Genomic DNA, 72,089 nt, shown 5'->3' on the forward strand with positions numbered 1-72,089 from the left:
GTGCTCTCATGTACTTGGACCGTCTGTTCAAGTGAAAACAAGAACCCACATGTGAATGCAAAAGTCCCCATTAAAAACGGAGAAAACAAAAATCCCCACACTTTCGGTGCAGATTTATGAAGCCGAGAGACGAGGAAAATGAATGTCCCAAATGGCGCTTACATCAGCGTCTCCTTTATCTCGCACCTTTGACCCGCTGTGTAAATCTCTACACCTAACACTGACACCCGGCGGTGAAGGCAGGGCACTAAAACACAGAAGAGGGAAGATAACCCGAAAAAAAAAAAAGAAGCTTTTTATGGCTTTAGAAGAATCAGCGGCCTGGCTTCGAAAAGCTTTAAACCTGATTGGAGAATGTCACATTTACTGATCGCCAATCTCTCACTCCATTAGCTGCAGTACATAAAGGACATTAATCTAAACGCAGGCCGTGGAAGAGCAGCAGAGAGGCTCGACAGAGCGAACACAACAGGTGAAAACTTGAAATTGAGCACGATTTAATTGCAGTCAAGTTAATATTAGATTAGTTGCTTCAGACAATAAACGTTATTAATAATAATAATAATTCGTCACTGAATTGGCCTGGGGATACCGACGCATCCCTGAAATGCGGCAAAATAACTTGAGACATTAATCCAATTCTGAGTGTGCCATCTGTCGTCTCTGAAATGAAAAGCTACTCGGTGGTATTATCAGGGGGAGTGGATCAGGACCAAAATGCAGAAAGAGCGAAGCAAAGAATTTGACTGAGCTGACAGGGAACTTTGGGCGCATGCACTCCTGATCATAATCATCATAATACTCAGGGTTTGTGTTTAAGGCCACGTGATTATAAACAGACAGTGAGCAGAGGTGGGTCGAGTATCCAAAAACCGAACTCCAGATGGAGTAGTACTTCAACATATTTTTATTAAAGAAAAAGTCAAAAGTAACCTAAGTGTAAAACATCCAATGATGTCAAGAGAGACAAAAAAAAAAAGCAAATTCTGTAACTTTAAAAAACCAAAATGAATAGAATTGCACAAATTACATCCTTACAAAAAAAAACAATTTTAAACACACATTTTACCAGAAAGACAATTTTTTCTATGTAGAACTTGTGAAACCAACACTCACAGTAGATAATGTTTCTATAAGTTAGAATAGGGCATAGCACTATATTGACAAGATAGTGTTTCCTGCATATTCACTTTGAACGGTTCAGCAGACAGAAAATAACAGAATCATAAAAACTTGTGTGAAAACAAGCTAATTTTATTGAAGTCCCACGTTAACATAAACTACAGGTGTATGTCTGCGTCTGGTGAAGTTTTGGTTAAAATATGGTTTTTCTCCATTCAGTGAAGTTACTCGTGTTGGGCAGAGTATGCAGAAATTTTACTCAAATATCATTACTTCATAACGACATTAACAGAAAATGACACCAAAATCTGAGTTATGCCCTTATTTTGACATTGTTAGGTTAAAACCTGCACTTTTCATCCCCCATCGATCGGTTTTATATCAGGAAAACATTCAGGATATTTCAGAAGAAGGACATTGTTATTCTGGTCCAGAAATGCTAACCTCTATTTTTTCTACCTTTTGCTCCCGTTTCTTCCTTTTCCATGTTAAAGAGCTGCTTAAACTTGATCCATCAGCACAAAATGTGAATATTTGTAATTTTTGCAACGTGTTTAGAAGTTGTTCAGGAGGGTACCGAGAGAACGGGACGCAGGTGGAAAACAACGGAGACAATCACAGAGGCTATAGCTAGCGGCAAAGTAAAACCGGATATAACACACAGGGACGGTAATTACCATAATATGACAGTGACTGTATGGAAATACCTGCAATGGGACTGAACAGATGTAATTAAACTATAAAACAGAGACTAAGTAAGACATTTAATATAAATGGACAGCAGTAAAAAGAGTGCACACACACAGCCTGTCCATAGAGTTTGTATTAAAGTCTGTAGTTGGTGGCAGAATAAGTGCTTTCCAGTGAGAAACTGATATTTCTATCATTACTTTCCCCATACAGACATACAGTATCTTCTCAAATACATGTTAGACTTTGAGGAGATATGTCTGTTAAAAAAAAATCAAATAAAAACTGTTTACAAAAGCTGCATTGTTACACAAAGACGGGTAGAAAGTTTGAGCCTAAACGTAAACTCTTGTATATTTCTTATTCAAGTGCTACTCAAATGTTACAATGGTTCAACAATGCTAAACTATGCGGATGCTCTGTCTGCACCGACGAAGATTCACTCAACCTCGGCATGCTGAATGTCTGAAGAGGCTCCAACTTAACAGAGCTACTTTCTGTTTTTTCAGCAAATGATTATCACTTGACCACTTGGGGACATTTGTAGAATGAATAAAGGACATTGAACTTTTATCAGATCAGTAGGAAAAGAGGAATAAAAGACAACAAAGTCAGAGCAAATGTAATGTACCCTATCCTTAAATCTTAATATTCATACATGATATACAATGGGAGACTTAGAAACTGCCACACACAGTTCATATGGAACATCAATACTTTTAATGCAGATAATTTCTATATAGTTACACCCAAATAATGTTTTTTTAGACAAAGAAATCCAAGTGCCAAGATATGAAAGATTACCAGATTGTGAAGAGGAGTAGCACAGGTGCAGAGGGTTGCTGTGCAGGGAGGGGATGCCCTTCTAACATATGTTTTTTCTTAGTGAAATATGTCTACTTTTGTGGAAAAGGTCCATCCTTCACTCTGTACAGACCTCTACTTGAGCATGTAAAAGTGCTACGGCTTTGCAGACTTCCTATTGAGCAACCAACGGAGTCTCAGGTGGATGCTATAAGGAAAACTAATAATTTGCTTTCAAGTCTTTGTGAAAATGACAATCTTTTAACTTCAGAAATGTTTCCGGAATTACTTTTGTACAAAACAGATGCGATCTATGAGACTTTTTAAAGTCATAAAAATCAAAATTTTATCATTTAGATTGTATAACCTAAATCATCACTCAGGCCTGGTGCTAGATTTGAAAGAAACGACATAATGAATGTATGAATAGAGACAGTCTGACAAAAAACCTCTGCAAAGACACGAGCATGGTCAAGACGACTGTGTTCATCAGATAAAATGAAAAAAATATATGAAATTTCAAACGTAGCACAGGAACAGCTGGAATCTGATCACATGATTTGAGTTCAAACCTAAAAGAAAACGAACAACGCACGGATGAAGTCACCAATGTAATGCCTTAAAGTCAAAAGTCGAGTTAAGAAAACTGCCATCAACTCATGCATCACACAGTGACAGATGACTTAAAATGGACTTCTCATGCAACCTTGTAGCCTTTGTAAAAGCCTGCCAAACACATATGATGAATCTTTACAGCGTCAGCAGGGCGACGCACCTGCGCCAGCCTGCAGGCTACGAATTCATCCGCAAAACACAATAGGGAACAAATACACACGGCTCATCTGTATAGAACTATTGTCAAGCTGGTCAACAATTGCGCTTAAGATGTGATTAAATAACAAAGCCACTGAATTGAGACCTTTTAAAAAATAAGTCCTAAGTTTTTTTTCTTTCTTTCTTTTATGCTTACATTATTTTGGGTTCTAGTGGTTTTATGAGGGTGTTGGGCTTTTCGCTTTCAAATTCTGTTTCTACCAAAAATAACAAAAAGACAGAATGCATTTTGGCTCAGTATGCAACAAAGCCTCCCTGCTTCATGTAGACACTTTGTCACTTAAATTATGTGTAACTTACACATGTTCAGACCCCTTGAACACTTTGTCTTCAAAATATTTTGTTGGGAAATGCATAATAGATTAGACAAACTATAAAGGATGGTTGTGTGGAGGAGAAAGAATAATACATTTTACAATTTTTTTTTTTTTACAGTGACATGCATTTATGTCCAGCGCCATCCTCCAGTTCATCTCCTTATCAGCTCTGCACAATTTTCCTGCTCCTGCAAAAGGAAACCAAAGCAAATCCACCACCATAATACTGCCTCCCCCCATATTTTATATTTCACGGCGAGGACATATCTGATGTATTTCTTGATACCATCTAGTAAACTGATGTTCTCTAACAAACATTTATTTATTTAGGGGTATCAGAGCACAGGGGACCGAGTAAACACGCATTCCGTCATCCTCCCACTTGTCCTTGGGCAAGGCACTTGACCTCAAACAGCCTCCCGTGCTGTGAGCTGGTGTATGAATGAGTGAACGTGGCTCTACTCCAGAGCTTTAATGTGGTTTTGGAAGAGCTCAGTGTTAATTCACACCTCTTACCCAGGCACATCTACGTTCAGGTTTCGGATTTTATAAGTATCTACCAGTTCCCAGCTAAACTAACGTGTGTGTGTTTATGGACTGCTGGAAGAAAACAAGGGTGTCTTGAGAAAACCAACACCAACATTCAAGCTCTGATGCGTCTGAATGTTGTTTTCCCTGCCGAGAAACACTTCAGCTGTGATTTGAATTATTCAGTTCGCCACCAACCACTGGTATCAATGCCAATAAGAAAAACAAGAAACCGTATATTTCCAGTGGATACAGAAGCTATGAACTTAAAGGCTTTAGTCAATATTTTCAAGCATCAGAGAAAATCATTAGGTGTTCGGAGGATGAAATTTGGTATATGCACCTAAGGTGAGGTCTAAGCTGTTGAGATCATCAGCTGCTGCAGAGAAAATCTTTGTTGGTGAAATAATCATGGAGGAAATAAAGACATCAGCCAAGATATGAGGAAGAGAACTGAGGACCTCCACAAGTTACAGTATTTCACTTTTGGGTGCAGTTTCCAGATGCCTTAAATTGCCATGTTCATATGTCCAGCCATTTATGGAGAAACCATGGGAATTTCAAACAATCAGGTTTGATCTCAAATATGACATGTTTTGGGTGCAAAATGTGTGCATCAACCGCAAGAAAGCAAAAGATTTTGTGAAGCTAATGCTGGAAAGAAAGAGTCATTAGAGACGAGTCCTGTCCCAAGATAGAAAGATAGAAACCATTAATCTACAATCAAAATGAAAAGATAACAAAAGCATTCTGGGACAAAAACATCAATTTATAGAGACATGTCCTCTGGTCTGATTAAACCTATTTTTACTTTTTTTTTTTTTTACAATTATTGAAAGACAAAAAGTAGGAAAGCACAACTGTAACACCCACGGGGAATGTTACGGTTGTAAGAGAATAAATATACTTACAAAATAGTTAGCATCTCAAAGAATATTATTTTTGAATTGTTAAAGAAACAGCTTAAGACATCACCCAGGAAGTTGAAGTTTAGACAAAAACAGGCACTCCAAATGGACAATGAGCCTAAACATACTAGTTACAAAGTGGCGTAACAACAATAAAGAACTGCCTTCAGGCCTATAGACAGTTTGTGGCAGAGGTGAAATATGATTACGAACTAAGCAAACTAAAAACTCAACTCGGTTATACCAGTTTGTTAGGAGGAACGGGCTGAAATTCCAGAAAATTATTGAGAGAGGATTGCAGGAGAAATAAAACCTTTAACCCAAGTAGCAAAGTTTTAATAGAAATTCTACCAAATAGTAGGGATGTTTATGAAACCCTTCAAAGGCAAAGGCAAGTAAAAGAAAACCTCTTCATCACTTTGACATCTAAAAAATGTTAATAATTTTAGTAATTGTAACTGACCTAAAATAAGAAAACGATTTCATGTCAAACACCGGATTGGACGTCGATTCTGAAATTTTCCAATTGAGCTGGTCCTCTGCTTTCTACAGCTTGTAAATGAAGCGACTGAATCCATAAACTGCAATTACCTACTTTAATCATTGGTGTTGTTGACATTTACATGTAAAAATAACAGCTTTCCACAACTCAGCAGGAACAATCAGGAAGTGTTACGTATTATTTAGTCAAATTAACCATAATCTAAACTTTGAGTTAAAGCAGCAAAATGACTACTGGCAAAAGTTGAAGTTTATTCGCTGCAGCAAATTTTCCAAACCACAAAAAGTTTCTGAGGTGCAGAATCTCTCTGCCTCTCAATCTCCTGTTGATGGAGGCGTCATTCATCAAATTTTCCCACAAGTGCATGTAATGGGCGCAATTATATAAACAGTAATTGGCAGCCTAAATAACATCATATTTGTGGAGAACCTTTCAAAAGGGCGTGTATTTGCATATGCATCGCGGATTAGCGCGACAGCCGAGCAGCTGCTCTCACCGGGTGGCCCGAACGATAACAACTTTCAGTGATTTGCCGTAATCAGGGAAAACTTTCAGAGTTGAGGTAAGATTTGAGAGTCTGAGAAGTGGAACGTGGCGGTGGAGGGCGAAGTATCGAGCGCTACTGGCAGAATTTCATCATACAAAATAAAACCTTATTTGGTAATAGACAGTGTGTTCGTCCTGACAACAATTTCCTTCTAATTTCCATCCAGTTTAGTCATGGAGAGTCACTGAGTCACATGAATACCACCTTGCTAGTAAGGTTTACCACCAATGGTTTTTCAGAGTCTGGTTTATTTATCACAGAGGCATATTTGTGTCTTGTAATTATTTTACTACCATGTAGCCAAAGATAGTCGTCATCATTTAGTCAACTCTCACCAAGGTTGGAAAAAAAATTATGATGTTGAGGTTTAAATACAAAAATGTTATTGCCTTTAAATAATTTAGAAAACCCTAGATGATCAACTGTGTTGTGATTCTATGGGTATGTCGCGGTACGTGCGCCAGAAAATCATTCATAACACAATTTACTTTACTGTTAGCGTCAAGCTAATATTTCCTCAATACTGGATACATATTAATAATGTCGGTAATTCTCCTACTCCTGACATATCAGCTGTGTGTGGAGGGAAGGGCGCGGTCTTGGGTCAGTTCACCCAGCTAGGATTCACATATGGGGCAAATATCCCAACCCTGGTCCTCAAGGCACACCGTCCTACATGTGTTAGAGGTTTCCCTGGTTTAATGTGCCTGATTCAACTGATTGCAGTTCAACAAACGCCTGTTAATTAATCAGTCATCAATTGAAAGCAGCTGGACTGAAGCAAGGAAATACCTAAAACATGCAGGGCAGTGAGCCTTGAGGACCAGGTTTGGGAAACGCTAATCTATAAGACATAGGCTTATAAATAGATCCCAACATGAACAGTCCACAGGCAACATTATGACCCCATATTAACTGTCGGTATATTTCTGACAGATAGGTAGAAAGTGGGATCAAAATGAGGTCTTAGATTCATTTTTCAATTCAAAAAGATTATTTTATACCAATTTGACATGCTGCTAACATCTACACAGGGTTCCCAATTGGTATTGCTAATCCCAACCAATCTCTTGTATTTTAGACCTCAAATAATCAATACAAATGCATCTTCATACAACTTTATAAAACTTGACGTATGGCAACCTTAGTTGCGTTAAATTACATGTGATGTGTGCATATGCAGTATATATATATAATTTCAACATAAACATGTTTCCTTGAACTTAGTTGATATTCTCTGTAGGAAACACTTCTTTCCGGCTTTAGGTATCCGGGCATTTCAGACATTCAAGAAAGCAACATTTGAAAGCAGGTTGGAGTGGAAGAGAGGCAAGCATACTGAAAGGCCTCCTATGTTGCTCTCGTCTTTGTGTGTGCTCAGTGAGGCTCACATCCCCACTCTTTGAAAAACTCTTCAACTGAAACCTGAGCCCTCCAGCTTACAAGGGTATTAGACCAATAAAATGTCTGACACATCTCACTTTGACAGCCTTCTTTCTCTTTTGGCATTTCTAATTTGAACCAGCTGAAGCAGGTGTCACTCTTTGCCAATCCAGAATCTCAGCCAGGGCTTTTCATTACAGGGTACTGGATTGCACTAGGGTTAGTGATAAATTGGTTATGTCTAAAGTCAAATTATATCCACGTCTTTGCTATTCAATTCCCTCATCAGAAAGGCGAATAGGTGTGTGTGTGTGTGTGTGGGCGGGGTGAAAAAAAAGAGGACAGTTTCAGGTTCCTGCTTTTACAAAAAAGATGGATTCACAAATTGGGAAACTGGTTCAAGACTGCCTGCCAATTTCATGTCTAGACGTGACATCCTTTAGCTGCCATTCATTGCTTTATGGTAAATAAATGTTTTCAAAGTAGGAAATCAAAGTTCCCATCAGTCAATACCTCACAAGTTTAAAATTGCTACTGAAGGTGTGAAACTATCAGGCAAATGTAGATTTTTTATTTTTGTAATTTTCCTGGTGAGATGTCTAATCACTTCAAAACTGCGGCTCAGCACAAGTGCACGCATTCAGTTTGATTTGCCATTAAATGCTTTGTCGGGTTCATATTATACATCTAAAACATCTAAAACATCCTGACCCTGAAACAAAAGAAAGCATAGGACACATAGGAACATAGGGAAAAAAAACCTCTTTAAAACACAGTGGACAAGTGAAAACACAAGACTAAAATACTGCAAAGACAAACAGCTATCCTTGATTTTAGCACATTTCTTCATTTACAAGGTGTAGAGGCAAATAGCCCTCAAGCAGAGACGTTCCTGAGATATTTAGATAATTAGAGATTTAGTATTCATTTCAATTTCTAACAAACTATACAGCTGATATTTTACTATACACATCAGTTTTGTAGAGCTTGCAATCACTCGCTAGCTTGTAGAGCTAGCGAGTGATTGTAGAGCTAGTAGCTGGTAGAGCTACGGTTATACAAGTTAAGTAGTATAGCTACAATCACTAGCTATGGAGTAACTAAGGAGTGAAGCTAACACAGAACTCATATCCCACTGGTTCATGACACTTAACCTCACGCTTGCTGCCTCAATAACTTGAAAAGGCCACCCTAAAAACATTGCTAAATGATAAAGTAGTGCCAGGGGTTTGGTGAAGATGAGGGCAGAGTCACTGTGATAAAAACACACCGGATTTCCAGCAGCAGGAAGCCTTGTGCTCAGTTAGCCTAAAGCTCCACCTTCAAACTGTCATCTATTGTCAGGGCCAAGGTATCTTATCGACAAGGTCATTGATTTTCTGATTAATGGACCTCTCCAGCATTGGCATTTACTGCTGCAGACATCATTTTAATGTGTGCGTGATCGATACTTCCATCAACACTGAGAATATCCCGCCGTGGAGCAACAGGGGATGCGTCTCGGTGTTGGTTCCCATCAGTGTGGTCATGGTGAGGTCCAGTAGGGCATACTCTTGTCTGGGTGCAACAGCGCTTACACAGAAGCGTGTTATTGCTTTTTTTTTTTTTTTTTTTATGATGATGAACGGACAAAACAAATTCAGAAATAATTGTGAGTGAGACAACTTGAACGTATTTTATCTGGTGAAATCCAGGGAGCTGATAGTAAACAGACCTGCTGCTCATTTGTAAGATCGCTCGCAAACTATTTTGCTTAATCCAGAGACGCATTGCTGTTGTTCATTAATTGGAACGGTGTGTAGTTCCACGTGCCGTTAAGGTTCGGTCAAAAAGTAACGCTGGTGTTGACCTCGATGTGCACTTTATTTATATATCGTTTGCTTTTCTGCCTTTTTCTTTAAAGTTGTAATAGCACGGCTAAAAAAAAGAAGGCGCTTCCATCTGTGTCGTTAAGCTGCTGGATTTGATCAACTGGTTTCCTTCTCTCACCAAACTCCCATTTCTATCATTAAGAGTGCTGGTGTCTTTAGCTGCTTTTCAGTGTGACTGATGTGAATAATCAATCTTATTATTTTTTGCTGTTTTGTTATTGATTTTTTTTTTTCTTAAATCTAATTTCATTAGCATGTCTAGTGGTTTCAAATGAACACAGTCAACTTTGCAGCTTAGTATTTGTGCAGAAAGGAGCTACAACATTTTTCCTCTAACCCACGAGTTCGATGGCTGCTCCATCTGTATCTTTCTATCCGTGTCAGGCGATATTGAGCTGTTATGCACACAAAGGCTGTCTTTTTTTTTTTTTTGAGGGACTCGATATTGATCATATATATCTCCTCACTTGCTTTAAAGTTCACTATTTTCACTTATTCCCTAGTTTTCAGCTTTGACTTAGCAACATACATTGAAGGCTCACACCCTAACAATGGAAGCTAGTAGATTAACTTAGGTTTGCTTTTCACTCCACATTTGTGTGTCACTGTGTCTCCAGGTTGCAGCTTAACGCACAGTCACTTCTAATCTTTGTAGAAGACCATCATACAGATATACAAAAGAGTGATGTCATTATATGAGGTGTATGAGGTAACGGCCTGTATTTTTAAACTTTGCTTTTATAATAAGATATGATAAAATACTGGGAAAGAATTTATGTTGGAACTATGAACCTAGTTCACATAGTTCAGGGGGTGAGATGTGAACATGAAAACGATTCATTTTAACCTCAACGCCGCTTCAATTACTAAAAACTGCTCTACAGAAACTACTAATGAATATCTGCCATGCTGAATTTAGGCATTTACTTAAATCGTTTTTTGTTTTTTACCAGGAAAGAACTCATTGAGCTGAAAAATGTCCTGTGGCCAACACATTGAAAAAAGCTCAATCAAACCTGGAGATTTTAAACTCTGGATATAAAGCAGTGGAAACGCTCAAATCCTCCACATTCTTGTACACCCAATTCCTATTTTCATTCGAGTGTCATAAGAACCTTCCACCCTGCAATAGAAACTGTTAAAGTGAATCCTTAAAAGCCCAAATGTGTCAATGTAACATTCAGACCCATGATAAATGCATGTACATTTCTGAGGAGTTGTTATATTTCGCTCCCGCTCCATTTTTTTTCCCCAGCATCTTTTTTCTAATCTTCTTTTTCTAATGTTTTTTATAGAGGGAAAAAGGTAACAAACTTGACCGTTTTAGAACCTGGATGGCACACGGCTGAAACCGTCCATTATTGTCGCTGTGCCCACTTTATTCTGTGGATGTTCACAAGAGGCTGCGGCCCGTCCTCGCAGACAGAAGGCGAGAGGCGAGGCATCCAGAGCAGGATGAGAGTTTGTCACTTTGGGAGGAAAAGGAGACACAAGAACATCCGCTCTTGTTTGACGTGGATCTCGCATATCTGGACAGTTTATTGATGATGCTTCTAAAACATTTCATATTCCGGTAAAGCGTCAATTTTTTTCATTCTTTCTAAACCAACAAAGGTTTGGAAAAGCTGAATTTTGCACAAAAAAATATTTAGTGATCGGTTTACACAAAACCATAGCAATTACCTCCCACCATGCACTTGTACCCAAGCTTTAGCTTCCCTTCTAACACATAATGTTCTTTTCTCCCTATAACATCTATTTTGTGTGGCGGACCAGTTCTTCTTGCAGCAAAAGCCCCTTAAATGTGACCTGTTATGCTAGGACAGCTCTGTGAGCCATATATTTTTTACACAAAGTAATTCTTACTTAATGGGATTTTAGTCTTAGAATCAGAACAACTGTCCTCTTATCACTTTGAATCCAGACCACCCCCCAACTCAAGGTTTACACTGGCACGTGAAGTCATTACAGAACTGTACATCTTTGAGAAGCAGAGGAAGAGGCTCAGCAAGTCGTTTCTGAATAGTGAGTCAACACTAAAACTCTCGTCTCTTCCAGCAGCCATTGTGCAGTGCATACCGTGCTAAAATCAGCTGACTAAATGGACTGGGTTTTGCTGGGGTTGCCAGGTTAACGGGGTGGGTTTCGCTTGGGTTGCTCGGTGAGCAGCAGTGCCTGCTGATTTATGACGTTAGATTCTAGAGGTTTCGTTTTCCAGACACCAAAAAATATTAACATACTGCCCAAAAAAAAACGTCTGGGTGTTGTTTTTTAAGAGCTGAGGTTGTTTTTATCAGCAACAGAAACCCTAATGGAAGTACAAAAATGTGCAAAATGTGAATTTTGCATGATACATCCCATCTAAATGTTAGTTTCATCACACTATAGGATGCATCGCTAGAATATTTGATTGAATTTGTTAACTGTAATCTGGCTTTCTATGCTGGTTTTAGAGCAATGGCCTCTTCATGTATGAGTGGCCTTTCAGTTCATGTTGCTACAAGAATAATTTATCTGTGGATAATAACAGTCTCTCTGTCTTATTCTTACATTTAGCAGATAGAAACCATTTTGGCAATCCTACCTGACAAAACAAATGACGTTATGCGTGAATGTAAAAATCAGGGTTGATATGTATACCTGTACTTATTCAGCAAATTGCTGTTCAATATGACAATATTTTCTAACCTAGGCAAAAACAGCTTAAATTGGTTGGTTCTGGATATCTAGCTTTTAAATATAGCCCACATTCTAAAAAGGTCAATGTGTCTTGGTCAAAACCAGTCTTAATGCATCATTATCCTGTTGTTACCAAATTTCAACCTTTTGTTGAACCCTCAGCTGACATTAAATTGGTGACAATGTTCAAGAACAACCTGAAAAGTGCAAATAATATTTGCAGAGATCCTTGATCTGACTGCGGCATTTATAGAGGAGGAAACATCCTGGTATCCTGAAGACTGACGTTTCTTGATCAGGGTCAACTGGGAGTGGGGGGTAAACCAATCCCAGCTCAGGGAGACGGAGACAAAGAAAACTTTTGCACCAACATTTTGAAAAGAAATTACACATGAAGGTATGCGAGCTAGAAAGCTTTCAACAGAGACGCTAGTTTTAGGAATCTCAACTCGGCTTAAAATCGTTGCGATTCAGTGACGCTAATTCAATAACATGAGTTCTACATGTGAATTTTTAGACTTTTATTACTACTACCTTATTCCTTTTCAAGTACATTTCACGCTGGACACCGAATATAGCATTTTGTTTAGAGATCTATAGTTTCTGCACACAAATACCTATCGAAGCACCATACACCAGAGACAAGGCACCAGCTTGGGAGAAAAAGAAACAACAAAAAAAACACCCTCAAGTCTTGAGTCAGGCTGCGAGGTTGACAAATGAAAAAGTAAGGAGTTTGAATGTGCAGATAAATGATACTCACGATTGCCCTGGATTGTAATAAAACACTATGTCAACTCTAATGCTGTTAGAATTTCATCGGTCTCTCAGTTGCCACCAGGCTTACCTGAGCCCTCACGTTTGATTTCCATAGCAACATCTGGATGTTGGTTTCATTTGTTGCAGGAGAAAATAAATAAATAAAAAGGAATCTGAACATACAGAGTTACACCATCCGTTGGTAATTTCTCTAAAGAAATATAATAGAGCATTTTGCCCAAATGCAGGTTTAATACCATTTCCTTTTACCGCTAGAAAACATAAAACAGCTGCTTGGAAACATGATGGAGGGCTGGAGGTGACTGAATCCTTAACCGTGTTACTGCAAATGAATACTTTGATTTGAATCCTTTGCTAACTCAAATGGACTTTGACCATTTTTGTCATTCTTCCACCACACATTTAAGCGCCTTCATCCATCAGAGTTAAATTTCCAGTCTGATTCACGTTGCCTGATGGCTTCAGGATGAAATTGGCAAACCCCGGCTGACGGGGATCACAGTAATGCTACAAATTCATATATGATTTCCTCCATGCTGTCTTCTTTGAGCCAATTTTCTGGGAACAACAATGACAAAGACATCTGTTTGCTTTCAGTCTGGCTTTTAGTCGGTGAAAAAGTCCCCTTTTCAGCCTCGCCACAAGGTTCGATTTTATCCCATACATTTTTTAGTTTTTTACTTTAATATTTTAATTGTTAGAGTTAAATGATCGCTTTCTCGTGTCCTGTTCTGCCCTCCGCATTTTCTGCACTTAATTCCGAGTGTGCTTGCGGAGCTACTTTTTCCATATTGATTTTAAACCCAGGCAACTCAAAAGATCTGTATGAAGGCAGCATATGGTGGGAAGCCAAGTTGGTTCACATTCGTTTGAAGCTCAAAGAGAGGCTCCCTTGAATCAGTCAGGGTTGTTGAGCAGAGCATTTGCAGAGGCTTCTGCCCAAGGCTATTCCTCTGAACAGCTCTCATCTCTGGCTGCTACGGAGCGAAGGGGGGCTGACGAAAAGTTTCTAGGTGACAACAACTTTGGGCTTAGGTTTTGAATTCAGCCCATATCCTATGGAAGTCTCATATTCAGCTCTAAAAAGTAGCGCGCGACGATCGCAAACGCTGGAGTTGTCGTGCAGCGGGTCTAGTTGGACTGCGTGTGGAAACGAGGCAAAAATCCTCAAAAGTCTAAGAGCTACATTGTTCACGACGGAACAAAAAGAAGTTAATATGACCGCAACTTTTACAAAATAGGATTTTATTCTTCAGTTAGGCTTATATAAGGTCATAAAAGACATGTTATAGTACATTTGGAGTTTATTTTCTGCCACAGCGGTCATGTTATTGGTTCAGTTTTCCACTGTGCCAGTCCTAACACTTTTAATCCAGGCAAAAAACGAACAGGCTGGTTTGTCAAAACATCTCTAAGCAGGTGGCTACGAGCAGGCAAACCAAAGTTTTTGTCATTTAAGCATCCAAAACAGTGCGGTCAACTAAATAGCATCAACTTAGTTGTTGATAGCCAAGTGTACCCTGGTAAAAACTAGACCTTTGTTTCATGCTTTCAGGGGTCTGGCGCTCCGGTATTGAAAAACAATTGCCTCCTGGAGGCATGGAGTCTGTTGAAGTTCTAAATGTCACCCAATCGCTAATGTTTGTCCGTGATGTATGTAATGCAGCAGTTCGACACTATGAAGCTTACCGGACATTGCCTACACTGCGAAGAGAGAAGAGCCGAGCCGAACAAGGCGGCCGTTAATGTTGACTCAATATTTTGGTCACTTCTTCTGCCGCCATTGCTAAAACTACCGTTTTATATTCAGACTACCGTTCAAAACATCACAGAAAGTTGTCGTCAAAGTTCACAACTTCTCCTTCTCTTCGCTGATTGGCCCAGTTGAAATTCTGCCGGGAGGAATCCAAGTTAATGGGAGAAATCCCAGACTGAGCTGTGAAGCGAGATTAGAATGGAGCAGATTTGCTTAAGAAAGCAACGGCCAGGCTAATCCAAGCACTGTCAAAGAAAATCCCGCCACATTTATATTATTTTTAATTGCTGCAAAGGCAAAACATGCCCACTCCTCAAAGACCAGTTCTGCTTGCTACACATTGCTACCCTGAAATAACCTCTTATCCGTTGAAGGCTGGGTTTTGTAAGAAGAAAAAGCAGGGTAACGAAGGCATTCATGTAACGCAGCCCGATGTGGCAAAAGAAATCCTTAATCTACAAGTGAAAGAGAAAAAGAAAAAAGAAAAGCACGTGCAAACCCTACACGTTTACACAGTTTACAGCTGTGTAAACGTGACCCGTTTTCATCGCACACTGCAGCTGAAGTCTGATCCAGCATGGTGTTGCCCTGAGGGTAAGGAGAGTCCTGTTGGTCCTCACAGGAAGAAACTGTGCAGCAAACGCTAATCAACTCCACACACCGAAACCAGGCCACCATATTTTCATCTAATTAATAAAAATACCAGGATCTGTCGAAAAATGCATTTTTTATGATTCTAAATCCCATTTAGTATAAGAGCCTAAGCACACTGCATAGACTTAAAATGCATGTCTTTAATGTTCAATCATGCTTTTAATAGTTACATTAAATAAGGGCTGAAGAATGATTTTACTTATTTAAAACTAAGAAATATCATTGCAATTATATAAAATAATTAGGCGTTGTTCTAGTTTCGATGAGTCCCATGATGTAATGGGACTTTTTTTTTCATCTCTTCACTTTGTAAAATTTGTGCATGCTGTGTTTATGGTTGGAACTTCAATTTAAACATAGCGAGAACATTTGTAGTCTAAAGAGTAAAAGCAGACATTTAAAGAGCAACTTTAATGGAATATTATTTTAGCCATTTGCTTTGTAAAATCAGAGTAAATATGAGATGAAAACTACTTGGCTTTGTACAATGTACAGCAGAGAAGGACTTCGGTTTTCCCAAATGCGTTTTAAATTAGCCCTGACGTATAGAAAATGGTCCTAAAGGTCTGATCTGTGTTTTGAATGTCTCAAATCCTTGCAATCAGCTTTGATCAAATTTTTTTGTTGTTGTTTTTGAAGAGTCTGAGTCTCTGTTATCAAAATTCATCGAGTGAAAGCAGTTTTTTTCTGCTTCATATGACTGGACTGTTACTCTGAAGTCCACATTAGATTTAATGTCAGTATTTTTGCTCCTGGTTACAAACTAAACCCAGAGACACTCGAAACCATGTTTTCGGTGTTGCAGTAGTTTCTGAGAGAAGGGTTTTCTAGAAGTAATCAAACGAGCCCCAGGGTTCAAATGTTCTAAATACTAATAGTAAAACATTAAAAAAACAAATGCAAAAGAAGTTAAATAATTAATATAACAACATTTAATACAAAAAAATCATTTAGCGTAGCATCAGGGTAATATACGTATATATATGTATATATATATACAGCACAGACCAAAAGTTTGGACACACCTTTCTAATTCAATGGGTTTTCTTTATTTTCATGACTATTTATAAGGCAAGAAATCCCACTTATTGACCTGACAGGGCACAGCTATGAAGTTAAAACCATTTCAGGTGACGACCTCTTGAAGCTCATCAAGAAAATGCAGAGTGTGTGTAAAGCAGTAATCACAGCAAAAGGTTGCTACTTTGAAGAAACTAGAATATAAGGAGTATTTTCAGTTGTTTTACACTTTTTTGTTCAGTGCATATTTCCACATGTGTTATTCATAGTTTTGATGCCTTCAGTGTGAATCTACAATGTCAATAGTCATGAAAATAAAGGAAACTCATTGAATTAAAAGGTGTGTCCAAACTTTTGGTCTGTACTGTATATATAAAATCAGAGTAAAGTGAGCTAAAATAAGATACAATTAGGTTACAGTATAAACAGCGAATAATATTAACATTGTCGGATTGATTTCTCGTCGACGCTAGTCTTTCATTTTCAAATCTTCTACCAGATCTGCTGCAGGATCGGCTCCCTCTGCTTTCTCACCATTGCAACATCCTGAATCACACCACGACTGGAAACACAAGCTGCTCCAGTAACTTGCAGAGTGTGAAATTTCTTGTTCCAACTCCCAGCAGTCTGACACCTGTGTCTCTCAATCTGACCTGTTTCTCTTGAGTCGTTAGTTTTTTTTTCTGTTTGTTTTTTCGTTTCCTATTTTTGCTCCGAGCTGACGTCATCACCTCGAGGATATCATGCTGTCACCTGATCTTCTTGGTGATTTAACAATTCGCAGGGACAATCTTTCGTGTATCGCTTTAAGATCAGGTCCTGTCTTTCCGTTCAACACAATCTGGGATCATGCTCTCAATACACGATTTAGATTTAGAATTGCATTTCTGCACCTTAATTGCATATAAAACTAATTATCGGCATGGTTTCAAATGGTTTTTCATGCTTTTTTTTTTCTCCGTATACAAACTGAAACTTTTTATTTATGTTGTAAATACTTTTTTGAAGTATTAAAAAAAAAAACATCTTCACCTCGATTCAAATCTACCTAAAACAAAACAAGCAGTTCATGATAAAACAATAATTGAAAACATTGCAAAAAAAACCCCTGATTTTTTCACTTATTTAAACTGACATTGACACATAGTTCATAGGAAACATCAGCTCCACTTTGGACTCACAAAACTCAAGCATAAGATGATTAATAGTACAAAGTAATGAACTACAAGTCCCCAAAAATAACAGACAAGACTATTTACATCCTGTCCAAATGTGAGGTGTTGACTATATCTAGACAGATATGTCCTCACTCTTAGAGTTATTTAAAATTATGGCCTACATGGGTGAAGATTTAGGAAATGTCAAAGGGTTTCAGCAGAGGACGCGTGACATTCTGCTGCTATGAGTGACCTAACGTAATGTACCTAGCAAGTATCTTTGTGGGGGTATAAAATGTAGAAGTCCGATATTCCGCTGGTGCCCTAAAAATCTCTGCTTATTTGAGAAAAGAAAGTGAAAAATTGCAACGCGAGAATGAAAATGTGTTTTAAAGAACACAAATGTTATTTATTTTATTTTATGTGGGATTTCTTCCGTACAACTGGAAGTCAACATGGCTTCATTTAAAGTCGTCTTTTGGTTTGGGGTTAGGGTAACAAACGAAAGTGAAAAGTATTCTCTAAGTAACAGAAGCTTCATATTTCACATGATAAGTGTTTTTTCTACCTGAACATGTTGGACCTCAGAGATTGAATTAGCCTCACTTCCAGACAGCTGCGTTTGCTCTGTGTTGACTCTTCCTGTACAGTTTTGATCAACTCTAAAAAGCACATCATCAACTTTTATCATTTTGTATGAGGGCTCAAGATGAACCGTCTCCGCAGTTCCTTAAAAGTGATCATGCCCGTCGTTGCTAATTGGGTCGGATTACATAAGAACTAAAAGTCTTTCACACAAAGCTAATTGGTCTCCCATTTCAAAACTAATTATTCCATTGTTACGCACCTCTATTGTCTCAAATCAGCTAATCGAAAACATTTCATCAGAACGTACCTCTTCCTGAAGGGACACTTCACATGCTCTCAAACATTAACACTTCCAGCCTTAAAATACAGAAAATAAAAGACCTATCTTATGATATGTTGTTTTTAGATGTGACTTTTACCATTATTGTAAAGACATCCAAAATGAATCAAGGAGCGGGCCAAATTAGCATGATAATGAGTTTTTAATTAAGGTCTTGAATAAATTTACGTCTTCACAATTTTTTTTGTCAGTGTATGAACTGGTGCAAAATGCGACCTCCTGGTCAATCGACTGATTTTTTTATTTTTTATTTTATAGATTACAATAAATGGAGGTTTAAAACTAACTCTAAACTCAGAAAGTGATTTACATAATGCAAGAACGCTGCTTCATTTCCTACGACCCAGCTAAGGAAGATGCTTTTCTGTCGTTCAAAAGGACATGAAATATTTTATTTCATTTCTTTTTTCGTTCTCTCTGGCGATTCGAAAGCCGTCGTCTCCCAGGGCGCCGGCGTGAGCGTGAATGTACGCATCAGAGCCAAGAAGGCGCGACTTGTCCACGGCGTCTCCTCCCCTCCCAGTGGCCCTGACGCGTTAACCCTTTCATGCATAGTGGTCACTACAGTGGACGGCTATCTAAAAGCCATTTTCTTGTGCTTCCTGTGGATTTTTATGTTATAAATGCACACAGACCACTGAAGTGGACACTAATGCATCATAAAATATAGCATCAACTACTGGCCATCAGCTGCAAATGCAAGAAATTATTTTTTGTTAAATACAATATGGCCGACAGACAAAAAAGCATGAGAACCGACCCGGTCCCTCCTTCTACTGTAGACGAGTCTTGCAAGTACAAAAAATATTGTGACGTCAGATAACCCCTAAGGAACAATACTACTGATGTATTTTTCAAATAACAACTTTGTATTTGGACAAAATTACAATTGATCACATAAAAATAAAAAATAAAAAATATATATAAAAAAAAAAAAAATTTCCTACCTTTTTTATGCCTTAAGAAAAGAATTTTAAAAAATGGAAAAAAAATTCTGACACAAAGGATCATAATTCATGCATCAGAGGGTTAAAAATGGATGAGTGTACATGAAATGGCTCACGGGCCAGGCAGACGTTTGTCTAGACTCCAGCCTGACAGCCTCCTCAATATTTCAGCTCACCTGAGTGGTCTGTCTGAGCGTACGACGCAGGGCGGCGGAACCGCAGTATGCTGGAGTTATTGTCTCCAGATTTTATTTATTTATTTATTTTTTTGAATAATTAAAAAAAAAAAAAAAAGCACGGCTGTTTGAATTTATTTATAAACGACATGTGTTTTAAGTAAAACTCAGGAAATGGGACAACATCTGCTAAGAAGGAGGGAAGCCCCGCCCTCCTCATGACCACAGGCTCCACATAGAAAACAGTATTAGATTAGAAGTATCTATTGAAATGTAGAGCCATGTAAAAGGAGAGGAGTGGTATCATTGAATAGCCACTCATGTATTACATAAAATGATGTATTTCCATCACTTATTGCTGGTATTTCTGATGAATGCAACTTATAGCTAATAACTTGAAATTCAAATAAATTTAGAGTACTATACACAAGGCCAGTGAAACTGAAGGATTTTAAATACAGAGATGTTGTTTCATGGACACAATCATGACGACTTTGTCCAGCAGCAAGTCGGCAAAGGAGGGCAAGCCGGTTTACAGGGGCCGATAACTAGGCAGATTTGTCGGAAAGTTCAGTGGAAGGAGGAAAAACAGTGTGCGCAGACAGGAAGGATGACAACAGCCTCAAGGCTATTGTAAAGCAAAAACCTATTCAAGAGTTTTGTAGAGCTCCGATGGCATCCAGAGACGTATCCAGGATATTAGCTGCAACTTTCACAATCCTTGTGTTAAGCTATTGCTAAACTTGAGCTAACTTCAGAGCTACATGTCAGCACTAATGAGACAAAAAAAAAGACTGCACTTACAGTAAATAATAGAACAGGAGAACATATTAAGGGCATATAGCACAAAAGAAAAAACATACTGTTAAGTAGGCTTGCATGTTTATTATTAATCTGTACAAGTAGTTTTGAATTCCTAATCCTAATAAACCATACTTCATCACCAAATCATCCCCCAGTAGGTTGTTTCAACTAATTAAAGATTAAAGCTGCGGTAGGTGACGTTTAAAAAAAATTATAGATTTTTTTTTTTACATACTTGTTAAAACCGTCACTCGATTCTGAGAGCATAACGTGTGAAAGATAACGAAGAAATCCTACTGCCATTTGCAGAAACAACATATCACAGCAAGGAGGAGGGTCTTAGTGCTGTCAATCATGCTTGTGTACAAGCTCAAGATTGGTTTGCCGCAGCTGTGCAAATGGGGAAGACAAAAATATTACAGCTTAACGGTTTTATCTGTGACAGAAAAACTGACGTGGAAAAACCAAAAACACACTGAGAATGACTTACAGTTAGACCGTGTATTGTTTCCAGTCTGAAATGTTTTTGAGCATTGTCTGACCAGTGGGATCCCAGGAAAGTGGCCAGGATATGTTTGAGAAAGAGTATGAGGGGGGAAACCATAGATCTCTTTATATGGATCACCAGTCACTCTGGGAAAATGACTTTTTTCCTCATCTTACTACTTCCTTAGAAAAGAGCATGGTCCTTTTTTTTCTCCCTTCCTCTACAGAAATACAGAGGATATCAGAGAGGAAGCAGTAAAACACTGTTCAGCGTTTACAGGACAAGACAAGTTGTTAAAGCACCAACCCAGGTTCAAGGAAAAGAGATGCATGATTTTATGACTCTGGCCTGAGGCCAACAAGTAAATTCAGCAATTTCTGGTGATGGTGGACATGTAAAGAAATAGGTTGGGAAGGATCCATAGTTTCCATTAAGAGTAATTTCTTGTCTGATCATTTGCTGAGCAAACATGCGGCCCTTCCAAGTAGCCCATTATGAAAGCAGACAATGCTTTGCTGTGTAAAGTCAATTCATAACAGATAAATGTAGCAAAGTGGATTTTTGTCTTTTTTTTGCTAGAAAATACATACCTTGTTTTATACGTGAACCTTTTTTAAATACATTTTGTTTGAACTGCTGCGCGGCACAGAAAGAGTGGAACTGTTGAATTTCTCTGGTTTTGTCCCGACACAGTTGATTGTTGCACATTTTGGGGAAAAAAAAGAGAAAATAACAAAGTGCTGATATAATGTTATTATTCTCTGTAGAGTACAAACTTGAATGCATTAACTTGAATGCGCTACGTCAAAAGAATATGGCTTTTTCTTTTTCAATTAAGGAGCGTAAAGCACAGTGCAGGTAACTGCATTATGGAACGATGCCAAAGAGCGACGATATTACGCGTAACGCAGTGGTCACTCAAGAATAAAATAATGATCGGGGACTTTGCCAGTTATTTAAAAGGTGATTTGTTCAGTGGGAAAGAGCAAGTTAAGATAATAGTCTGTGAGGAAGCATCTTGGAGATGTAACATACTGGAAAAATATGCGGTGATTGAAAAATGCCTTGTGCTGAGTTTCCAGCACTGCATTCACTACAGTCCTGAATGACCGCTTTTAATAAAAATTCAATTTCAAAACCTTAAATTCCAGCAGAATTTAGGCAAACATCATTTCTGCTCCAGTTTTTAACCAGTTTTTGTTACTTGTTGAAGCGATTCCTTTTCTCCACTCAAGTTCCTTCCCCCAGGATACTCCACCTCAGCGAGGCATGCAGGTGTTATGTAAAAAAAAAAAAAAAAAAAAAAAATGAAAATAATGAAAAAATGAAACTGCCTGTACATAAAAAAGCAAAGCAACAGAAAAACAATACATTTTCTTATTGTCAAAACGTTATGCTTTTGCTAATATGCAAAAGACACCAACCGTGTTTTGGGGGCTGACTACACTTTCCAAGTGTTTCAGTTATTGTTAATCAGAGACAATCCTACACAGGTGGGTTTTTAGCCTCAGTGTTTCAGCAGTTTTGTAGTTTTCTGGAAGTTTATTCCAGGTTGCTTTTACTCTGTTTGACTCTGGGGATGAATACTTTTTAAATTGCTCGTCTGTGCTGTTCTGGGGTTTTTATGTTAACAGTTACAGCTTTTCTGGCTCAAGAACATGCTAAACTATTGTATTTTAAAATCAAGTTACAAAGCAAAACTTTTGAAAAATCTTGTTTTAAAAAGTCTAATTTTGCTGTTATTAAGATACATAGATACGAAAAGGAGTAGAGAACCTGCATTGAAAACAATCTAACGTTCCTGATTAATTTACTATAGGGGTGTATTCCAGCAGTAGATCAGAAAGCTGTGAGTACTTGGGCGTTTGTGCCAACAGTCATTCACACACTAATTTCCAAAAGCATGATATTAATTGTAACGTAATGGCCTCCGAACACAAGAAGCTGCTCCTGATGTTCGCTGAAAGTGAACCAGGATGTGAGGCACTTCCATCCACTGTAACATGACTTTATTCAAACGGTTGAACGCTGGAGACAGGATGCAGCCTCTTCCATCAGAGATGAGTGAAAAACACTGCGGTTGGTATCTGCTATTAATGTCATAGCTGATTGGTTGCAAGCTATTTGGTCTAATAGCAGCATGGCATGGTTTATACCCCCTTAATTATGGCCAGATTATTGCCTGCCTCGACTCTTCTGGAGAAAGCCCCGGGTGTGGATGAGCGCTGTCAGCTCTTTCTGCCCCAAGTCTCCCTTTCGCAGCTTCATTGGTTGTTAAGTGCAACATATGGAATGCCTCTGCTCGTCCTTGCACTTCTCCCCCGCTGAATAATGAAGCTGTTCTCAGCAGCTAGACTGTGGCTGCCCATCACAGTATGCTGGCCAGACAAACCTTTCGATAGCTGTGTTTTTTTTTTTTTATTTTATTTACGGCAAAAGTGCTCAGAAAGATGGGGCACCGATATAAAGGATATAACGGTGCGAACGCAGTTCAGCAGTCAGTGATTCCCTTCTTAATTGCTAGAATATCAGGTTTGTGCAGGAGATTTGTATGATTACAAGCACCATAAAACATCCCGGCGTGCTATAAAAGTTGTTGAGCCGGTTTATTATTCAGAAAGTTCCAGAGAGACAATAAAGCTAAGACGAATTGGCTGTACCTCTTGTTCCGCGAGGCATTATATATCGCAATCGTACCTTGCGCAGAGACAAGGGAGGAAAAAAAACAAGATGTGACATCCCCCGACGGCTCGCCAAAAGTGCTGGAGGAGGCCTTGTATGTATTCAAGGTTGACTCCTCTCCTTGGGGACCATTAGTAACAACCTTTCAGAAGTACTGATTGGAAGAGGAGGCGCTCTGCATATCAACAGGAAGAAGCGTTCCCCAGAGGTTGGTAGTCTGGTCGTGAAGGTGTGAAGTGGAGCCGACGAAGAGGGGTGGCGCAGAATGGATGTGAGCAAAAAAAAATGGGGGGTTTTGTAGACATGACAGAGAAAAGGAGAGGCATTCATAGAGGAAAATGGAGCTAGACAATGTTTAAGTGGCTTTAAAGCTGCACTGGTAAAACAAACTGACACCGAAATACTTAAATATACTAACTAGAGTAGTAATTTACCTTGACCTTGATTTGCTTTTTTATTTGGGTAAGTTTGATTGTTGTGATTTTAATGGGTGTTTCATCGAGGTAAATAAAGGTTGTAATAAGTAAAAAATGTCTAAATTTGAGTGGGAGATTTAAAAAAATGAACAAAACAAAAACAGTAAAATTACTATATGTTTCTGTATTATTTTACTCAAATGGATTATTTTTGACCAACTTAATTAGATCCTGACTAACCCACTTCATTTTGACTGTAGACATAACTGGTGGTATTTTTCTCAATTTATGCCATATGTTATTAATCAGCTGATAGTCTGTAAAACCAACAGCTCATATCAAACTGGACATTAACATGTACACTGTAAAAATACTAAATCTTACCAAGTGTTTTTGTTCTATTTTATAATGCAAACATCTTAATACGCTTGGAATGAAACCAAAACAACTTAGCAGCTTTTCAGCGAGATATAAGAGCTTGTTTTAAGTAATTAATTAATATTAATTTTTAAAAGTAACATTTTCACTGGCAGATTTTTTCAAGTAGAGCATGTCTTATTTTAAGTGCAAAACTCTGCTGGTGTTTTGCCACTTTTTTTGTGTGTTGACTCCAGACGGCGAATTATTGCCAAATCATTAAGATGTGTTCTTTGCAGAGATGTTTTTCGCAGCCCGTTTTACAGCTACAGAGACAAAAAAGGAAGAACCCAGAAATGTAACCTAAGGGAGACCTCTGCAGCGCTGAGACCTGAACTGTGTCACCGCTGAAGCATCACTTCAGCTGGAGAAAAGTGAATCGAGCCGCACACACCGCAGAACTTAAAACAAAAGGGTTCGGAGTGTGCCGGTCCATCTATCAACACCATCTCCCTCTCCGAGAAAACACAGGAAGGAAAACCATCACTCACACTTTTAAACAATAGTCTCTCCATCTTTGTCATCCGCAGGCCGGCAAAAATGACTTTACTTCAAATGTCTGGAGAGAAATCAGCGGAAACTCTTGGATTTTTTGGGGGTGAGGGTGTGGGAGGGGGGCAATCTCAGGAAATGGCTGGACAGGCTGTCTTGGAGGCTTAACTTCAAGAGAACGGGTCCCTCGGCCCCCCTCGCTGTGTGAAGTTAAATTCTGAGAAATCGAGGTAGCCGTTTCAGCCCCCCACAAAGAGAGAGCGTCAACATATCGATGGCGCCGCGTCTCACTAGAAAGCATTGATTTTGAAGATGGTGTGAAGACGTCTATGTGAAAAAAGCCTTCTATAAAAGTGCCATGAGTCACTGAGGTTATCTCCTTGCTTCTTTCTTTGCGCATACTTGCTTTCAGTCTGAGGGAGAAAAATAATCCACAGTAACTCACATTCAGCCAACTCCTTTATGCTGTATTTAAAGAATACCCCGCAATTCCCGCCTAGAGACTCATAAGTGGGAATAGCCGCCGCAATTTCCAGCGACGTGCAAAATATATGGCAATGGTTTCCCACATCCCGCAGGGAGACGAAATTATGCGTTTACCCCTGGCAAAATGAGCAAAGGGGAACCTATTATAGCCGAGACTCATCCCGTAGTAATGTTCCCAATCCAGCTTCTTCCATTATGCAAACGACATATATTCCAGAATAGCTGCTTGATTCAAAGGAAGCAAAGCAAAAAGCAGGTGCCCAAAAGACATCAAAAAGAAAAAGATAAAGTGAAGGCATGAGAAAGAATACTGTCAGGGAAAGAGTGATAGGTGGCCCTACTTCAGGGCGCTATGGCCCCGCTTAGGCGGAGCTGCTCTTCAGTTGAACCGTAACATTCCTGTTGCGATCCTGCCGCTCGTTTACACGACACCAGCTACCGGAGTCCTTCACAACGGCACCTTTTGAAACCAGGTCTCAGAGTGAAACTTTTGGGGAACACACCTCTTCCCCCTGGAAATGTGAAGTACTCCGCAGGTATGAAAGCACACATGCACAGAATGCACTGCTGTAGGGTTTATTCTTCACATGATACAAAGGATAACAACAAAAGCAGTGGCAGCTAGCATAGTGCTGTGTTGTGCTACCAAAAGTTCAGTTTAACACCATTTCTGATAAAAAATATACCATATTTTCGCTACGTTTCTCCCACGCTTTGAACCATGCGGCTTATTGCCCGGTGTGGCTTTTCTGTGGATTTTTCTTCAACCACCAGGGGGCTCTTTAGCAGCAAGCGAATCATTAGAAGTCAAATTTGGAAATCAAAGAAGAATTTACTGATTTTCTTTTAGAACAAGCACATGCTAGCAGCAGGCACGACAGAGAAATGTTTTCAAACTCATACCCCCTCATCATGGAAACCACAAGAAGAAGTTCATATGATGCAGCTTTTAAATTGAGGGCTAAAGATCTGGTAGTACAGGAGGGAAATGGAGCCGCTGCACGTAAGCTCAACGTGAACGAGTCTGTGGTTCAGCATTGGAGAAGGAGGGCTGCGTCCTTAATAAATCCAGAAGATTTATTAAAAAACCGAGAGCGGAGGAGAGATCAGCGGCTTATATCCCGGTGCGGCTTATATATGTACATTTCAGGTTTTTATAAAAAACTTTGCAGATGCGGCTTAGAGTAAGGTGGGCTCTATAGCCTGGAAAATACGGTATGTTGCATAAACAATTTGTTCATGGTGAGACAGAGACAGTTTACTATTTACTGCAAGGTGGATGATAAGGGTCTAAAGCACATGTGCGTTCGATGACATGCTGAAGTCACAGCGCCAAGTAGTGGCCTGGCATGATAACTACAGCTGACTCAAGGTGTCTCGATGGCGCAGTGTAAACGTGGAACTTTTCTTCACTCAACATCCAAAAATACCGGTAGTTTCCAGGCAGTGATTTTGTGTAAACACGGCTGTCATTTTGTGACCAGAAATATTTCCTAGAAAATATTAAAATTTATTTGTTCAGCAGCACTCTTTCGGCCAGATCTCCAGCAGTTTGCAACACCAGTCTGGGACAAACATCCAACAAATGTGGGGGACCTTGTCTACCTCAATCCCACACTCTGCCAATGACAAAAAAAAAAAACATTTGCCAAGAAAATTGCTTGAGCCACGAAGAAACATATTCATAGGAGATAACATAACTGCTTGTTACCCTTTCTGCAGATGCTCTTCCAGTATTTTAAAACCAGTGTTGCTGTCGTCTTGTGCGTTAGCTTGTCTACCAAAACGGGATAACAGCAAAACTGCCACATTGCATTCCAACCTAATAGAGAATCGGAGATCTCTTCTTAAATCATTTGAGTGATTGACTCAATTCCTAGTACTGTAATGGCTCATGCATCAGACAACTCGGCGGTAAACAAGAAACGCACTTTAAATTAAGGGTGAACGATAGGACAGAAATAGATTGTGAAGGATCGAACGGGTTCAGGCTCCGCTAAGGTTGAGAGATGAGAAAGTGACGCCGTCTTCACGGCACGTTGTATGGATTTCCTTCAGCCTCCTTTTTTAGCTTTATGAACTCACCTACAAGCTATGGCAAAATCTGCAATGGTAAAACAGCATTGCCATTTCAAAATGAAGAAACACTATAACTGTACCCACTGACGGCGCGATTAAAACATCCAAGTCAAATGATGCATCTTGATCTCCGACACTTTGTTGCACAAGCAAAAGAAATACGGACCAGGGAATATTGCAACCAACAAAATACACCAATTCTAACATGATGTTGTGTTTTGAAATTCATAACACCATAAAAAAAAAAAAAAAGAACTTCTGGAAGAAATTGTTGACCCTAGTAAATTCAGAATGGAGCAACACAACTCGTCTTCTGCCTTCAGCAACCTAAAGGCAAATGCTAAATAAGTCAATTTTGGACATTTTTTGGGAATTTATTTGGGACAATTTCTGGTCTTCTGAAGGATCTGCTTGCAAAAATAGTCAAACAAATGTGATGAAACATTGATGCCAGTAGAACCAACCATTTTTTCTTTTTCAATTGATGTGAATTAGACAACCAAACCAAACTCCTACAACCCCAGACATTTGTGTTGTCAATGCTACCAACTTGTTTTATCAGTAGCAAAGTACAATCTGTGGTGCTTCAGTTTAAGAAACTGTCCAGCAGATTTGTAGTGCTGCTTAATATGCTAATTATGTAATCTGAATACACCAATCCTAATCTGAATGCAGAAAGACAACCAAATAAAAGCACAGCAGATAATGCATCAACCAAGTCAAACATCGCCAACAACAATCTGAGTGATTCAAATATCTAAAGTATTGGGTCTTGGTACATAAATGGTGATGAACTGATGTTATTTTTACACGTTTTCAAATCCATTTAATCAGTGCACAACTATCTTAACTATCCACTGCTTAGACTCTGTGGATGAAATCTCATTTCAGTTTAAGTCACAAATCCTTCAGACACCCACCTTTCTCGTGGGGCAGAGGAGGGGAAATGCAACGGGGGCCCCGGCTGACAGCCCAGAATTAATTGACATGCCTCAGAGAGATTGTTCACTAATAACATATTGATCCAACAGGTCTGATATGCAAAGCGTCTGCCAGCGAGTGTTGCTGGCGAGGTGAGAGGAATGCCCTCTGAACATCTCCTACCGAGCCGTGTTGATTAAAGGCGGTATTAGAAGTCATGAACGCCGTGAAACGACACGTCCCGCATTTAGCCGTGTCGGAGCCCGTCCTCATTAGCAGGTGCTTGTTTTAACAAGCTCGGACAAATCCACATGCAGCTTTTATTTATTAATCCAGAGAATTGCCAGACAGATTCGGTACCCTTATCTCCTCAGATAAGATCCAAGTTTTATTGATGGAATTGATAGATGCTGAATACATGTAGTCGCCTCATTCAGTTTTGTTCTTTAAATGTTCGGACGTGTCATAAACCAAATATCAATAATAGCTTAACTTCCACTTATGGTAGAATCTGTATTATGGTCAGCCGTTTTAGACCTGCCACTGCTGGTGAAGACCTTAAAGCTGCAGTAGCTAACTTTTATTTTAAAAAGTTTTTATTATTATTGTTATTTTTATGTATATGCTAAAACAAATTTTTATTTTAACTTTGTAAGTTAAAAATAGTAAGTTGCTTCTCCACCATTAGCAGAGCTGAAGCAAACTGGCGATCTTGAACAGCACGTACACTAGCTTGATTAACAGCATCAAGACCCTCCTCCTGGCTCTGATTGGTTAGGAGCAATGTTTTCTGCAGAGGAGCTAAAAAAAATGTCCACAGTTTATTCTGTCAGGACATATTGACAGCTATTTCAAATATATAAACAACATATATTTTTTAGAAAAGTTACATACTGCAGGTTTTAATAACTGTTCAGAAAGATTAAAAATAAATATCCTGCGTCTGTTCTCGTGTGTTTATTGTGATGTTGTTTGGACCAGGATGGCTGCCCTGCCTGGCCTAAAGAAAGGAAAGCTGTAATACTGTAAGTGATCCATGAAAAGTCTTATTGACAGGTACATTCCTCTCTACAGCAATGCCCTCTGAAAAGGTCAGACAAAGCACTCCGCTGCACGGTTTTAAATGTGACCATGGCTGCTGCTGCTGCTGCTGTTCTGTGCATTAAAGCTCACTTTGACAGAGGCTGACAGCCATACTGTGGACGTCTCAGCGTTCTGGAAAAATGCACGCGATGTAAACATGGCTGTGGCCCAGATTTGATTGAGAATTTTAAAAACGTATTAGTTTTTAATAATTTTTTAAAAGAAATCAAACATTCATTTCAAAAGGTGTTTCTCTAGAATATTTCTGTCAGAGTTGTGTGGTTTTCAGAAACGTTTGCAGCGAACTCTCCAGGGTTGGGGTCAGGGATCGTTTTGACTTGCAGTCAACGGGGATTTTGCCCGAGTTTTTTCGTAAATATGTTTGCCTTCCACTAACATTGTCATAACAGAGCAGAAGACGCTGTTGCAACGTACATTTTTTTTTTTTTTACGTCAAAGTTGCACACTTTTCCAGTCTCAAATATCCTGAATTCCCGTTGTATGGATAGGCGTGCATCATCACTGCTCCTATTCTGATAATATAAACATTAATTATAATCAAGCAAAAACTGACTTGAACATGTTTATTAATTAATTGTGAAATTTTAACACCACTAATCACATTCTTTTTTATCAATTCAATATTTCCAGCTGGAACGAACAACAACAACAATAATAATAACAATAATAGCACTTTGCACCATCCTGATGACTGAATGACTTAACAGATTAAAAACCATAAGAATACATATTTTCTATTTAGTCAATAATTTAGCACCAAAGGGTGTTTTTGCATTAAAAATTTTGCTTATTTTGTTGATGTGTAGTTCTTCATTAATATGCGATTAATTATTTACAAACCCTGCAATTAACTTCATTAAAAATTATAAACAAGTCCCACCACTATTTATAATTCACTCCTTTGCAAGGAAAAGCATGCTGATTTGAAATGTCTTTTTCTTTTATGTGGGGTTGTGAAAAGAATCGGAGGCACATCCTGACTGGTGAATCAGAGAGAAGATTTTTAGAGAGGGAAAAAAATATATATTCCCCAGCTAATTTTGTAAAACAAGCAAATATTGTTTTACGAAAGTCTATCCCAACAAAAACCAGTAAGAGGGAGTTTAAGCCTCAGGTAGGTTGACAGTCTTTGCTTTTACTTAGAGCAGGAAAATTTGTTGAAATGTTGACCTTTGAAACCAATGTGTCCAGTCAGATTTTAGCCTAAACAAAGATACCAGCAACTTTTAGACATCAGTAGACGTCTTTACGATGTCGTTTTTTTCCCCTCAGCCTTTACTTTTCATCCACATTTTCACCTTGTTCAGACAGAAAGAAAAGGTGTTGTTGTTGTTGTTTTTTTCAGCATAATTTTGTTTGCGAGGCCTTGGACTGCTGGTTGAAATAAAAGCATCTGGGAAAAACCCGCAAATGCAAAATCTAACCAGAAAGGCAAGTACAAATTTCTTTCTTTCCTCAGGAAAAGGCAAGATTGCCTCACTGTTCATAGTCGCTCAGCTTCACTAAATTTAGCTTCCATTTTGGGATTAGTGAAATCGTGAGTCATGGCGGAATAAATTCACTGTCTGGATATGAGCTTTACAAAGGATGCTTCTTGCTCTCCATGTAGACAGAACAGGTTCTATCCTTCCGTCTCTCTAAAAAAAAAAAAAAAAAACGTTCAAAATGCTACATTAGCTCATATTTAGTGGCCAAAAACCGAAATAAGTGTTCTGCTCTCTGAGGCAGCTGTTTTCTACGCTTGCAGAACTTGAAGCATGTTGCCCGCATATGTCTGAGTAGAGGGGGGTAGGGTGAAAACGCTTACTGATAATTATTTTTTACAAAAAAACTGTAGCTATTTTATTTATTTATTTTTTTAAAAGCAGAAGGATCTATACATGTGGCGAGTGTTAAAAAAGAGGTAATTTAATGCTAGCTTTGGACAAAACGTTTGGCTTTTTCCTCTTTTAATCTTCCGAGTCCTCGGCGAGTGCTCTAAAGTGAAAGCAACAACAAAGCGTGTTGACGTCACAGATCACAGAGTTTAATTCCATACAAAGCAATGAACAACGAAGCTGCAGAGGAACAGAGATATGCATTTTTCTCATAAAAATAAAGACACACAAGGGGAAGACAAACAAACATAAAACAAAGACAAAAAAGGCAAAAATAGCGGCCTCTCTTTCTTTCTCTCTTGGCGTGCTCCGTGTACGTAATCTTATAGCAAATAGGTGTTTCCCTATTTAATTTATGCAGCCAAGGCGTTCCTCGTGCTGACCAACTGGAAACTCCCTCAGCCCTCAGAGAAACTTGGAAACTCCCCTCATTTATGGCAAAGGTGTCTGGTTTTTGTCTAAGCAAAAGGGCGGACCACTTAGTGCTCATCGCTGTCTGGTACGGGCATCCCTGGCGCCAAACGTCTTGAGATGAGATTTCACAGACACCTCTGAAGTCTCTTCCCCCCAAACTTCCTTAGTTCTCCCCATTTGAATGTAAATTTTATTGCCCTGTGTGCCAGCGGGGGAGGAAAAGGGCCCTGCTTGTCTGATGCCTGCTTATTCAGCTCCTTACCGCATCTCAGACGAAACCTGTTCCAAATAAGAGTATTGAATATAACTGTTACACATGTCGTAGATTAACTGTATTAAGCACTAAAATTAATCATTTTTCCTTAACACGAGTAAAAATGAATGACTCACACCAAGAATTTCAGGAGGGCAAATCTAACTTTGTGTGCCTAAGACATTTTATATTTCTGATTCTTTTTTTATGTTTATGTAAGCGAGAATTTAGGGGTAGAGAAAATCCTTCTCAGAAAAATCAAATGCACCAAAGTGAACGGACACAGCAGTTCAGACATATTGCGTAAAATGTGCTGGACAAGAGTTACGAAAATGATGTTATCCTCCTATAGTCGCTGAATCGTGTTTTTCGGTGTGATTTGACTCTGTTAACAAAGCTGGTATAAAGGAAACTTCCAGAACAACAACTAAACACGGTGCATTGACGCTACCCTTAGACCTCACAATATTAAAATGCCATTGTCGTCAGTAAAGTGCAAGCCTGTCTAGCGAAGCATTATCTGGTTGCTGTTAGCTTGTGTCCTCCTCGGGGGACTAAGATATTGTTTTGGGGCCCAGAATATGACAGGAAAAACCTTCACATTCATATCTGGAAATCAGAAAGAAAGCAGTTCTTCAGTACTTGAAGCAACTCTGTCATTTACAGTGGCAAACATGAAGGTAAACGGACCTCAGTTGCCCGTGATGAGATATAATCCGCTAATATTTCAGACCTCTTTTAAGAACACTTAGAACTGCTTATCTTAACACCAAATATACCTTAATTTGCATTAAGACGCACAGTTAAACCATTTTGACACTATAGCAGAATCTAACAGAGTTCCTGAGCTCTACAGCCAATCAGAATCAAAGAAAATAAATTACACAAAGATCCACTACATGAACTTGCTAACTCTTCGCTGCTAATGACGTAAAGAAAACATTACAAAAGTGGTTTTGAGCTGAAGATGTCTTATTTTGTCAATTTATAGTTTTCAAAATTACCGACCCAGAAATGAACCAATTTGAATTGAGCCCCACCACTAATTCATATGCAGCTCTGCAAAAGATTAGGAGCCCACTGAACTGAACCCCATTGAATACCTTGTTTTTATTCCACCAAACATTGATTTCTGAACTCTTCCTGAGTTTTTTCAACAACTAGCATTGCTGTTTCTGAATGAATATGAACTTGTTTTATTTGCATTATTTGAGGTCTCAAAGCGCTGCATCGTTCTTGTTATTTTGACCATTTCTCATTTTCTGCAAATACAAAATTTCTGCTTGGAATTTCAGAGACATGTTGTCAATCGTCCACAGAATAGGACAATGTTCCTTTTACTCAAACATAAACCTATAAAAAGTAGAATCAAAGGAAATGATCATTTTAAGTGTTTTTTTTTTCCAGAGCTGTATGCATGTAAAAAGTATTGAGCTGAACCATTCATCTTTTGTAAAGTTAGCTGGTCGCAATTTGACCATCATGCTCTTCCTAATTGCACTGAATTACCCATAATTCCAACTGTGTTTCTTGGTTTCTATGGCTATGTCGACAACAAAGAACAAGCAGCCAATCTGCTGTTTCTGGCTCAGATACAAAGCCCACTAATTAAAAGTCTGTCCAGTCTGTGGTCCTCCCTTTGCAGGCAGCTCTTGTTGGATCGGCGAGCTCGCAGGCTTTTTGCTTTGCATTTTGATGTCTCCATCATAGTAATAGCTGGTTAAGTCGCTCTGCATTATTGATGAACCCATACGGCAAAAACAGACCAAACAATATGCATAGAAAACAAATGCCCTCCAGTGCACAGTATTCACACGGGCCTTTGGAGTCCAATCATTTTCATTTGTGGTGTCTCGTAGTTATGCATGCAAGCATTTGCCTGTGGGTGTTTTATAGTTGGTGAATAAAAAAAATTCAAAACAAAACAAAACAAAACAAAAAAAAAAAATGCCCAAAGCAGGGTACAGGGAGGCAATTATACACTGTGCCTGCAACTGTGTGTTTTATGGTCTATCCAAAATGGCACAATGTGTATGTAATGCCTTTATCTGTGAACCAAACATGGTTGAACACAGTTCATCTACTGCTTCTGGGATTTCCTTCACACAATAAGTGCCTAGTCCTCAGTTTCACTCGCGTTCTCGGAGGAATTCTGGTAGATAATTATAGCTGGTGTCTCCAAAAACAACACGTCTGTCTTCATTGAAAACAGAGCGAGGTTGTTGGGAAACCTGATTTGGTAAATAACTTACCTAGAAGAAGTTCGATATATAAGAGCTAGTGTGCAGTTGGCGAGCTACCGACTTTCAGAAAGCGCCACCAGATGTGCAAAACGTGTAAATGTGATTATACTGCTCTGAAAATGCCGGCTGGGTTTTTCCAGAGCAGAGTTTACGGTTGCATCGATGACAGCAAGACGTCCGGGTCCTGACCGACACGGTACCAACCGTAGTGTTGGCATTTCAGGTACAACGGTGTGCGCAGGTCCCAAAAGTTGGCACTTTTGTCACTTTAGTCCACAAAACATTTTTCCAAAAATCTTGGGGATAATCAGGATGATTTGTTTTGTTTTGGGAAAATGTGAAATGGGAGTTTTTGCCATACAAGACTTTTGATTCCATTTTTGCTCAATCCCTTTCTTATGAATCTTGAGTAAAAGAAGTAAAACCTGCAGCTTTTAGATATACAGTAGTTCGGGATTTTGGTTTTTGAGTCCTTTATGAGCTCTTGGAATGATTTTGGTTAGCAGGCCATTCCTGGTAAGGTTCACCACCGTTCTGTGTTTTTTCTCTTTGCGGATAATAACTCCCATGGTGGTTCACCAAAACCATCGGAATGACTTTGTAATCCTTTCTAGAATGACTGATATCAATAGCTTTGTTTTCTCATTGGTTTTTTTTAGATATTTTACCGTAATTTATGTTCTTATATTAAGTTCTAGAAGTAATAACGTCCGAGTGTGTCTATGGAGATTCAATTAAACTGTCCAAAAACATGTGGTTAATAATAATTAACTCATGGTTAACTGAGAGGAAACCTTATTTTTCCATGTTGGTTCTTTTTCATGAGTTCCATTGTGTATTTTCTCAGGTCATTCTGATACGTTTGCTCTGACAAAAAAAAAAAAGGCAAAAAACCCCAGAAGTAATCTATCAGGAGGAAAATACTTTTTCACAAACGTATAAGTATTGACTGACCATCCGCAGATGGGATCTCTGACTGGCATGTTTATTGTCTTTGATCCAGGCATGCCAACACATTTAAAGCCTCGGTGTAGGTTCCTAGTCATGCATCATGTTGTGCTCTGTCTGCCAAGTCAAACGTTATTAGCCATAAAAAAAAGTGACAGCATCGCTCTCCGACGTGCGTGAAAACCTCATATGTATGCGGAACAGTGGATTAGGGCTGATTGATAATTGTTTATGCCGCTGGCGATGGTAAACGTGCGCATTTCAGGAAAATTCACCAAAGCTACGACTACAAAGCGAGGGAGGAGTGCTAGCCGGTGTGCAGTAGTGGGTGGTGTGTTTGGAGACGCGTATGACACAGACTGTTTGGTAAACACACTGTGCCGCCCCCTCCCATTCTTCGCTCTGCGGGAGGATCGAGCACGGACTGAAGTGTGAAAACACTGACATATAGAAGAGAAACACAACAGCATGACACTAGAATTTTCCCATCAGGCAATTCCCTGTTTATAGCCAAATATCTTTCAAATTTCAACAAAGAACTGAACTGTTTATTTGGGTTTTCTTTGATCATCGTGGTTTTATTTTCTGAGTCCTCATGACTTTTGTGGGTGAAAGTGTATATATCTTTTTTTTTTCTTTTAAACACATGTATGTCTGCAACACATAACCAGCCTCATTTTGAGCAGTATGATTTTTAAAAAATGTTCTTCCAAATTATCTATACTTCTGTATAATTGTGCGCACAGATTCATGTAGATTCTTCAGATATCTGGACGTCGTACCTGAGGATGAGTTGTTGGAGGGCCACATTTCTCTTCCAGACATTTTGTCTGGCTTGTTTAGATATTTCCAAAGAAGCAGAGTAAGAAGTTTCCTTAAAGAGAATATTATTTATTTTTCAGGCACATTGCACCATTTTATAGGACAAGCAAGTAACTGTCTTAACTTAAGTTGTTATAAAAATGTTGTAAATATCAATTATGACTTAAAAGAAATCTGACTTTGCAATTAAACGTCTTGAAATTGGGCCTCTGTCTCTTTAAGAAGCTCCTGCTCTTGTTGACACTCCGCCTTCAGAATGTCGTCACAACAAACTTTCTCTGTTAATCCCAGAAAAGCTAAACAGAAAAAAAGTTGATTTTACATGTTATGTAAAATTGGCTTTTGAACTTTACATCATGTTATAATTTGAGAAATCCTTGAATCTCTGGAGGCAGCCACTCAGGGGTGTGTAAACGCTTGTTGGAGTTGCAAACAACCGAGCTTTCGCCTCACAGCTCCACCAGACTAGCGGCAGCAGCAACTGGAAAACAACTGGAACTGTGCACCTGCTGAGCTTATAAGAAATTAACATAGGATAGAAATATGTTGTCCTAAATGGCATAATAAGAAGTTGCTGTGACGATGGGCTGAAGGTGAAGTTTAGGAACGAGCATGAGCTTCTTAAAGAGACAAAGGCTGTTTTCAAGGTGTCAACTTATACCGAGTTAAATTTCCTTTAAGTCATCTTTGATCTGTACCACATATTTTTATAACAACTGAAGGTAACAGTTACTTGATTGTGCTATAAAATGGAACAAGCCTGGAAAATACATTTATACTTCCCCCCAATCTCCCTTAACCTGGCTTTAGGTGTGCTAATATTTGCCCTTTTCTCACTAAAACAGAAGGTAATGGCTTCGAATCCCAGTCTAGACTCTGCATGTTCTCCCCATGGGTTCTCTCTGGGTTCTCAGGCTTCCTCCCACAATCTAAAAATATGACTTTAAGGTGAATTTATCTCTCTGTGGTCTGGGTGTGTGTGGCTATTTGTCCTGTGTGTCTCTATATCGCCTTGTGATAAATTGCCCAGGGTGTACTTTGCCTGTCACCCAATTACGGCTGAAGACAGGCACCAGACCCCCCTACGTCCTCCCAAGGATAAGAGGGTATAGCTAATGGATGGATAACTGGATGAAATGCTTATACAATATAACAAAACTAAGAAAATCTGCTATGTTATGTCATCTGCCTTTGCAAATTTCTCCACAGTCCGATCCGTGATGGGTAAGAGCTTGCAATATCAAAGCGATCATAAATTTCTCCTCCTTCAATAGCATGGTTTCAAAGCCAGCCTCAAAGGTCACGAGTTGACTCTAAACATCTTGGCCCCGGTGGGCCTTAGTCATGGCTAAGAACTGCAGTAGGCCTGCAGGAAACAGAATACTGAACCCGCTGATCAATGGCTTTTCAGCTAGCCTCCTCCCAGCACACAAACCGCATGTGGCCGTCCTGCTGCCTGCCTCTGATCCATATCTCTCTCTCTGTGTTTCTGTATTTACAGCAAATGAAACATTCAGACAGAGAGACGGCCGACATCGATTGGCTTGTGGGTACACTATTTTGAGTGACATTTCATAAATGGAGCCGCCTTGTGAAATAATAATGAGCCGATGGCGATTAGCATTCAACTTTAATACGACAGGATTGATTAGATATTCAAATTTCACTTGGCCAAGGTTAAATATTGAAGTCAAGCCTAAGAAAATCTAACCAACACAAGGGCTATTAGAGTGTTTGTCTTTTTTGCGCTCTTTATTAGTTGACAGAAAGAGAATAAAGTGTGAGGAACAAAGTATTCTCTGAGAATTGCTGTGTCTAATAGCAGACAATAAAAGCTAAATACATTGCACATACATAGAGGAATATCTATGCATGGATGCACTGGAAGGATAAAAAAACAGTGAATATAAGTCATATTGTGTGTTTATTTATGACATACGGTTTATACTATGTGGGGGGAAAAAAAGCAAGGACACACTTTAGTGCATACTTAGTATTCCGGCCATGCGCTCAGAGAAAAAGATTGCACCTGAACAAGCTGTTAGGTGATGTCTGTGTCACTTGGATGACCAGTATCTGTGGCCAAGCATTTCCTTGAGGTAAGGAATTGGTTGTCTCAGGAAAATCTGATTAGTCACCGCTGACAATGCAGAGACAAGGAAATTACTTTCAAGTGCATATCATTAAAGAAAAATCAATATGACAAATGCAGGGAGGGCCCAGGCTATTTATTGTAGCTGAACTAAGGGCAAAGCAGCCTCCGTTTGAATTTACCCCTTGTTATATTTATTTATCTTTTCTCCCTTCGTTCTCCGGACAAAGACAAACCGAATGGTTTAGGGGAGGGCTCGGATTGGGTGCTGCCATTTCCGCCGCTCCGCAAACGAGGGCAAAAACAACAAAATTATTCCAATCCGTGGCCTAATTATCTCATAATTAATTGGCTTGTGATAAAATGCACATGGTATCTCAAGGTGAGGCACCCTGACACTTTGTCTCCTTAATGCTCTCATTAGCTGTAGGGATTTAAATGCTGCGCTCGCACCTCAACGTTGCATCAAAGAGTAGCAAGATGCAAAGCAGAGCGCTCACCTTTGATTTCATTGTTCTTAAAAACTTGAGGGGCCATGAATGAAGAATAATAATAAAAAGACTGTCTACACTGCAAAAGCAGAAAGGTCTTTTTAAAACATGCACATTTTTTTCAGTTTTATCCATCCATTGTCTTCATGGAGGTCCAGGTGGAAAATGTAGACATCCTTCTCCCCAGGTACTCTTTCTACATCATTATGTTGGGTTTCAAGGCATTCTCAGTAGATTCAGGAGATGTAGTTCCTCCAAGGAGTTCTGGGTGGGCCCCTCGAGAGATGCAAGAACGTCTAAAGTGAGGTACCAAGCAGGCATTCCGATCAAGATGAATAAACTCCCTGCGCAGATTCTTTGAGATTAGAGGTCTCCAACCCTGGTCGTCAAGATCTACTGACCTGCAGGTTTTAGATCACTCAAAAATCCAAAACAGTTTAATGAAATGAGTGAATTCAGCATACCATCAAGTTTGGCAAAGGCCTAGTAACGAACCATTGATTTGATTCAGCTGTGTTGGAACTGGATCGTATTTAAAACCTACAGTAGAGACCCCTGATTTATACTCTACACCATGCCCTATTACAAACCAGCAAAGCATTTGAATAACTGAAAACAAGATTTAAATTTTTCTTCTCGGGTTGCTCCATGCTTAGGGCATAACTTGTGGATAAAGGCACCAAGATACTTGAACTTCTTTACTCGCGGCAAAGGCTGATCACCAACCAGGAGTAAGCAATTCAAAGTTGACCTCAAACCCTAGAAGAGGTTATAGCCAAAGGTTGTAGCCTAAAAACTCCAACAGCACCATATCCTTTGCAAAAACCAAGGATGAGATTTGGAGGCTAGTAAAACAAACCCTCTCAACTCAGTGGCTATACCTTGAGGTCCTGTCTATGAACACCACAAATAGGACTGGTGGCTCTGTTGAAGTCCAAACCACACTGAGATCAAACTTTGTGCCAAGAACATGATAAGAGCTCTTGCTTTGGTTATACAAGGACACCCTGCGATTCTGCAGCCCTCAAATAATCATCTCCCACGAGCCCCTCAATAATTCTGGTTGTACATCTGATACACCCATCCTACCTGTGCCTTTCTACCTGCTAGGTGACTGCTCATTTGCTAAATTCATTACTGTTATTCCAATGCTGTAATCATAGTACAACTGATTGAGTGGCTTTAAAAAGACGTGAGGGGAGTTATTGAAGTTTAGGCTTGACATGAACAGCAGACAAGATATTGTCTCTTACACTTTCATCTACTGACCAAAAGCTAGAGTATAGGTTGACCTATTCTGTTATTTGAAAATAATAGAAAGAAGGCAGTGAGTGGGGGGTTTGCGTCATATTTTTTCTGCCCTCCATGAATTTGTATTGGCCATGTTCGTTCAGCTAAGGAGCATCAACGTTTATTTGGGATAATACAAACACTGTGTTGGCTCAAGTCAGCAAAATCTTTCCACAGTAATTCCAAATGCTTGATAAATGGGCTATTCGGGTTTGACGCAGTGTTCGCACAAAAGATTTGGCATTCAGCAGGAAGAACTGCAGCGATTAACGTCATATCAATCTTTTTCTTGAGTCTACTTCTTCAAATAGTTTTGTACAGGGGAGAAAAGCTTGCCCAGAGTTACTCATTCCCATTGAAAAAGTAAGAATACAGCTTAGTCTTTATGTTTCTGGAAATAACATTAATCTATGCCAACAGATTTAGAAAGTACCACATTTAAGCTCTAAAACTAGAATATAAAGTACTAATTTCATGAATTTCTGCACTAATGGACATACCAGGACACAGTAAAATTGAGTAAAATATCCAATGATGCTGATCAAGTGAATCTTTTGTGCACATTTTTTTGTGCAATCCTTTGACTTTCCTATTATCTACTGAAAATGGCTCCCTGTCGATACTCTTTTTTGGTAATTTGACCAAAAAACCCCCCAAAAAACTGAGGTGGGTGTTACTTGACAATATGGAGCACAAAATAAGCAAAACTGCAAAACCACTAAATGGAAAATGAGTGAAACTTCCCCACAAAGCTGAATCCTTAAAAACAGGCCGAAAAAGAAAACACCACTTCCTTTTGATTAGCTTTTAAAAATCTAATTTGCGGCAGTGCAGCTGTAAAACAGTTTGGTCTCTCATCATTCTCTAAAGGGTCATTTGATCCTACTCTTAAAACTAATGAATTAAAATCATATTGCTATAGTTGGATCAACTCTTTGCCTTATTTCTAAGAAAATTAAAGCAACCAAAGATAATATTTTATAGAAGATCTTTTCTTAATAACCAATTAATAATAAATACATTCTGAAAATCTTCTAATAAAAGCTGTCAGTTAAGTTGAAAGTGTTTTGTTTGTTTTTTGGACCACATTGAGGTTATATCTGCCATAATAAGCAATTTAAGTAGGTATGTTTGCAGCGCTACCATTATGTTCTGGCAGATTAAATGAACTAAGGGCTTAAAAATACTTGTTCCTCTTTCTTTCACTTAAGCTATTTTTTTTAATGTGTGCAGCACAGGAAGAGATAATAGATAAAATCTTCAGCGATAAAGATAATATCATAGTCAAACCAATAAAACTGTGTCCAGAAATGACTGACTACTTGAGAATATGTTACTGAAGAAGAGAAAAAGTTCATCCTAAAGATTAATTGGTTTAAGAGTAAGGCGGCATGTTTCTGAGCTAAAGGTATGACATTTGGAGCCAACGGAGGAGTGAACTTAATTATAAAAATTTATGAAAATGATTCAAGTAGCAAATTCCGTTCACCCGTCCCATTATAAATTCTGTCTTAAAAGCAAATTGAATTAAGTGGTGCATTATTCTCCCTAATTGTGATGTCCGTACTGCTTCTGAAAAGAAGAAAAGCAACCGATATTGAATTCGAGAAGGGAGACCAAACACAAAGCACCTCAAAACTGGACCAAATGGAGGGAGGGGGTAAAAGAAAAAGGAAAAAGAGTCAGTTTTTGCTCTCCTAAGTCATTGTACAGTGAGTTACAGTGCATAATTGAAGAAAGAGTCACAGAGCATAGAGCTGTCTCTCTAAACTCCGTCGTGTTTGTTTTTGTGAAGCCAGCTTTGGCCATTAGTACACAGGGGAGATGAGGAGTTATTGAACCATTATTGATTGCACTCTTAGAAAGTCCAGTGATTCATAGATATTGTTCTTCTCCAAGGTAAGCAACCAATGAGTCTGGGAAATGCTGAATTCTTAACTTTTTTTTTTTTGTTTTGTTTCTTCAAGTCTGGCAGTTTTCCTTGAACTTCACAGTAATAGTCTACTTGAAGTTTGTGGCTGCAATGCAATAAAAAGTTTATATTTACAAGACGCTGTACAGCCGTGCATAAAGATTGAAAAACAGCACAGCACATTCTTGCATTCCTTATGCTCCTTAATTTGAAGGAATGCTGAAGGGTTAATAATGTTTACCTCATTCATTCTAGTATACCAACATATACAGGTACAAACGTCTACTTGCAACAAGCCTCTGTGTGGTATAACAAAACCTAACCATAACTGAACACTACTACGCTCATTAAAATGGAATGACAACAACATTCATGCATGCAGCAGCACATCTGATGTGCTGATATACAAAAACAGGCGAAGAGGGAATGAGTTATGTTCTAGTGCAGTGTTTAAGAGATGGCGTGCAGAAATGAGACTCGTTGCCATGACTACGCAGATGATACGCAACTCTGCATTACGATGTCACAAGGTGACTCTGAACCCATCCAAGCAACTGAAGATGCTTAAAACAAATCAATGAGTGGAAGTGGCCTGACGTTCACCCGCTGAACAGAAACAAAACTGAAGTTATTGTCTCTGGATCTAAAGAGGAGTGATCTAGAGCCGTCACACAGTTTCAGATGTTACAGCTAGAAACTAGTGTTAAGGCCAAAAATACAGGTGTAGAGCAGGACTCAGAACTGAACCATCACACACACATAAAGACAATTACGAAGACGGTCTTCCATCGTCTGAAGAACATTCCCAGGATTAGGTAACATGTTGAATCACTCCATGTTCAGGGTTGTTCTAGAACCCTACAGTGTACGTCTATACAGAGCAGGCCATAAGTTTGTCCTGGAAGGAGACTTCAATGATTTCAACCGACTATAAAAACACAAAAGATGAGGAGGAGGTGTTGCAATGGGCTTTTTGTTCTCAGTCTCTACAGGAATCTTACATTTTTTAAGGTTTCTCCTCAGCAAAGATAGTAATAGCCCATGTAAAATCACAGAGCAGGGTCAGCAAATGCAAAGAGCATGTTGCAAAGCAGTTGCCGTCTTTCTGAAGTACCCTTCAAATTAGCTCAAGAGCAGTCGATAGAGATCTTCATCAAACGGGATTTTATGGGCAAGCAGCTGCATCTGGCTGGTGTAAAGCTTGCTGCCTTTGGACTGGACAGTGCTGGAATGTTCTCTGAAATTATGAATCATCTCTAGTCTCTAGTTAGTCTTTCAATCAAAAAGACCTGGACTGGACTAGAAGAAGATGACTAGAGTAAGATTTGGAGTAAAAGGCATTTATGGTGTGCGCCACTTTCTCAGTGTGGCGTTTATGTCAGGTGAAATTAACCCCTACGCTTTAGCAATGGGGTTTCTTGGTGTGTTGGGTATGCTTGGTATGCTAAATGCTCAGCATACCAAGACATTTTGGTCATTTTGGCTTAAAAATGTGAGAGTTTGTGGAGTTAGTGAGAGAAGGTGACTGGTTTGCGCTGAATCTTGACCTCAACCCAAGAGAAACACCTTTAGGATAATTTAGCGCAGAGTCTGCAAGCCAGGACTTCTTGTCCATCATCAGTGTCTGTACTTACAAATGTCCTTCTGAAAGAATGATGGAAAAATCTCCAAACACACACTCCTAAGAAAAGCTGAAGTTGTTTTATTTAAACCTTACTAACTAACAATGGGATGCCACATTCGTGAGTAAGGGCAGATGAGTGAATACTTTTTGCACTATAGAGAGCATTTTGTTAGCTCTTTCTGCTATTACCTACCTTTTGTGGGATCATTTTGCACCACTATTGAGTAAAAATGTCAAAAAGGAGATTTGTTTAGGTCTATGGAAAAAAAAACCCCATTCCAATTAAAACACTATTACATTTACAGAAATTGCTCTTCACAAACCTGTTCAACTAAACACACCGATGTGTGCTGAAAAACCTGTCTGGGCATATTTGTGACTTTCAGCGCGAGTACCGCTGTCGAGGAGACATCAGGCTTCTTATTACTTGGATAAGCAGGCTTTCTTATTAGGGATTCTGGATGGACGCATCTTCTCTGAGAATCCTAATTAGTGTGACTTTAACAAAAGACAGAGGATTGTGCCATCTGCCTCACATAACAAGGATTCTTCTCTAATTAAAAACGCCTCGGAGAGCAGTTAGGCAGTAATACCTGGGTAGGTTTGCGGGGTTAGGAGGATCTAATGAACTTGAAAATGAGAAATATTGCTGCAAGTTCCAGTTAAGTCCTGCCTTTGTGGTGGCTGGTATTTTTTGGGGGGAAGCAAATCTGTGCATGCTAAATGCATTTTTCTCCTTGTGTTAAGTTAGGTTGTTAGGCATCCGAGATGAATTTACAGTGATGGCATAGTTCAAAATACTCAGTAGCAATTATCCTTCAAGCATGATAAGTATTTTCACTCCAACTTTAAATTATTTTTTTTTTAAATCACTTTTTAATTGTGCATAGATACAGAGAAAGGGTACTTAATAATATATTTATTAACCTAATTCAATTAATTAAAATAATACATCTCTATTCTTGTTATGTCTTGAATTAGCAACAAAATGTTTGTAATATACAAGTGACCTCTTTATCTTTAGTTTCACCAGGGTATCTTAACTCAGGGTTACCACTGACTATCTTGGAGATACAACGTCCTTGAATTAAGACACCAGTGACGACACAAGCAGCAGAAATGATTGAACATGCAACAACAGATAAGCGTTATGAACAGCCATGGACTATCTGCGGTTGCAGAAATGATGAGTCACTGCTACTCCCCAACTTGAGGAATACTAGCGTAGCTAAATTAATGTTGTTCAGCTGAGAAAACAGCAACAAAATTAGCTGTGTTTTGTGTTAAATATCCAGTTATGTAATACTTTATCAGATAGATGTGAACATTTTCAGTTAAAGTGCTAAAAATCAGGTAAAACAAGGGCTAGCCAAACAAAGGCTTGTTTGGCTAGCATTTAGCCTTTATCTAAATGCCCTTGTTTGGCTAGCATTTAGCCTTTATCTGCTTAGAGAATTTCTTCACCTCTCAACAAACGTCAAAAAGCGCAAATAATAAGTTTTTACAACAGGTTAGAGAACGAATGATGATAGCATAATACAAAACCTCACTAAAAAGGCATACAAATTCACACTGTAGAACTTCTAGCATTGCTAATGGCTGTTGTGTGATATTTTCAGAAGTCGGGATGGGGGCAGGGGGAATCAATTACTCAAGCATAGCACTGGGATACATTTAGCAGTTGCATCTTTCATTGGCGAAACCACCTCAACAAGCATTTGCAATTATCCCCATAATGACATGCAAGTGAATAGGTCTTTTGTTGACCTCAAAATGATTCCCATGTGTCAAGAGCGATGCGTATTTCTGCGACTCCTTAATTGATAGTTGAGTGCCAAAAACTGTTCCAGTTGAAAAGATAATTTGGTGGGAATGAATTTGTCACACAGGGTTTAATCCTCCGTGCGTGTCAAGAGGAAAGCAAAAGAAGGGTCAGTTACTCTTGGGCTGCGTAGGCATTTAGCTTCATGCCAGTTCTACCTTTTTTTTAATTGGATGAAAGGAGGGGGAAATGAATGTGTCATACAAGAGTTGAAGTATATCTGCTGAAGGATTTGCATCAGTGAGAATTCAGTGGAATTTGCGGAAATTGTACGCTAGGCTGAATTAAATGGTGCCACAACAATAAGCTAGACGAGTATTATAACCGCTGTCATGTCTAAAGACCTCTCTTCTTGATTTATCTTTTTAACCTGACTCATATCTGTATGAAATGCTGAGTACAGCACACACACGTACCCGCCCACGCACAAATATATCATTATCTACCATACACTGCAGATGCCCTGCAGACGCAGGTTTCATTTGGGCACATTCATTACCTTTTAATTGCTTCTAAATTGCTATGTGACCCATCACATCAATAACACTATCTTTGCAGCAGCAAAAAAACGATCCTCAGCAGGGTTAGGCGAGTTGGCGTCTGCATGCGGATGCATGCACGCATGCAAGGAATCGCATATGTAATGCTTATGTAAGGCCCCGGTGTTTACGCGGCGAGCCGTTTTAATTCTTCAGAGAAGAATCGCAAAGTGGGTGCAGGACGCAAGCGGTGTCCTCAGCTGGAGAACTCGGCGTGTTCCGAAACGCTATTTGCAGATGCTACGACGATGAAGGTGAATCAAAATGTGTTCCAGTTTAATCCGTTCTGATTACACCCTGTAGTGTCCTGTGTAAGTCTGTCAGCGGTGCTGATCCTAAACATTCCCCTGACCTTCAGCGTGCACTGAGGCGGTGTCCAGCTGCCTGAGATCCTCGCAGGAAAGTATTAAAACGGCCCATAATCTCCGTCAATATACACATATTATCATTTTTTGTTGTGTGGCAGAATATTAGAAAATGTAATTTTGAATTCATACATTTTCAGTATATATCAGAAACAATCTGAGCTGAATAGTCCATGGGTCACAGGCCAAAATTTTATATTTTGGTTCAATTCATGGTGGCAAAACTAGTGCAGGTTTTCTTGTGCAGCCCTTCAATGAGAGACTATGAATGAGGTTAAATTAGCTTTGAACTAATCGAGTTGCGAACAACAAATGGTATTTGTTCAAACAATCGGTTCACAATGCATAGTAGAAGTGAAGATAAAGCAATGTTTTATTAAATAATCTGCTGAATAAGAAATAAATAACCTCTGTGAGAATTTATTCTTAATGTTGCATTAACTGGCCGTCACTGTGACTGACTGGGCGTCTGACTGCCAAGATGGGGCCTTAAAACTTTTACTGGCATTACAAGCTGGTGAACAAACAGCAGGCTTGATGAAGTCACACCACTAGATCTAAAGGTTATTGTTTTTAGTCAATGTTGTGGACATAACTTCATATATGTAGCAAATGCTCTGTTGTCCAATAACAATAGATTGGTGGGGGCTCGTCCGGTGATTGGGGAGCTTTAGTTTAATTTGTTTAAACACAGGTTTATTGCAAACAATGAACACAAAAAAGTAATTAAAAACAAAACGCTGGGCTTGCAAAATTGAGAACATCAGAAGAAAGGTTTCGAGTTTGTGCAAACATACTAAAAATAAACCTGAAAATCTAGATTATTCCTGTGAAAAACATATTACTAAAATGAACTGTTCTTCTCTAGCATTTAGTTGTTGATCCGACCTCTCATTGCCCATTGCATTGAAATCTTGCATTTCTTTTCACTCAGACTCCTACAGCATCCCATTCCAAACACTCAATCTACACTCAGGCCATGCAATTGACTCCAGTGCTGCAGATTGGAGCTGTGAGTTGCATGTGTGCATCACTGTTACCTTGGAGTATTGCTAGCCACAAAATTAATTAAACTTTAATGTGGCCTTGTCTGAATATTGTGGTGGTCTGAGGGGTTGTTAAAAGCAAATCAAGACTGAAGAGTCTTCATGGATCTGAGAAAATGACTCTTCACTGTAAGATGCAATTAAATAGTAGAGGAGTGTTACATTGCATTGAGAGTCTGCAGGGACATTTTCGGCGGAACTACAGTTTTTTTCAGCTCTCATTTCAGAAAGCTCTGCAAGTCATTGCTATGGGTAAATTTTCATAGAATTACCTATCTGTAAAGATAAACTTATGACATTATATTACAAGTAGTGAAAACCTCAACCATCTGTTTCCTTTTTTTTTTTTTTTTTAAATAGCATAGCCAGACATTTCTATCTGGATTTGTTTCTGCATTAAAAGGTTGGCAATTTGAACTGGATCAACTAGGGCTGTAGGTAATATTGTTGTAAGCAGAAGGTGTTAATTCATAACAGTCAAACTTACTTAAAAGTATAACAGTTGCTTCACATGTTTTTAAACGCATGCTTTACATGGCCTTTCCCCCTAAACAACTTGGAGTTAACTCACAATACCAATGGACGAATGCAAAAAAAAAATTTCAACAAATATAAAAATGGTTCTATAGCTTTACTGCCAATGCAGATTTTGAAAATATACTGTCATTCTTTCAAAACTGATACTTATTTTACATTGTTTATGATATTTTGAGGGAGAATTTAGAATCTGAATCTATGTATGAATAATTTCGGGACTGACTATACATATTATATGTATAGGCTCCAATGTAAAATCATTGAAACATACAGGGACAAAATAGCAATAAATAAAGTGAAAAGGCATTGCACAAACAGATTTTCACAGATCACAGACTTTGATTTGTAAAGGATTTTGAAAATCATTACCCAACTCTGTGTTGCTTGATGTCGGCTCATTACAAGAAAAAACTAATAAACTACAAAGATGTTTGGGGTTCTAATGTGACAAAATGTGAAAAGGTTAATGGAGCAAAAATATGTTGAAAAGCGTTGTATTTACTCCAGCGATTCATATCAGTTCCTGAAACTTTACTTTAAACATGCTTAAAGCTTTTCAGCCGAGCAGCCTGGGTTATTGCTTCAGATGAATTGACCCTGCAAGTGAGAAAGTCACCTTGCTGCAGGATGAATTTTATATTGAGAATGTCCAAGCAGCCTCTACTGAGACTGGGAAAGTTGTCCAATGGTCAATTTAATTACTAACTGACATTCATGTTAGTTGTCTGGGCCAGTAGCATTATCTAAGTTTTCTGACCCGCCAGTTCAGATTCCAGATGACTTCTCCATAAAAACTAACCAGCACCAATCCCAAGGGCTCCCAATACTCGTCACTTGGTGTTTTCACTGCAACGCAAAAAACCTCAGAAGACGACGCTGAACGCAACTTCCTTCTTCACAAAATGTAAGCAAATATGGAGTTTCATGAGATTTCAGCGGTTGTAGGATTTCGCTTTTGTCTCGGTGAAAAAAAGCCAAGCCATTTCTCCCACTAGCATTAGACTCATTTGTGTTGGTTTCAATTACCCAGAATGCCCTTGCATTATCGGCATCCTAATTACGTGGTGTTTTTAATCAAGGTTATCAATTGTCATTGGCATTGTGTCATGCTGTGCCAAAGTATTTAAATTATTTCCATTTTGTCATTTTTTTTTTTTTTTTTTTTGCATTTTGTGTGACAAAACAAACCCAAAGTAGTACATCATTTTGGAATTTAAAAATGTTCACAATTTTTCACATATTAGAATCTGAAAGATGTTGGTGTGTTTCGGTGCACAACTCCTTATAATCAACACTTCACCCCCAGAAAATCAATGCTTTGCCGTAATTTCAGTTTTTCGGGTTCTATACGAGCGTTGCACATCTGGAAACTGAATTCTTCTCCACAAAATACTTTAAGCTCTGTCTGTGAACATCTATTGTTAAGTCTTTACATGGATTCTAAATTTAATTTTAGGTCTGGATTTTTTTTAAAATATATACAGTACAGACCAAAACTTTGTACACACTTTCTCATTGAATTCAATGAGAAGGTGTGTCCAAACTTTTGGTCTGAACTGAGTACAGACCAAAACTTTGGACACACAGTTGTGTCCAAACCTTTGGTCTGTACTGTATATATATTTTGTATCCCGCCAGGGGGTCTTTTTGTGGGCTCTAGTGTCCCTTACTTTTTGAAAGTAGGCTGACAGGATAGGGGGAAGACATGTCGCCGGGTCCGGGAGTTAAACCCGCGACGGCCGCGTCGAGAACTCAAGGCCTCCAAACTTGGGTCGCGCTATCCCCTACGCCACCCCGGCATGCCTGGCCTGGATTTTGACAAGGCCAGCCTGATGACTAAACTATCTAAACCATTGGTGGGGTGTTAATACTTTTTTATATCAATGAATATATGCAACACATACAGTAAACACAACTCCAACACATTATTGCGCCTCCCTTACTGGAACAGCGCCCCCTCCAGGCTGGGAAACGTTGCCTGAATTTTCCATCTAAACTTCTTTAACCTCTGCTAGATTTAATCAGTTCAGGCTTCAACTTAAGTTTGATATCCACCCACATCTTAAAGTACCTTAGCTCAGTTTAGCTTTGCAGCTCAGTCTGAGCTATATTTAGCCATCATACAATGGTTATTTCCATCTACTTACATGAGATCCCTACCTAATGACTAAGTAGGCAGCTGAATAATTACCACATCTACCATCCCCTCTGTCTCACACAAGTCCAGAGGGGAAAAAAAATCACAAGAATCAGGAATCTTCTATGATCCAGGATGGCTGATAAAAGGGTCTATATATAGATGATGAATTAGGATCCCAGGCAAAAAAAAAAAAATTGTGAATATTTTATGGAATCTAGCTTCATATTTCTCATAGCCAGAAAAAAAGAATTCCAGCTTCTGCTTCTAGAAAACTTCTAATATATAACTCAGTTCATTATTTCCACCTTCCTTTAATGTGCCCATTGAATAAGTTTCTATAGAGTCCGAGACGCATTCATTCTAATCTTTTATTCCCTGTAATATATTCTCTACCCCTTCGTGTCCCTGACGCACACAGTTTTTTGTTTTGCAGATTGAAATGCTGGCAAATTTGTGGCTAAACATCAAAAGTAAACAGGTGTTCATAAATCTGCTGTCTCTTGGCCTGCTGCCTAATTTCCATAACATGATGCATTAACATTTTCACTGAATATTCAGCCCTTTTTTTTTTTTTTTTTTTGCCCGTGCATCCGTTTGGTCTCACTTGGTGGTCCCTCAAATTAAAACGCTAAAACATGCAGAGTGGTTGCGCTGCGCCGCGAGACGGCTCGGCGTCTCGCACGTCGCCAGCATATGGCGTTGGGAAAAATCACTCATTCAAGTGCCCGACTGATTGGTGCACCACTGCCATCTGGCTGTCAGTCACACTGTTGTTCCCTCAAACGACGACGCCCGACTAACTACATATGCAAATATCAATATTCGTTTCCGACGTGCGCGTTCCTGCTGTGTATTTCTTGTAAAATCTTAGATTTGTGTTACGACTGAAGGGTTTCCTCTGAACGTCAGGAAGGAAAACTTGAGCATCGGAGCCGTTTCAAATCTTTCTTTAGTTGCCTAAATTTTTTTTTTATTTTTTTTCCCCCCTTTAGAGGTAATGGCAACATTTAAAGAATTATTTTGAGTACTTCTTTTAAGAAAATTTAACTTAAAAAAAAAAAATCTAGCTAGTAGTGTTGCTTAAATGAAGGCATGAGCCAACTCATGGAAAAAAAGAAATAAATATTTGCGTCCCCATGGTTACGCAGTATTATATGATCAGCAGTATTAGGTGGAAGAAGCCGTCTGCTGCTTTTCATTGGCTTGTTGTGGTAGTAGAAGGCACAGTTCACCTGGTGGGCAACAGCTGGAGGTGTGTTTTGATTAAACCACTGCACACATGGGGCGTGCATATGGGCCACAGATCAGCTTTCATGCTGCATATTGATGCGGCATGAGGTAACCTGGCGAGCTCACTCTATGAGATGAGATGAAATGATCCACACACCATCCCGCACCCCACTGTGTCTGCGTTAGGCTGGTTACTGATCCGTTTTATTACATATGGCGAAAGTACAAACTGCATTTTCTTCAAGTTCAAGATTTGATTTCACCCGAGATGCATTTAGAGTCATGAGAAAACATCAAGTACTTCGTTAGAACAATTTTTGTTGTACATCATGTTATTTTCTCATCAAAAACATGCCTGGAGTGTTGCTTTGATTCTTTCATGCGTGTCTGAGAAGTCCATTAATCTCCCGTGGCAACACCTCTGCAGACCCCACACATCCTGGACACAAAACGTTTGGACTTTTACTTTCAGGTCAGTTTGCTACAGAGCACTATTCACAAAAACCATCCGCCACAGAGAGAATTTCCTCTCCAAGGCTGTAAATCTGATGAGCTGAACACAATGAAAACCCGACACTGTGAGGAGTCGACATAAACAGAAGCATTTTGTGCTTTTGTTCTTTTTTATAATAAATAAAAGGTTACAAATACATCTAACGTTGACCCTCTATCTTTATTTGATTTCATCTAATGGGTACAGTGTTATGTATTACTCTGTGAGCGTTTGAAAAAAAAAAAAAGTCAAATTCCTTGTTTATGCACACAATTTTGGCCAATAAAGCTATTCCATTTCTGAATTAAAACACAAGTGGTAAGAGTGTTAGATACTGGAATGCAGTATGTCTTTTAAACACGTGCCCTGCTCTGGCGTCCAAATAATTTCTCAAATTAGTCTGATCTCTTTAAAGAACATTATTCCAGAAGTTCTAGTTTTTTTTTTTTAAGCTTGGTGTGCAACTCCGCTCAAAAGATTTTCTCGTGGCGTGCCGTGGTGGCGTAGCGGTTAGCGCGACCCATATTTGGAGGCCTTCAGTCCTCAACGCGGCCGTCGCGGGTTCGACTCCCGGACCCGACGACATTTGCCGCATGTCTTCCCCCCTCTCCTTCCCTGTTTCCTCTGTCATTTAAGGGACACTAGAGCCCACAAAAGACCCCCTGGAGGGGTAAAAAAAAAAGATTTTCTCGTCTTTGACAGATTGTCTACCGGGCCAATCAGCGAACACAAGGAGAAGTCGTGAACGATGACGCCGATTTTCTACGCTGTTTTAGAAATGTAGCCTGCCTGTAGTCTTATCGGTTTTAGCGGAGGAAGTGGATGAAGCCATTCAGTCACGCTTCCAAATATTAAACTAACGTTAACAGCCGTCTTGTTCTGGTCGCCATTTGTCTCTTCATAGCGGAGGATGGTTGTTTAACAGCGCAGGCAATTTACCGTGAGCTTCATAGCGTCAAACAGGCACATTACATAAGTTAGCAACTGGGTACAATTTGCCAGAGGAAGCAATTATTTCTCAATTGCCAAGAGAGGCCAGTCGGTCTGGACGAAGCAAATAGCGTCAAGCTAGTTTTTTGTCTATTCTTTCTGGAAAATCTTTTTGTCTATTCTTAATGGGGGTTTTTTTTACTACATTTAGTCAAGAAGAAGTCAGAAACAGAAAAAAAAGTATTATTTTGGGAGCGAATTGCTCAAAAAGAGGAATCGTGCAGCAGATTCTGTGTTTTATTTGATGTGCTGTATGAATATAAATTTTATTATTACAGTGAGAATGTAATACGTCTGCATGTCTTAAAAACATGAATATGATGATTCTGTTTGTGATTCTAATAAAACTTTTGTGTTTCACTCCTTACTTTTTCATAGACAACCATTATGATTTATGACCCCAGAGTACAATCAGTACTCTGGGGTCATAAATCTTCGTGGAGAAGGTGGTCACAAAACAGCCATACTATTACCCTTTGTGATAAGGAAATGGAGCCTTTACTTGTTGTATCTTTTGAAACTGTATCAAAGAGGATGTTGTGTGCCTAAAAGTTTGTATTATTGTATTTCTTGTGGGAAATAATGCTTCTAGTAGCAGTCATGAAACATCACTGACTCCGTCTGCTTGATGATGCCGCCTGCAAGCATCAACATCTTGACTCTTTCATGACTAAATACTTTAATGCAGACAAAATCTCTGCTTTATCTAGCACTTTATTTTTGAAGTTAATTGGGAAGCAAGTTTGCAAGATACCTCACTGTGGTATTTTTTTACTTTTTAATTTTTTTAGTACCCCTCCGCTTTGCCCCTTAGTTATAGCTTTGGCTCGACTTCCTCCACCGCCTTTGGGTTCTGCTTTACCTTATCAGTCACCAGCAGATAGAAACCCGGAACATTTGGAAGGAAAAGTAGTGTAGTCTTGAATAGTTGACATGGGAATTGCCCGGAGACGTGTAAAGACAAATGTTTTCCATCACATTGATTCAATTCTTCTTAGCTGGTGTCCTCGGCCAAGTATGCTGGTGTGAGTGACAAACCACAGACACATGGAAATTCAGTGATTTCATTAGCATTGGACCAAATGGCGAAATAAACATGCTCTGTCAGTGATAACTAGAAAATGCTTCAACGGGTGTTTGTCGTTTTTAAAATGTCCAGATATGCAATAGATGGAAATGAAACAAAAGGGGCTTTTTATCCAAAAGATATAAATGAAACTGAATCTTCCTTTACGTAGAGGGATGCCACCTGATGCGCAAGCAGCAAGAAAAGTTGTCCAAACTATTCACATACTTGGGCGTACTTCACTTCGCGGAGGTCCGTACTCGAAGCGAACCCAATTCGGATGTTCCCTGGACATTTCCACGAAAAGGAACATTTTTACAACTGGTCAGTAAACTGCTTAGAGTTCAGACTGAACTGTTCTGCACATGACACCGAGCTGTTAAGGTTTGAGAGTTGGTACAACTAGACGCAAAGATACGCAACAACCAGGTTGCCCCTTATCAGTTGTGTAGGGACTACTCTGGTGGAGAAGAAACAGGCCTAGGCGCCAAACTGGCTCATCACACTTGCTAGTATCCACTCAGATTGTGGGAAATGAAGGACTTTGTCAGGAGAAATGTAGGCAATCGGTACTCCTGCCTATGAAATCTCAACAGTTCGCGGAGAGAACACGCACAGAACGTCCGAGTATGTGGGAGCCTTTAGTCACCAATGTATATTCTCTTTTGAGCTTCGAGTCTCCTTGGTAACCAACTGCGGTGCTTGCCAGTGGGTGAAGACAGTCTCCACTACAGTAATGGTTTACTACTACTGTAGAGACCAGCAACCCTCCACACACAATCAGTCTGCAAGACGTTACAATCTTTCCAAGATTAAATGCGACTCATTTACTTAGTACAAACTCTATACTTCATCTATGTGACAGACTTGACAACCCTCAACTGGCCAATTTATTAGGTACAATAGTTTAATTGCTTCTGTACACAGGTATTAAATCTGCCTGGAGTCACACGTCCATTTCCCAAATGTACAGTGAACGGTTGGAAAAAAATAAAATAACCGGTGATGGCTGGTTGTGGTGGACAAAAATAACCTCCAGATGGAGAACTGAATTGTGTGGTGATCTTAGGTTAAAATGATAAATATTCAGCTGCTCCAAATATGTTGGAATATATATATGAAAGTAAAGCTCGCTGTTTTGAAACAGCTCCATTTTGATTTACAGTTAGAAAGAAAACCAGGCATTCATAGGTAAACATTAGTCCCTCTGAAAAGGCTAATGCTATAACTGCCTCCAGGACCCAAATGCAGATGGATGCTCTGTGCTGCCTGATCTTGGGTGTGTTGTTAGCGGTAGATGGGTCATTTAGCAGTCCAATCATCTGTTTGATATGAGCTTTTTACATTTGTCACAGATAGTTATACCACATGTCACAGGCACAGTCAGCAGCAGTTGTTTCAGCCGTTCAGCGAGATTGATTCATTTCAAAGGAGGATTGGACTCCACCATCTAATCTTGATAGATGGGACGGGGTTTGGGGGAAGGGGAGCTAAAGCAAAGGCTCCAAGCCGATTAAAATGGATGATTATTTCTTTGTTTTGTCTTTAAACCACATTTATTGCTCATCAACAATCCAGGCACTTTAAAACACACACATCGTGGGGGGGGGGGGGGGAACTTGCTTTAAATTAGCCACAAAAGGTTCGCTCTATTTTAGCTGTCCTCTTCCCTTTTGTCATTAAGCTGCCAATCAAAGTTAGGGAGTGACTTGGGATCCAATCAATCAAGCTGATTGGGAGTGTCAGGAAGTAGCTGCTTTAAGCAGCCAGAGGTTGCGCCTGTTGCAAACTTCATTTAACTGACACAGCGCGTTCAGCCAGCATGATAATTAGGACTGGGTTCTTGTTCATTTTCCCACTTAAGCATCACACTCAGTGTAAGTGACCCTCCATAAGGCACATACAATAGCGCTGTGAAAGGCTCTGAACGTGAGCAATGTGGTGCATTTGGATGTTAACCGTGTATTCTGGGCTAACACAATGAGACTGCTGTCAAATTCTCGCAAACATGTTTAAATCAAACGTGAAACTTTTTCAATATAGTGTTTAAAAGGAGTTAATGCCAAGTTTTAGACTTTATTTTTGCAAGAAACTGAAGTGGCAACTTCTAGGAAATCCTTTACAAAACACATTCTGCTCAATGTGGTAAATTTGAAGAAGAAAATTATGTGTTGCTCCTATGACCAAATATATGGCAGAAATTATTAATTGGATTAATCGCGATAAATCAAAACTTGAAATAATCGTCAACTACTTTAGTAAACGATTAATCACTACCTGGCGTACCCAGATTCCAAAAATAAATTCTTTATCTATGAATTTGTTCAGATGCATGTAATTATAATTACATTAATACAAAATGTAGAATTTTGTATATATATATAAATATATTATATAAAAACGTAACCACCTAAGTTTAGGTGGTTAAATAAAAAATCTCCACAATTAGCAAATTTTTTAAGTCCGATTAATCGTCAGGATAATCTAAAGAAAAATCAATTACTAAAATAATTGTTAGTTGAATTCCTAATAAAATGTATTCAGCACTCGACTTATATGCGTTTAAAAAAAAAATCATCTAATACATTCATAATAAAAATAAAAAAGAGTTGGCTCACCTCTGCCAGAGGTTTCTCTTATAAATGTTAAGGTCTTAACAAGTTCATAACGGCAAAGCATGTGCTTGCAACAGTGATATCAAGGTTATGGCCAGAGAGAGACGGCTTTGCATTGATTACCACAGCAGCTTCAGCTGAGAATATGACCCGAGCCCCTGAAGCAAGCGCTCCATCACTCCTCCATCTCTCCCTCTCCTCCAGTCTCTGCCCAAACGAAGCTGTCTGTCTCCCTGAGCTGTCAATAGAGCCTGATGGGCCTTTTAGACACTTATCAATATTTAACCAGCCTCCCCCATTGACTCAGCAATTACTGCCTAATTGATCTTAGATTGATTATCATTAGCACCATAATGGTAGAGTCGGTTAGAGGCGGGAGCTGATAAAAAAAAATCCTTCGTGTAAAATTACATAATCTTTTTATGCAACCGCTGTGGGAAATGAAGGGTTCGCAGAATGAGAAGTGACTTGAGAAGGAGAAGTCGTTCATATTTCGTCGTATTTCTTGCAGCGCTGGGACAGAGACGCAAGACGGAAACTGATCCGTCTCGTTAACCGATCCACAATGAGAGTTAAATGTAGTTATTACATTTTATTCGTTTCTTACAAGTCACATGTTTTTAGTGTAAATCAATCAGAGACACGTAAGCCAATCATAATTTGAAGAGTTTTTTTTTTCTTTTCTTTTTTTGTTTGTCTGAATGAAATAACTTACAGTCAGGCAAGATTCCAACACATTATGGAAAGGTATGAAGATTTTTCTTTTGTTTTAGATATTTGAAGGTCTGGTTAAATGTGAAAAAATAAAAATAGTAGTATATAGAAATAACTGTGTTTCCAGAGTTTCCACCTGTGCCTTAGTGGGAACAATCCAACAAACCGTCCATCCATGCAACTCCACATCCAAACATCCATCCTACCAACCAATATCTCTACAGTTTCAGTTGTTCAACATAAACGCAAGAATCATAAAAGTTGCTTAAAAGAGTTTCAACTTCAATTATCTATTACGTTATAAATGCCCACTGGACCTATGACACCAGGATTTGAATGGCAACATGAGCTTTTTTCCCGTTTCCCCCCGCCCCAAGGAATAAGGAAAACCTTCAGAGTTGCATGGAAGAGCATCACTGGCTTTTTATAGAGAAACTACATGACCAAACGCTAAGGAGATGGACAACTGAGTGAACTGATCAAGTGTTGTGTTGTTTGAGATTTATCAATCTATCGCCCATTATTTGGGTAACTGGATCGATTACTTACAACTGGAAGAACAAGTGATTTTTTGGTTTTTGTTTGTACATCAACATCTTTGAACCCCTGTGTATGAACTGGTGCGAAGGCAGCGAACTTTCTTTTGCTCAAAGGACAACTGAATGATTTTCAGGCAAACAGACGCTGTGGGTAATATTGTGGACACTACTGCCACCTACAGGCCAGTGAAATCATTGGTTACCATTTAGTTTAATCATAGGTTAGTAGTGCGCGGACATTAGCGACTGGGGAGTACCTGGATTTCTTAGACAGGTCCCAGTGATGCTTGGCGATGCTGACTGTAGTAATTTCACATAGTCCTTACCTGAAAATAGGTTCAATTTACATGACTAAGTTTAAAAGAATGAATCAGAGAAAGCATTTCATCCTGTTGAGCCAAATCTACCAATGAGACAGACCTCAACATTTCTGCTCATAGCTTTTTGTGAAGTAGGGTTACCATACAAAATCAAAGAACCGATATTAGCCTATTTATCAGAAGACCTGAGTTTTACCGTTATCAACTCTTTTTTTTTTATTTTGTGGGAACTGTGAATCATCTTGGTCATTTTAGACCCAAAAGACCGTATAGTCACTGTCAGGCACAGGCCTAAACTACAATCCAACTTCTGACTAATCAAAGCATTCGACCGTGAGGCTGTCTGGTGTATGAGCGAACAACAAACTAAGTCGAGGGAGGAGGCTTTCTGGGAAGTGAAGCCCTCAAAGTCACTGAGCTCAGGCCAAAGCTTTAGATGCATCCCTGATTACCCCTGGAACCTCGGTGAACGTGATTTCTGTTCTCACGCTTCATTTCAAAATCCAACTTTCACTTTTGCAGTTCTTTCTCGTCAACATCAGCGCCGCCATGTTGCAACTTGTTGATATTTTCAGGCCTGAATCAAGCCGAGGAAACGCCAAAATTGGCTAAACAATTACAAGAGCCTTAGTTGTTAAAAGAACGCGCAGGTGCACACACACCCACACAATGTATTTCATTCCCCCACAGAGCCCAGAGAGGTTCAGAACAAAGGAAGTGCTAGTCATTCATGACAGCTTAGTGGGAGGAAGCAGTGTGGCTGTGAGGACCAACGCAGGTCATTAGCCCGCTGAAATACCTCCAGCTTAATTTATTTCTGAAGTGATTATGGCTGAGCTATAGTCTAATTATGAATTATGCTTATAATTCCAGAGAGACTGTTTGTGTAGCTTTACCTTCCTCTGTCTAAACTTCGACTCCTTGACGACTGCTTTGTCGAACCCACCTCGGCGGACAAGCTCAACCTGCTGCGTTTGGGGGCTTAAGAATGAAGACGGAACATTGCGTGTGTAATGAAACCAAACAATTGTTGCTCCAGACCAAGTGAGAGGCTGTCAAACAAAGACGTCAAAAATATCCCGCCCTACAAGATAGAAAAAAACCTGATGTTTTACATGCTGCCAATTTATTTTATTTTTTTTTACTCCTACGGTTGGATAACCTTTTCTACGTTACTTATCTGCTCGCGCTGATTTGATTTTGTCCATTTGTCCTCCATGTTTTCCGCCCACCTTCCTGCCGTCCTTCAGTTATCCATCCTTTAAAAGTCATCTTAGGTTAGCTGGAATGTCACATCGCTCAAGTGTGCCCTCCGGGGCAACTGGTGTTATTTTAAAGGGTCATGTACATTTATCCACGCAACGAATAACGAAGCGCCCTGAGGCTACGGTAAAAGGCGGAAAAGACGGAAACTATTTGGTTTGGCTACGTGTGCTTCAAAGAGGGACAAATTCTTTAGAAGGTGAAAGTTTACAGATAGTTCAGGTTTGGTCATTAGCTGGACTCGTTTGGCTCAGTAGACCTTGGAGTCTTGACCGTTCACCCGAGAGACTAAACAGACTGGGTCTTTTTTAACGCCGGTGGACAGCAAAAGCACATTGACACTCTTTTTGCTTAGTTGGGAGAAATCATTTAGCCCTGTTCAAATTATATTAATTTAAGACAAAAATGTTATGTAAAAATATAAAAAAAAAACATTTTAATGAAGTAAAGTGGTATTTTCCTACCACATACAGAAAAAAAAAGGAATGCAAAAGGAAGCTATTTTAACCATTAGCTGCTGCCTGGAATGCTTGCAACGGCTGCAGTGCTCATTAAGCAGTGATATAAAGCGCAATCTCATAATGACTAAAGATCTGTTGTCTGGTAAGCACTAACAAAACGATTGATTCGCAAGCAGTGGAAGAGAGGAGGCCAAGAGGAGACGGAGAAAATTATAATGAGAGTGTGAGAGAGGGAGGGAGGCATTTAGTTGGCAGACAGTTTCCTGATTCAGCCAGGCTGGAGAGCAGGGGTAGCTGTCTTCTTCCATGTACCTCATCTATCACTGCCTATTTCTAGGAGACTCACCCGTTTCCCCCACCACCACACACACAGACGGAAGAGTGTGAGAATTCAATCTTTCCTTGCCTCGCAGTCATCTGCAGAAATGCATTTGTTCACCCTTCGCGGCAGGCCCCCAAAACCTGCCAATAATCGTCCGACGGGACCGAGGGAGCGGGGTGGGGAGAATAACTGCGGGTAACCGAGCTTTCTACATGTGATCTCTTTCCAATGTGTAATGTTGCACAGGTAGATTAGGGACAAGTGCAAGCAGGCTTTGAGAAGCAGCGGCGCGCTTTGACGGCCGGGACCCTGTGGCACCTGTGACAAAACGCACGTCCTCTTTAAGTGTGCAGAGGTTCAGAGTCAGAGTCATGTTCATCACGTGAAAATGGCCTTTTGGTTTGCAATAAAGTAAAACGACTTAACACCACACATTTTACTTTTCTATTACCACAGGAAAATGTGAATGTGATCTCTGTCAATAAATAAACCAGCATTTTATTTTAATTTAATTTTAAGTGGAACATTGATTGATCAATATTTTTGATGTATATTTGCTTGACTTTAATGATGATATTTGACAAAATGTAATTTGTATCACTGTTTCATAGTTTTGATGAAATGTAATCTACAAATAAACTTAACTTTATTAAACATTAACATGTTTACGTCCTCCCTTTCAATTTATTTTACACCTAATCTATCTATATCTACTTCTCTGAAATGTAAGTCAATAATGCATTACTGCAGAAATCACTGTTGTTTGCTGGCAGGGAAGCCATCTAGGATTCAGAAGTCAGAGTTAATGGAACTTTTTTAAATTGAACTTCGTTCTTCAAAAGGGGTCCAATTTGTTTGGAAATCCTGGGCTTCTTAATTCAAATGTAATATCACTTAGCTAACTGCTTAGCTAGCTAGCATTCAAGTGACTTGGCTTTTAGCATCCAAGCTAGTTGTCTAACTAGCTGACTATTTCAAAAAGTAAACTTGATAGTAAACCACATCCTTTTTCCTGTTAGTATGAAGCTACTTATGTTTTCACTTTTGATTATCTTGCTATATGAAAAAGCTAACGTGACAGTAAATCGCATCATTCTTCCTGTTGATATGAAGCTACTTTGGATTACTTTGCTTGTGTTTAATATGTTTTGTTATTCTAAAAATATTAGATAATCTTTGTTTTTCAATGGGTCCGTAACTAGTGATAGGAATAGCATAGTAATAGTGTTAAGGAGAAGAGGAACAACAAGCTAGGAATTTGCTTAAATACATAAAGACCATATTGAGAGTCTGATATCAGCATCTGCCCACTTGATACTTTGGCAGCCTATCAGTTTGCATGGTATTGTTTTCAATCCACATTTGTTTTGAAATTCTATACCATTTAAAGCTTTTTCAGGATTATGTTTTTTTTTTTTTTTTATTAAATGGATTTAGCAGCACAATGCAAATTTGTCTTAAACTCTGTCCAGGTATTGCATATTAAAACCATGGCTAATTCTAAGAAATTCCCATTTTAGCATGCAATTTGGCTATCTCCTTTGAGAAGACAGGCTCATCATTATCCGGACAGGCCCAAACTCCTTCAACGCGCGGCGTCTCCCAAAATAAAGACGACCTTTTCAGCGGGACTGTCTGCGTGGGGTCAGAACAAGGATCTGAACCTTTCCAACAAAACTATCTCCCTCTGGTGAATGCCAAGGCAAGTTTGCAGACTTGCACGCTCTTGCCTTTTCTGTCGCTCGCCACTCTTTCCTGGTCATTTGCATAATCCCTGTGACACTCCGATTAATAACTACGGTGTGATTTGCATATCTGTGCCTGAAATTGAGGACAGTCGTGGATGTAGTAAACACAGTCAAGCAAGCGACTGGAACGTGGGTATGACGACTGGACAAGGGGGTGGGAGACTGTGAGCAAATGTGGAAGATTCTTACAGTAAACTGTAAATTCTTGCATACACACTTTCTAACCCTCCTTCTCATTTACTTTTTTTTTTTTAACAACCCTTGCACCTGTGAAATATATAGAAGATAAAAAGAGCTCCAGCAGCTCCTGGTAAAAGGAAAGCAAGCTCTGATTAAACCATCCCTTGCACTGTGAAGGCAGGGAGAAGTGTTAACGGCTTGTGTTTGCTTCAAGAGTGCCCCCTAGTGGCGAACATTAAAACGTTCGCCACATTTTTCTGTCTGATTTTCCATCAGATTATTGAACTCTGGAGATAATGTCAAATTAAACATCCACTAGCTCTTTTGCTACCCAGCAAAGACAGAAAAATGGCTGTGTACATTCAGTTTTTCATAATTGCATCTATTTATTTTCCCCTTGTGTGGTCCCATGTTGGAAACCCCCCCCAAATATTTATAGTACATAAAAATGCTAAATTTGTAACAACATCTTCTTCTCAAACTAGTTGACTACTTGCTGGGTAATGTCAAACAATCAGAATTTCTTTTAGGTTTTGAACTGACTTACTAAATCCGCAATCTATAAAAGTGTAATTACTGTGCAGACCTACTGCATTTCAGGTTTTCAGTCAGACGCACACACTCTCTTGCAACAAAAAAAATAAAAATCCGTGCCCGTCCCCGGGAGAACGGAGTCTGGAAATGACAAGCCTGCAATGAGGTAATGGCGTCCCCTCCCTCCCCCGTCCTCCTCCACCGGCCCTCCCGCGTAATGTGGCCGAAGGCATCGCCGGCTCTCTGAAGACGTGGAGGAGTTATCTGGCCGGCTCCGGTGACAAGCCCCGCTCTAATCGGCAGGTACAGCTTTCACCGCGGCTCAGGACCCGACCGCAGAGTAGCAGCTGAATAATTGAACAGGTGCAACGTGTTGAGGCAAGTGTGGCTGTGGAAAGAGTGGGGCAGTATGACCAAAAAAAAAAAAAAAAAGAGAAAGAAAAACATCTGCAGTGTTCCTTTCTTTAGGTAATACTCTACTGGATTCTTCTAGTATGAGGGGAAATTTCAAAGCAACTCGCTGGCAACTTTGGGTTCCAGGAACTTGCTCGTTTCCACTTGATTACCCAGAAGGCATTGGCTGTCAGCATCTTCCTCCTTCTTTCTTTAGCCGAGAACCCTCTGTAAATCTGACCGCTTGTATTTTAAAGCATTTCGTGTTTAAGTTTTTGTCTGCTTGCTGACCGGCTTCTCATCAGGTTGCTAGGACGACAAATTGGGACGTCATGCCGGCGTTCCACCCTCATCTCGGCTCGTGCGCACGACGGCGTTCCGGTCATACCGATTTCACGGAAAAGATTGCCAGTGGTAAGGAGTCACGGTGCTTATAGGGTTGTGCTTTGTGTGTGTGTGTGTGTGCGTGTGTGTGCGTGTGTGGCAGGTTGGCTGACCTTGGGAGACCGTCCCTGAGCAAAGACAGAACAGAGGGAGGGATGGACACAGCTGAAGCAGGTAAGCAGTCTCTCAGCCACACATGGCGAGTGCCACAGCAGCAGTGAGCTGAAACCGACGAGGCCTCTCTGTGAAAGCAAAGCGGCGCCCTCTGACACACAAAGCGTCCACCCGAGGGTGCGCCCGAGGTCTGCGTGTGCCGGCAAATTAGTTAAGGGGCTCGAAGACGAAGGGCCCTGGAGACTCAGGAAAGAGTGGGCAAACAAAAGCTCAGACGGGGAAAAAAAAAATATATAAGGTTTAAAACAGCTTAATGCACAAAAGTGGAGCAGGAGTGCCTTTAGAGCAGGTGAGTTTCACCCAAATACCCTTTAAGGTGGGATTTAAAACCCACCTTAGAGAGTATGAAGGTGGGTTGTAACCTTTAGCTATTTAATCTTTAAAAGGAAAACAGGACGTTCCTCCAGATCAGCTTAATCAAGTTTCGCTTTCTTCTACATATTTTGACTGACATTTTTCACATTTTCTGTCAGCATCGACGTTCAGGTTTTGCTACCAATAATCAGTTGGAGTTCTGACTGTAGGTTTGAGGTTGACGACCTCGAAAATGTATCTCATCTCCAATCTTAAGCCTTTTGACGTCTTTAACAGGCTCACCCATCGTTTACCTTCACCTGTTTTCCCACCAACACTAACTAGCATCACTACAGAATGATACTGCCACCACCGTGTTTCAGTACGTTTTGGAAGTTTTCACATTGATGTGCACTACTAGTTTTCCGTTGTAAAGTTTTACTTCTTTCAGGTCTGCACCATCTGCCTAAATAACTTGCAGGAAGCTTTGACTAGGCCTGTTTATGTGTTTAAGGCACTGTCAATAGCCACCATTAGCAGCTCTTCTGTTAGCTGAGTAGCATATTCACATCGTTAATGGATCAATTTAGATTGACTCCAGGACATACAACACAGATCACCTCTATTTTGGCGTCATCTGAAGGCAGCTGGCAGCATTGGACTTTACTTAGAGGAAAGTAAAAAGAGGCTGAATTTAAATGCACACCGCACTTTTCAGATTCTTTTTTCCCCTTTTTTTGCATTTGAAATGATATTTTCCCCTCTGTTCATATAAAACATGGTCATAAAGTAACAAAATGTAAAAGAAAATGAATGTGGTATGAGCAACTTTGTACAGTACTGTAATATGGCTTTTTTGTTTCATAGTTTCCTTTCTCGCGTCACTCCAAACTCAATTTCCGTTTTTCAAAACAGAGAGGAAATCTCACACAGGTGGATTCTACTTTCTTCTAAACGTACTTCTCATGACAGGAGTCTGCTGCATCAGACTTTATTTATGGGCGTTAGAGTAAGTTAGAGTATGGGCTGATAAAAACACATAGCCGAGTTTTCAGAATTTGATTTGGGAAAAAAAAAAAAAGGAGTAATGCACATCAGTAGTAATGCATCCTTGCATTACTACTGATATGCTGCCAATTTTTCAATCAACTTCACAATTGCCCACTGCTATGTGTTGCTCTATCCTATATAATGCAATAAAACACATTCAGGTTTGTAGTTGTAATGTGAGAAACAATCAAGACTGAAACTCGGTATCACCACTTGATGTCTTCCTTAAATGTCGTGGATCAACGTTTGCGGTAAAAATCCAGACCAGAACTATCCTGATGCAACGCAGCGGCTTCATAATTTGAATATATCCCTACTTGATGTCCCTTTGAACAAACACCAGCTCCTCATTACTGCCCCGTTTTGCTATGCTGGAGATTTTCAAAGCGGCCGTGCAATTGGCTCTGAACACCCCGAAAGAGCCAGAGCGGGGGAACGCTTTCGAGGATCTTAATGATTACATTCTCCCCCTGGGAGGTTGGGATGGGGAGGGGCTCCTTAGAACCGTCTCACAGTCTGCCTAGGATGATAAATGCTCAGACTAAGCCCTTTCCTCCCACTTACCACATGCGGTCAGTGCTTAAAAATAACCATTAAAATGTTAAGGATGCTTTAGCTGCTGAAAGAGGAGATAACAGGTAAAAAAAAAAAAAAACTGGGAATGCGGAAAAGTTTAGCAGTTTTTCCTTCTAATATTTTCTCAACATACTGACAAAAATATTACAGACAAAATAATAACATGCAAGTCTATATATTATCCTTTACTAACTTGATATTGAGTCTAACTTCTGTAAGCAATGTGAAAAGTCGTGCGGAGCTGGAATAAGATTCAGTGTCCCTGCAAACTCTTCGTCATCGTCTTCTTCTTCTTCCCCTTCTAAAAGTTTGACGGTGCCAATCAATCAGATTGGCTATTATGGCAGAATGATGTGTGTTTTCTCCCAAGAATGCCCATCAAAGGAAGCATTGTGGCTGAGACCTCCTCTGGACCCACAAAGGTGTCAGGGTAAGCAGGGGTTGTCAGAGGCCTGTCACTGCCGGGTGGTTTGAAAGCATGAAAAATACCCTCTCGGGGGAGCGAGCGAGGACGAGCGCTGAGAAGACGCCGAGTGTGTCGCTGTGTGTGTGTGTGGACCTTTTAACTCACTCCTAGCCTGTTGCATCAACCCTTGTCAATCCCCCTGACGATTTGGTCTTCCATCCTGGCAGCGGAGGCTTTTCACCTGCTGGGGCGACGGCTATATTACCGAGTCTGACAATCACGACTAAGGAGAGCAGATCAAAATGTTTGCCTATTTGAATACCAACAGTTTTAAGTTCGATTACGCTCAGTGCTATGTGGAGCCGCGTACAGGCTGGGGGAGTTTTATCAAAAAGTCATTTTGGCACACCGGGGTTCCTGATTTAAAGTCGCTTATTTGTGACAGGAGCGCACATTTAGCACCTGTGACAACGATATGTGCCTTGAAGACTTCATCTACCGAACTTTGGGCAAAATGCCTTGTTGCTGAAAGGAGCTATACAAATAAAATTCTTCCGATCGATTGATTGAAAGCCGTTAAAAGAGAAATTGGCATTTTCTTTCACTTTGAGCCTCAAAGTCCCGAAGAATCCTTGACCAAGTTGTTGACTTTCAGTGTTTGAAAGGATACAACATAACATATTTGAATAGAGATGGACGATGTGGCTGAAAAACTTGTCATGATACAAGATTTTCATATCAATAATTATCTATGAATAATCATGGATTCGTGTTTTGTTTTAAATATCTGAAATACTGTTTTAGCCACGGTTTTCTCTCCATGGCGTTTTTTTTATTTTTGAGAAGTTGCCCAAGTTACTGAACAGGTTGTTGCTAGGCAACCAAAGAGCGAGTGAGTCGCTAGATTTCTAGGAGTTTTAGTTGATGCCACTCCACTAGCTTAGCTAACCATGCGATGTTGAGCAGCTGAAGCCTTTCCTCCACTTGCATCTCCCAGAATGCCATGCGGTTCTGGGAATATTCTATATATTAAACACTAAATATTCTACCAGATGTATTATCTATTGATATTGATCACGTGTCTATCATAATATATATTACTGATTTATTGTCCAGCCCCATATTTGAAGGAACAAAATTTAATTTTTTTTTTTGCCAGCGTTGTACCAGATGAATAATAAGGTAGCACAGGAATCTTTCCTTCTCTGCATTTCTAGTCTAAACTAAAAACAAAAGGAGAACTTTTTTAACATTCTCTCTCTACGATCCCATGTGATTGTTTATTATCATTATTATTTTCAAAATGTCTTGAGCCATAGCTGCCAAGATGCATACATAAATCTGGAAAACATCTGAATTTGATCTACTTGAACTCCAAGGTTTTAATATAAAGTTGTGAGGACAGCTGGAATCGGTTTTTGGGTTTTTGTTCCTGCAAGTTGAATCTTGTCATTTGAAGAGATGAGTATTTTTAGCAGGGGTTGTCTGTAGAGTGGCTCGGTGATGTTTATCGACATAAACTGTAAAAGATAATTCTGTTCATTTTCTTCCCCACTGTTACTGCTACTTACTGCGGCTGTCAGATGCACGAACGAGGCCAAAAGCAAACTTCACAAGCAATCTGCAACACAGCACTGAGGTCCAAGGTAAAGAGCCCAGCTGTTACGAGTTTTTTTTTCTCTTTCCTATTGCACTGGAATAACTGTGATTATTGGTGAAGTTTGTACATGATGTAAGAAGTCTCATCACCTGAGTCAGAACAGTCTACTTTGTAATAGCAGTGTTAGTGGGATAAAAAATTACATTTTAGCTTACCTTAAGTAATATGTCACCAATCAAAACTAGGATAAAAAAAAAAAAAACAAAACATTTTGATAATTCTGAGACATGATAGCTACAGACGCATAAAGCTCTGGAAAAAATTAATAGACCACTGCACCGTACCCCATTGAACCCTCATGGTAATTCCATGAAATATTGATTTCTGAACTCTTCCTGAGTTAAAACATTAATATTGTTGTTTCTAAATGAATATATAAACTTGTTTTCTTTGCATTCTTTGAGGTCTGAGAGCACTGCGTCTTTTTGTTATTTTTGACCATTTCTCATTTTCTGCAAATAAATATAACATTTCTGCTTGGAATTTTGGAGACATGTCAGTAGTTCATGGAATAAAAGAACAATGTTCATTTTACTGAAACACATACCTATAAAAAGTAAAGATCTGAGAAACTGATCATTTTAACTGGTCTCTTAATTTTTTCCAGAGCTGTATTAAAAGGTTTCTTGCTACTAGAAACAAGTGCTACATCAACAAGAGTTTAAAACCTAGGTTTTTCTTTGCTTTTGTTTTCAAAGAAGCACTGTTTTATGATGCCAAAAAGCGGACTAAATTTTTCCTCTCGATTAAAAAAAGTGATTCGTTAAAAGGATTTGCCACCAAGTTTGGAAAGAAGAATAGATGACTTGAAGAATTTGGATTGCCTGGATCAACTGAAAACGACATATTCCCCGATACTTTCTTGTTGAATTACCCAGTAAAATAAGAATTTATTAAAATGTTGTATATTATGTAAAACAAATTACTTACTTCAAAACATACAAAACTAACAAAATTACTTTGTAATTTAAATTGCAAAGCAAATCGGTAAATAAGAAAATTAAGAATTTTAATCGTGACAAGTGATAATAAATATGACCAAACAATTTTCCACAGAAGCAACACAGCCGGTTTCTCCTTGATTTCAGCTGGTGCAAAAGGTATTTAGCTTTCTCTGAACCTAAGGAGGGGTCTTATACAAAATTGACTTTTATGAGCCTTATATCATGTTATAATGTCATTACTTCATCAAACACATACATAAAATTTATTCCTTCATATGCATGATTTCTCCCCTGGCAGCCATTCGGGGGCGCTGGAGCGCCTGCTCATAAAATTTACCGCCTATTTTCTAAATTCAGAAGAAGACAAGAACGACAACTATTTCCAAGTGGTTTCATTGTGGTATAATCCGTCCAGCCATTAATCTGGTCAGTTTTATAGTAATTAACTCAAATATGTCAGTTAACCTATCAGAGGTTTCCAAAGCCATGACATCATAATCTGAGCTTCCCCTCATTGTTTAAAGAAATGGCAATCATTCTCTAAACATCTGAATTCTGAGATATTTACAAAAGAAAATCTAAAAAGAAAAAAATGTTCTTGCAAAGCTTTGCTGTATTTAGAAAATAGAAATAATTTCAGAATGTATATGTACTTATGTACAGAGGAATACACACACACACACACACGGTTGCGTGGCTATCTACTTTTCATTGACTTCCATTCATTTCTACAGCCTAACCCTATCCATTACATGCCTAACCAAAACTCAATTCACACTTTACTCCTAAATCTAACCCCTGACCCCAAAACAAAGTTTCCCCTTGTGGGGACCAGGTTTCAGTCCCCACAAGGAGCAGTGGGTCCCCAAAACGTAGTATGTGTCAGGAAACTGGTCCCCACAAGGTATTACAAACAAACGCGAGCACACGCACACAATACCTTCAAAAACAGAATCCTCTTCTGCAAGTCAAGAATGTTATCTGTTCTGTGCTTTCAGGGTTTGATAAAAGACCACAGGAATGGACTACGATTTTCAGTCGCCACATGGGGGATCGGCTTGACTCCAGTTAGGATTCATTTAGTCAGATGGCCCCAGTGGATTATCCCCGGTTTTCAAAGGCATACATTTCTGACGGGTCATTTCTGTACACACAACGCTCCAGCCTCACTGAGAACCACACACCGAGATCAAGGCCTGAAAGCCTCACCCCTGCACAGTGCTTGTTTCTTCTTCTTTTTTTTCACACATGAACAAACATGCCAAACCGATTGGATATGCCAATAATTACTAAAAGTATAATAACTGGTCTCAGTGTGCTGTTCAGTCACGAGCCTCACAGAAATCTCCCTGTTTTCCTTAATCAGTCTAGCTTTAAAATAACTATATTTAAGGGACTATATTATGTAAAATCAACCTTTTTGACATAATGTCATATTGCTATTCCCTCATTAAAAACAAACTTGAAGTGTTGAATTGATTCTTTCATGCATGTTTGAGAAATCTTTTAATCTCCCGTGGCAACGATTCAGCTGTGTCAAACGCCTGGGTGGACCTAGCCCCGCCTTTGAGGTGCAGTTTTCAAGCTTCGGAGCCTTCGCCTCACAAAGCACCACCTCCCCACTTGACTGCCCCCATTCAGCTCCTTCAGACTAGCCACCAGCAATTAGTAGACACCAGGTGGAACTGCCCGTCTGCTGAGCTCATTATATGAGCTACTTCTCACTGCATCGCTGGTAAAAACATTGTTAAAGGGTTAATTAAGAAGCCATGTTGCAATGGCTTCCTGCAGGCGGAGATTCAGAAGGAACGGGAGTTTTTAAAACGACAGAGGCCCAATTTTGATGTATTAAATTACAAAGTGAAACTTATTTGAAGTTATATTTTATTTATACAGCATTTTTATAAACAACTGAAGTTCACATAGTCACTTGATTGTGGTATAAAACGGCCCATTGTGCCTTGAAACACACAGAATACTTCCCCTTTAAAGAATTACTTTTACAAACTAGTGCTCTGAAATACCCAGCTATGCACTGCTGACTACTTGGAAAAAAAGCAATCTCAAATTTGTAGAGCTCTGAAGTCGAAACATGATCCGACTTTAAACATGGAGGACGTTGAAAAAATCGACAATGCAACTGCAGCTGTAAGCCATCTCCCATTTACGAGATTAAACACGGCAACCTGCAACTGTAGGGTTTTATGTATCTAGGTGTGATATACAGTTGGTCTGTTCACACGCCTCAAACTTTTAAATATGTTGTCTCACTACAACCACTAACTTCTGTTTTATTGGTATTTTATACGACGGACCAACAGATAGTGGGACATAAAGTCGGGATTGGAAGGACAGAAATATTTGGTTTTCGAACATTTTACAAATACAAATGTGAAAACGGAAGTTAACCATTTTTATTTTAAACTTTTTTATATATTCCCTTAACTAGTCTGCTTTGTTCCTTCATCTTCATGATGTCGTTTGCTTATTAATCTTTGGTAAAAATAAATAAATAAAAATGATACATAAAGACAAGATTTACTAATTACATGCACTCGAAAGGCAACTGGTGGTATGGGGCTATAATTAGGAGTACAAGAATAAAGGGAAATAAATACAAACTCACAATGGACACTTTTAGATTAGTTTTCACCATTTAACATATTCTCTTTCACTACTTTTATGTCAAATTTCAATTAAATATGCTGTAGTTTTTGTCTGTAAAGTGACAACATTTCAAAACGTTTAAGCAGTACGAATACTTTTCCAAAGCACAGTGGGTTAAAAGTGTAAACAATGTAGGCGTCCAGGAAACTAATAAAACAGATATTCGTCAATAGTTTGTTTTTTCTTTCTACGTGTGAAGAACATTTTTCCTTCCTCTCTACAGGCTGAGGCAGCTGCACTAATGAAAGCCACAGTCCGGCTGAAACAGGGGAGCTTTAGTGTTTCATAAAAGTGGACTCTGCAGAAAAGTGTGTTTACCTTTCAGCATTTTCTAAATAAATAGCAATTTCCTTCAGAGAGGCTGGACGGACCGGCGTGTGATTCAGCCAAACATGACTCCACTTGACCCGTCCTAAACTTAAATGACGCCTCACAGCTGGCTGGCAGACAGACTTCACCAAAGAGTATGCCTTATCTGTGCCCTCCCCGCCAAATAACAGAGGGCCAACAAATGACAGCGTCCACGTGCGACTCCGCCCGGTTTCAGTTGCGTTCGGCTCCCGAAATGACAAAAACGACTCGGTCTTTGGGTTTCCGTGAAAGCTCCAAGGGAGCGCGTCCACATGAGACCTTTCAGGGAAGTATTAAATCGGTGACCTGACTCCCGTTAATGAGCATTAGCGGAGAATTTCCAAGCCCGCACAAAGCTAATTAGCGAGTGTTGTCTGGCTGTCTATCAAAACCGAGACAATAGAGCGGAATTACAAAGAGCTGCCATGGGAGTGAGGGCGTATCTAGACGGGATTAATGTAAACAAGTGAGAAATTGCGGATGATGAGGTTCCCGCCCTCTGGGGTTCACTGTTCTCAAGGAGTGAAGGGGGGGAAAAAAACAACAACCATTAAGCAGGGATAAACGGCATTGTCCCTATGCGTAGCGCTGCGTATAGAGCGAGGCACCTGTTGAATGTCGAGACGAACAACCGCAAACTTCTTCTGCAAGGTCATGCCCCTTCCTGGTAATTACTCTTGGTACGAGGATTAATTCCTAAGTCAACACATAGGTTGGGATGACTCTTTTGTTATTAACTTTGCGACAGAAGGGGAAACCTTCCAGGATTAGTTCAACTCACTGATTACTTTGTAATATAGGAGCTGACT

Source organism: Xiphophorus maculatus, chromosome 21 (assembly GCF_002775205.1).
Source record: "Xiphophorus maculatus strain JP 163 A chromosome 21, X_maculatus-5.0-male, whole genome shotgun sequence".
Lineage (NCBI taxonomy): Eukaryota > Metazoa > Chordata > Actinopteri > Cyprinodontiformes > Poeciliidae > Xiphophorus > Xiphophorus maculatus.